We start from the raw sequence: 72,089 nt of genomic DNA, 5'->3' as shown, positions 1-72,089 counted from the left end.
GCCGGCCGGAAGGTTGTGGGCCCATACTTGTATACTTTTAAGACCTGTAATAAACGGTTTCAAAAAAAAAAAATTTAAAAAAAAAGAGTGTTAACGATGAGAAAAATCGTCCAGTTCTAATCGGGATGGGATCTCTGGGAGAGCCAGATTTGATGTTTTTAAATATAATTTTCAGTGTTTCTACTGAGATGGGAGGCCATACTTCCAGGGTATTTTCTCAGGAGAGGGCCTGTTCCAGGACAGAGGGAGGTGGTGGTTCGTTATTGTTGGTGTTAATGTCCCTAATCATTTTCTCAACATTCTCAGAGAAGAAGCAAGCCAGATTTTGACATTGTTGAGTATCCAGAGGGGGAGCCGAGGCTGTGGTTTGAGCGCCAGCTAGTTCCTTGACTATATTGAACAAAGTTTTCGGCTTGTTTGTTGCTTCCGTAATAGTGTTCGAGACGAAAGAGGCACGTGTTTTTGCACAGGCAGAATGATATAGATTCCTGGCTTCATGATAGGTTTTTTTAGCGTCAGAGGCGTAGTCTTTACGCCATATATGCTCCAATGCCTTGCATTTAGATTTTTCAATTTTTAAAAGGTCATTGAACCAAGGGGCAGGGTGGCGATGTCTATTTCCTTTGGTAGTCGTGGTAGGTAAACAGAGGTCAGCGGCATCATTGAGCCACTTGTGAGTGGCTGCCGCCAGGTTTTCCAAATTTTGACTGTTCTTAGGAGGGTTTTCAAGTAGTGCAGAGTTAAGTTTGGCCAAGTCCAGTAGTTTCCAATTTTTTCTAGACGCGGCTGAGACATCCGGTTGCGTATTGCAGGTGGAGGGAAGATTTATGCTGAATTTTATTAAGTGATGGTCAGACCAGCAAGTGGGAGTGGTGTTATGCCAGTTTAACTCGTTAATATTGGAGATGATGGGGTCGAGCAGGTGGCCCCCTCTATGGGTCGGTCCGTTGTTGAGTAAGGTCAAGTTTAGAGCCTTCAGGTCCTCTAACAGATTGGGGCAATAGGGAATGGAGGGGTCGTCCAGGTGTAAGTTTAAATCACCAATGAGTGAGAAATTGGTTGATGCAATGTGGTAAGGAGTGATATAGTTAGCTAAATTTGTTGCCCATTTGGATGAATTTCCGGGGGGCCGGTATATCAATATGCCTGACATTGTAAAGTTCGGATTCAGGGAAATTTAAAATAAGCCTGCTTCACAGTCGGGGATGTCAATTTGTTTTAATGAGCATTTCACGTCTCTGTTGAAAATAATTGCTATTCCCCCACCTAGCTGCATATTACGGTCAATCCTAGTGATAGCATAATTAGCGGGGAGGGCAGTAGCGATATCCGGACCGGCGCTCTCGTGCAGCCATGTCTCTGTCAGAAAAAGAGCACTGGGGTTATCATCCAAAAGGAGGTTAAAGATGTCCAGTTTGTGTTTCGGTAGTGAGCGGCAGTTAGTACTGTAAAGTACGTGCTTTTGTGCCTCAGCCTTGAGGGGCCGTTTACATTTCCTGTGTCTCCCTACAGCATCGGGATGTGGTTGGAGGATGGTGGTAGTAAGATTACAATTTTTACAGGAGGTAACTCCTATTTTGTGGAGATTGAGTGTAGTACATCTTGTGTTTATAGTTGGGCGTAAGGCTCTTAGTTCCATTGGGGATCTTACCAGCTTTTTCTGGACGGGGGGAGCATAATCTTCTGCCCCATGCCCCGTACTGGCCTGGACGGGCCCAGACGGGCTAGTCTTTGGCGTGTCTTCGGCGTGCTGAGGGCGCAACCGCTGCGCTCGCCCGCTGCGCTTCCGAGAAGTGTGCATAGTTATAGGGTGGAGGAGGGGGTGTGGCTAGCTGGCAGGGCCGTGGCCCAGTGTCTCGTGGGGGCCGATGGCGTCCGAGAACTCACCTTCCCACAACAGCGCTATGTCAGCTGTGTAGGGGAGTGTCCTCTCAGCCAAGAGCCACAGAGCACAGGTAAGCGCCCAGAATCTGAAAAGCAGCGATTTAAAAACAGTGTGCAAAATAGCGCGATTAAAAGATTTAAGGAGCGGCACCCCCGGCTTCCGCCTCAAGGGTAGCTGTCTAAGAATGCCGGCTCGTAACTCAGCACGGCTTTAAGAGCGTCCGGGAGGGGGCGTGGCTAGCTGGCAGGGGCGTGGCCCAGTGTCTCGTGGGGGCCGATGGCGTCCGAGAACTCACCTTCCCACAACAGCGCTGTGTCAGCTGTGTAGGGGAGTGTCCTCACAGCCAAGAGCCACAGAGCACAGGTAAGCACCCAGGATCTGAAAAGCAGCGATTTAAAAACAGTGTGCAAAATAGCGCGATTAAAAGATTTAAGGAGCGACACCCCCGGCTTCCGCCTCAAGGGTAGCTGTCTAAGTATGCCGGCTCGTAACTCAGCACGGCTTTAAGAGCGTCCGGGAGGGGGCGTGGCTAGCTGGCAGGGGCGTGGCCCAGTGTCTCGTGGGGGCCGATGGCGTCCGAGAACTCGCCTTCCCACAACAGCGATATGTCAGCTGTGTAGGGGAGTGTCCTCTCAGCCAAGAGCCACAGAGCACAGGTAAGCGCCCAGGATCTGAAAAGCAGCGATTTAAAAACAGTGTGCAAAATAGCGCGATTAAAAGATTTAAGGAGCGACACCCCCGGCTTCCGCCTCAAGGGTAGCTGTCTAAGAATGCCGGCTCGTAACTCAGCACGGCTTTAAGAGCGTCCGGGAGGGGGCGTGGCTAGCTGGCAGGGGCGTGGCCCAGTGTCTCGTGGGGGCCGACGGCGTCCGAGAACTCGCCTTCCCACAACAGCGCTATGTCAGCTGTGTAGGGGAGTGTCCTCTCAGCCAAGAGCCACAGAGCACAGGTAAGCGCCCAGGATCTGAAAAGCAGCGATATAAAAACAGTGTGCAAAATAGCGCGATTAAAAGATTTAAGGAGCCACACCCCCGGCTTCCGCCTCAAGGGTAGCTGTCTAAGACAGGCAGGCAACACCGGCTGCACCATATTTGAATCAACCCAGAGTCCAGCACTTCCAGTAGGAAGCCTAGCAGCCTCAGGCTGCAATCCAGATGCCTCTTGCACCATCGGCACAGCAGTTTCCTCCTCTAAAACAGGCACTTCATCCGCACTGAGAGTTGCTTCATCCACACCAAGAGAACCTTCATCTGCACTGAGAGAAACTTCATCATCCGATGATACCATGTGGAGAGAAAACTCACTGCCAGAATCTTCCCCTCCCTCCTCTCCCTCAGACGCACTGTCAGTCTCATAATCCTGCTCAGAGGAAGACTCTAGAAGCATACCAACCACCTACTGAGCAGTCATTCTATGGCTAGCAATAATGCTTACTAATAAAGGTAACTTGTCAAACAAGTCAACAACAACAAACACTTTGTAAAATAAGTAATAAACAAAAAGCACCTTTATCAAAAACACATATATACTCCAAAATGATACCACTCACTTGCCAGAGGCAGCTAAACTCACCACCATCTACTCGGCACAGACACAGTATGGATCAACAATATCCCACTAAAAAAGAAAGAGAAAATAAATTACACATAAGACCATGCAAAACACATTGCAAAGAATTTCATGTTCGAAACACTAACTAAATATGCTGCCATTATGACACCACTTACAAAAAAATTCATTCATACATTACAATATTACTCATTTGGAGTAAATACAACAAAAATGTTTTTCTTACCCAAAAAATGCAACTACGCAAAACTGCAGAACAACCACTGTCGAAACCGGAAACAGGAATCAAAAGCTTTACACTAGAACAAAAAGGACAAAAAAACATTGCAATCACATATGCAGATAATGCAACAGTCCACACACAAACCACCAGCCAAGATAAGGAGGAGGTGGACCTAAGAGTATAAATTAAATATTCATCCCTGTAAAAGGGGAGCAACCCCTGCGGCCACTCCCCAACACAAAAATTAAAAAAAACCCTGGTGTCTAGTGGCTTCTGTCCCCCTTGGGGCAGATGAGCCTAAAAACATACTGCTATCCTTCCACCCAAAGAGTGCAGAAATGGCCACAATCATCCTCCCATAAAGGGGAGCGACCTGTGTCCAAGGGGCCGCTCCCCAGCATAAAAAAAAAACCCTGGTGGCTAAGTGGGCCTACAAAAAAACAAATCAGCCGATCTGCCCCTCAGGGTGGCAGAAACGGGCAAATGAATGCTCCCCAAAGGGGAGCAACCCTTTCCCAAGAGGCCACTCCCCACAAACAAATCCCTGGTGGTCTAGTGGGCCTAATTAAACAAAAACATGGCGATCTGGCCCCCTGGGGGCCAGAGACAGCCACAAATATTGACCCCAAAGGAGAGCGACCCTTGCCCAAGGGGTCACTCTCCACAAATAACTCCCTGGTGGCCTAGTTGGCCCTAAATTAAAAAATAGCAAAATCTGGGGGGCAGACACATCCAGAAATATTGTGCCCATAAGGGAAGCGACCCTTGCCTAAGGGGCCGCTCCCCCAAACAAAAAAAACACAACACAATTCACAATGCCTTTCCTTGAGCGGGTTGGGAGTAAACGGGTCGGCCGAGGGTGGCTCGTGTGACCCAGGAGTGTGGTGAGCCCTTGTCAAGACTGCGGGCCTGCCTGAGACTGTGCCGGCATTCCTCACAGAGATCAGCACAGCCTGTACCAGCTCATCGGGAGAGCTGCGGTATCGGGGCCCGCCTGTTATTAACATTTGTTCGCCTCACGACTTGGGGGCATTTCTCTTCAAGGTCCCGAGAGCCCGTGCTAATTCCTTTGGGAACATTGTTGGGTGTTCATTTGGCCCCATTCGTTTTGCAAAGTCCCCGTGGGGGCACCGTGAGTGCCAGTGCTGGTTTTGTGTCCTCAGCTGCGCCGCCGTAGTGGGCAGCTGCAACGTGGGGCCATAGTTAGCTCTTAAGAGCCCCAGTGGGGGTTCAGTAGGCACAGTAGTGCCATCCCCATTCTTTTCCTTGGGGGCATTTCATTTAGAGTCCCAGAGAGGGGCTCAGGAGGCATGCTGGTGCCCGGGCTCATTTTTATAGCTGCCCAGCAATTAGTGGTCATCTGCCACGTTTAGGTTTGTGCAACTGCGCACATTTTGGTTGGCTGCATGGGCAGCCAGAGGGCCAGTATATGGTCCTGTAGAGACCTGACTTTGCTGGATATAGGGCATTAGAGCCCTTGAGGAGGCCAGTTGGCCTGGGGATCAGTTTATGTGGTAGGGCGCGGAGCTCTAATATGGCGCATAATGGGTTTATGCTTATGGTGTATGTATAATGTGATTGATGCACCCTGATTTATACCTCTACTGTAGTTTATGTGATGAGGTTACTTTCTACTGTGATTTCTGCCCCAAGCGTGATTCATGATTGTGAGGTTATTGTCTATTATGTTTAGGCTCATGAGGTTGGTGCATAATGTGGTTTGCGCCTGATGAGATGCTGATTGCATAATATTTTTATTTGAAGGATATAATACTGAGTACAGTGTTTGCCAGTAATTACTGGTTGTGTTCTATATTTATTATATGTTCTACATCTACTATTTTCACTTTGATGGTACTGACAGTGGCCCAATTGGCCCTGTCATGTGTATATAATCCCCTGTGAATATTGCCTGTGCCAGTTGGCACAGTGTACATTGTGTGATTATGTTTCTAATGTGTTTATGATAATACAAAGGCTATTTTTGATATTACCTTGTGTGGAGTTCCTTTTGAGGTGTGCCTAGTGTGTTGCTGCTGTGAGTGTGTGTTGCGCAAACGCTTTACACATTGCCTCTGGGATAAGCCTGACTGCTCGTGCCAAGCTACCAAGGGGGTGAGCAGGGGTTATCTTGGCGTGTAACTCTCTTGCCCTGACTAGAGTGGTGGTTTCTGCCTGGCTTTGGTGCAAGCCTTAGCCAACCAGAAATCCCATTTCTAACAGGGGGGACACTCTTTGGCCCCAAGAATTTCCTGAGAAGAAATTCTTGGAGGTAGCAAAACCACCACACCAATGGAGGAACACATCCGATCCGCTTCCATCTGTGGTCCCAGGGTGGCCCTTAGCATATCTGGGGCCATCTTCTTTAATAACAAATGGACCCCAGACATGGAGTTCCAGTGTAGGGCCATCCACCGTGATGATATGAAGGGAAATAATTCTCGTAGGGGAGAGTTGAAAGACAGCATAGATACCCCATGTCAGGAAATCAGGGATAATGAGGTAAATAGATATACGTGGTTAGTATGAAAGGGGCAACCCCTAATTGTCAGAAACGTATTCCTTGTGTTTCACAGGTGAAGGAACCATTCCACTGGGAACACATGGAAACTGTGGCACAATTCTGCACGTTCTGGACATGCAGTGGGACACCTCCACGCTGATGGATATGTACTGCTAATGCAGCGAGTTTGCCTACACTCAGCTAGTCACCGTATGGCATAGCCTCTGCTCCCTTGTCACCATACACATCCCAAGCCTGGTCATTCCTGGAGAAGATCTGTCAGAGTTGCACCAACACCCGCTAAAGAAGAAGGTGACTCTGACGCTTCAGGCTCGAGAAAAAAACCCTGCTGATTATTTTGGCTGTGCTCAGTACGAAGACATTCCGGAAGAATTCAAACTGTTTCCTGACACACAAGTAAAAGTGGGAGGGTCCATACCCTTCTTCACAGTGCAGACAAAAGCAATCACAAGCTAGTTACAAATAACCAGATGCGAGATGCTTAGGATGATGAACAGCACTGAGCACAGCCTTAATGAAGAACTAAGAGCCATCTGCCTCATAGTCATGCGACATTGATATGTGTTAGACTTAATGACTTCAATGAGGTGTGCCATGATTGATGCATCCTGCTGCACATTTATCCCAGGCAGTGATCTGGATAATGGGACTCTGATTCTAGCCATCCAAGCATTGTACTGTTTACAAAGAGACATGCGTGAGACGGGAGGTGCCTCTGAGCAGAAGTTGCATATGGACTGGTTCTCCTGGCTCCCCTGGTGGCTGACTGGCCTTTGCACGTCATTGTTGTTTTTATATTCTTATTGTTTTTGTGTGGTGTTTTCTGCTATAAAAACGCAGTCCTCAAATAGTGTAGAATACGAGTAACTAGGAAAATAGTACTAGTCAAAACTAAAGAACAACAAGTCTTCAATAAAATGACTGTCATGAAGTATGAGTTAGATAATGTAGTTGAAAATTCAACTAGAGGAGGGAATGTTAATATTGATAGAATTGATGCCAAAGTTTATAATGATACAATCGCGCATAAGAACAAAATTGCATCACAAATATCAAATTTACCCGTCATGCACTCTTCATCAACTTCTACTCAGAAACACGTGGTCAGGCAGGCTCTTCGACCTATGCCTGAGTTTACTGATTGATAGATCACAGGTGGGGTCAGGAGTGGCACATAGCCAGCAGATAAACATGCAAACAGAAGACTCAGGTCCATCCCCCAGATAAGTGCAGCGACACCACAATGGTACAGAGATATTGGCCCTAATAAAGCACATATGGTGCTTCAAGTCAGATGCCACATGAAGTTACGAACACACACCCAATCAGAACACAGCAGATGTGGTACATGCAGTGATCATTCTCCCCTCATGCCAGACATCTGGACACGTTACCCACTGGCCCTCATTGTGTCCAAGCAAGGTCAAGGTCAACCTGCATTTGTTATAAGGAGCCTTATTTATGACTCTATAGACAAGGACTTCATTCTTTTACAAACAAATTATTGGCTGAAGTATTTTATAATAACCAAAGAAATGTGTAAAACACTGTTCAGATTGATTGTACTTTGAGTCAGTCCTCAGACCCGCTTCTGTAACTGTGCTCCCGGCCGAAGTATTTAATTAAATCAATTGTTCCTGTTTTGCCAAATGCCTCTTCTCTTTTGGTTTTCAAGGTAACTTCATATTTGAGCAACTAACCCATTGTTTAATTAATGGATGTACTGGGGTATTTCCCTCCAAGCACTTGGAGGCTACCAAACACACCCAAGTGTATGTACTTTTTCCCTTTAAAACATAATTTTAGCAGTTTACTCAGGTTATAGTTAAAGGAATCATGAGGCAGTTCTGATGAAAGGCCAAATTTCATATATGGGCTTCAGTGTGCCCTGACACCACCCACATGTGATGCATGACTTTAAGACTGTTATTACTGTTATTACTGGCTTGAAGATATCCAGCCAAAACTTTCAGCCGACACATGCAAAAGTAAACAGTTTTTTAGACATGTGGAAAAGACTTATTTTTACATTTGCTATGTCACCCATAAGTAGTGGCTTGATGCCCAGAGGGTCTGGATGCATAAAGTGTAAGTAAGCCATGCTAAATATATAATTAAAATATCTCTATAGTGACACGATTCAAAAGGTGTATCACTGTATGAGCTACATGTCCTCTTTCCACTGTAAAATCCCGCTTAGAACTGAAAGTCTTTTTTTCCACCATTTAAGTTTAGGGAAGGACTAGGAAAACTATCCATGCACCATTGTTATCATAAACTTAATTCATGATTAAACATGGAATTTTGGTAAATATGAGCCTACCGTATCTGGCAGGCCTGATGATTATGAATGAAGTGGTTCTCAAGGAAGCAAAATAATACTTGGGAGCAGATGGCCTGCTGATAGTACTCTGTCAAGGAGACAGTGAAAAAGGAAATACCAGGCATTGGTCACTAATTATCTAGGAATGTAAGGATGCAAAAAGAAACAGATGGTACCCCCAAATATGGCGTATTCACTCTAAATTGGTTTGACTATGCCTTTTAAGAAGGCCTGCAACATTGATGGCCTGGCTCCAGTCCATTCAGGATATGACCTGAGACCAGAACCAGTTTGAATTGTTCCCTTGATGAATGAGAAGAGTAAACTGGTTGAGCTTGTCCCTTAGTGCCATCCGTGACCTATGCACTTGTGCAGTTTGGGAGCTTAAGGAATGGTCAGGAGATGGCATTCATGGAAAGTTGGAACTTCAAGGACCGAGACAAAGTGTCAAGGTTACCAGAGAAAGGCGTGGCCTAGCAGACACAATGCAGCAGGCACCTAAAGCCCTTCCCTGCGGACACTTCGGACTAAAATATGAAGTTTGAACATTAGGGGCCCTAATGCCCCCACCAAGCACATTACGCTCAAAGAGTACAAGTGCCACATATGTCTCCTACAGGAAATCCATCTCTCTAAGCAAGACTTGGGCCAGCTGAGGTCTACAAGGTTCTCTCGAAAATATCTCTTCTTCGGACTAAGGGGTAGCCATACAATTAGCCAATAAATGCATGTGAAATGTCCTAAACATAATCACCGAATTGGCCTGGTGGCTCCTCTCCATACAAATATACGTACAGGGGACAATCGATGCATCTGACGTGCAGCGGGGGAAATTCATCAAAGAAGCCTTCTCAGTTGTCATGACCTCTCCAGATAGGTACATTGTGGTGTGAGGGGACTTAAACATTATGCTAGACACCACACTGGATAGATCAGCAGAGCGAGTGGGTCAGACGTAAGCCCTCCTGACAATGCGAGGGAAGGACTGAGGGCCAGTCAGACATATGGTAGGCATACACTAGACTTGATTATTTGTTTGGAATACACACCCTGGCTAAGACACTACAGATGTAAATTGGTGTCTCAACCCTTTTTCACAACTTACCAATCTTTGTAACACTGAGAGACCCCCAACCACAAAGCTCAGGTCACACCTGTGGTTGAATGATAACCTCATTGAAAACAAACACACACAAACTGATATGAAAGGCAATCCGAAACTTCCTGCAGTATACTAATAACAGAGTGTTTTTGCTGGTTTATTCCCCTACTTTTTGCCTTACGCCTCCTATTCTTCTGACACAGTTTTTGTTAAATATAGGACTCTGGGCACTTTAACACTGTTGATCAGTGCTAAAGTGCATATGCTCTCTGTTTATATTGTGATTATGATTGGTTATCCATAATTGCCATATTTGATTTACTGCTAAGTCCCTAGTAATGTGAGCTGTGTGTGCCCAGGGCCTGTAAATCAAATGCTACAAGGGGGCCTGCAACACTGGTTGAGCTACCCACACAAGTAGCCTTTCAAATTTGACTATTAACTGCCACTGCAGTGTCTGCACGTGCAGTTTCTCACTGCCACGTCTACCTGGCAAGTGCACCCACTTGCCAGGTCCTAACCTTCCCTTTTCTTACATGTAAGACACCCTTACCTTAGACCCAAAGTAGCCCTGTGGACAGGGTGCAGTGTATGTGAAAGGTGGGACATGTACTGTTGTGTATAACATGTTCTGATGGTGAAATACTGTGCATTTCGTTTTTCACTATTGCAAGGACTAGCTCTCCCATAGACTAACATTGGGGCTGCACTGTGACATTTTACAAGTGTATCATTCAATTGGAAACAACTAGAGAAATGGAGTTTAGGCTCTCTGAAGTCAGAATTTAATAACACACCTTTTAGTGAAGGTGGTTTTAAATTGTGTGTTTGAAAATGCCACTTTTAGAAATGCTGTTGCACCTTTCAACATCCACCTCTCACCTCCCGATGTGTCACTGCCCCACAGTGCTCCTGGCAATCCACCATCACCCTCACGGAAGGCACATGACACATCAGAGGAGGAAGATGTGGATGAATCAACATTCAAGTGAAATTGTCAGCAGTAGCATTCATCTGTGTCAAATTGACAGTTTCTGCTTGGACTTGTGCTTACCATCATGCCTTGGAACATCTCCTTCCACTGTCCTCTGAATGACTATGCTGCACTCACCTTGGACTTTAATACGGACTGTCAATTTTGCCATCGTTCCCAATGACATTGCAATCAGCCTGCTGACTGAACTCTGCCTCATCCTCAACATGTCTCTGGACATGTTACCCCCCAGGGACTCTGCCTGGCCCTCCACTTGGCATGTACACAATGGGAGTGTTGTTGTACAACAGGCCCAGTCTGCTACCTTAGTTAATGCACATGTAAATAAAATAACTTATCTCACTAAGATGTGTGTTGCCTGTTACCTTTAATGTTTAAATGTGCCAACAATGCATGGTCGGTTTAGCCACCACTACAAATCAAGGGACATTTTGAAAAGGGAATATGCTGACTCTGTGTCCCTGATAGGCATTGAGAAGCCCAGACAGGGGTGAGTCTGCCAATGATCAGATCTCTAAGACATCACTGTTTCTGCACCATAAAAATAATCTGTACCCAAGATGTTGATCGTGACTTGGAACAATACTCAAGTCTGTGTTAAGCAATATGAAGTGGCTGAAACTTTCAGTGCAAACAAGAGATACTCAAAACATGTACTCATTGGAATTGTGGTGGAAAATGGTTGAATAGATGGTTGTCATGCCATGACACATGTAAAGACAGTTCCCTCAACATGTTACATATGATGGCAAAGCTATCTAGCTGTACAAAAAGGAATGGTGTAGGATAGCATATGTCAAAGTGTGTTTCTGGATCAAATCCTAGCGCGGTTGTGCTGTAACACATATCACAACACCCCTTGCCCTATACGTGTATGCAAAATAATCTCCAGTGTTGTCCATAATTTACAAGGCTGTGTTTAGACACGTACAGGGGGCATTAGGATGAGTAGTAAATAATAAAAAGCACATATCCCATACACTTCCATGTGGAAAGTGTGTGATGTTGTTGATCTTCCTTCCTCCCACTTATGTGTAACCCAGAATTAGAAGGTAGCATTGTGTATAGGTTCTATTCTAGAATAATGGAAGCATTGAGAGAAAAGATTCGAGTAAGAGTCAGTTGAAGATGGCTGTTGGTGGATGAGGTGAATACACCTACTTACTCAACGTTAACTGGTGTTCCTGCTTCTTCTTCTCTTGGAGAACACCACATTTATTTGGCGACGAGCGGGCGTAACCACACCTCAACACCGATCTCATTGTGTCCTCCATCTACGCGTTTACATCTGACGGTGGCCGCTACATAAAGGACGGTACCCCTGTCAAGAAGAAATCCGAGCCTTACATGACAGCTGAAGGTATTGTGTGCCAGGTCACATTTTGCTTGAAGCGCGTTTTAAAGTAACTTTATGAGAAAGTCAGAGCGAAGAATATTTGGGCTTTGTCTGTGCGAGAGTGACGCACAATCTTTTGTCTCACGAGCGCGAGTCATCTACGTCTGCACGTCACGTACCCAAAGTGAGGCTTGAATCTGTCCAATCACACGAGGGAACGTCATGATTTGAAGCCATTTTGTGTGTTTGGGATGACACACACGGCTTAATTAAACTTTACGACTAACAGAATTTGTGGAAGGTTTGGAGCGCACCACGATTGATGGTAAGCGTTGCGCGTAACCATCAGAAGAATTCAATCTGTTGTGGGCAAAAGAAACGTGAGCATGAGCGTGTCTATGCCCCACAATATTCTTGTCTGCTGAACGTGCCGAGGTACATATTTCTGACTTGAGACGTGGCACATATCCTAGTTACCTGACATCTCTCGTTCAAGGTACCATCCCAAGGATAAAGTGAAGAATTTTTATTGGTTTAGTTTCTGGCTTATATTGGAGTGGTTAGGTGCACTATTCCATTCCTTGTTTTCGGTGACTGGCCCACCTTTAAAAAAAAAAAGAGGAAAATGAAAGAGCCAGGTACATCTGAATTTAATTAGAGTTTATTTTGTTTCATCAAGATATTTTTTTTAATATTGTTTTATTTGTTTTTTTTGCTCCTTGGTGTATCATCACGTTACTAGCGTGGTTTAAGTGTATGCAAGTTAAGGCGTCTTTAACTGTCTTAAGTATTAGTTTTTTTTTAGCTTGTTCATTGTACGTGTAAATAACATTTTTTACTCAACAGGTAGTTTCAACATGCAGAATGTAACACAGCCTCCTTTCTTCCTAACGAGCCCAGAAGAACCTAGTGTGAAATGGCAGAAATGGAAGATAGTATTTATAAATTATGCGAGGGTGTGTGGTACGAATTTAAGTGCGGAACGTAAACATTCACTATTGCTACATTGCCTTGGGGGTGAGGGAGAGGAAGTGTTGGAACATTTACCGGATCTAAATGCTGCAGAACAAAGAAACCTGAATGAATATGAAATATGTATCTTACAATTAGATCACCATTATTTACCAAGGTTGAGCACTATAATGGAAAGGTATCATTTCGGTCTACGAGAACAAAAGAATGACGAATCCGTTGAAGACTTTGTTTCGGCTCTTAGGAAACTTGCGTCCTCTTGCAAATTTGGTTCTGCTGTAGAGGAGAGGATCAATGATCAGTTTGTTTTAAAGTGTGCACATGACAATATCAGAAAAGAACTATGGTTGAAGGACGAACCTCCGTTGGAAGAAGGTATAGCTATTGCTAAACAAGTCGAGCACATGATGAAGTGTGTTGATGAACTGAGTGGTGAGAAGAGTAAACTGGCCATAACTGAAAATAAAGTGGAAGAGGTTGTATGTCAAGTACAAAAGAAAGAGTTGAAGGAAAAAGATAAAAGTATCCCTCTAACTAACAATGTTATTAACTCCTCTGCCGGTGGCAAGCCAGTTTGTTTTAGGTGTGGTTGAATTGGACATCTTGCAAATTCGCCTTTTTGTCCAGGTTTGCGTGTTGTTTGCAACACATGTGGTCGGAAGGGTCACTTTGCAAAATGTTGCAAAAGCAAAATTAATAGAGATAACCGTTCTGCTACAAAAAATCAACCTGAAGTAAAAGTGGTCACCTTCCAGGTTGATGTAAGAAAGGCTGATCATCCTTCTCATATAGTGAATATTGAAGCAGTATCTCTCGACTTCAAGTTTGACTCATGTTCACATTTGACCATGATTGGTGAAGATGTCTTTCTGCAACACTTTGTTAACAAAGTCAAACTTTTTAGGAATGACCTTTCTCCCATGGGTTATGGTGGTTTACCTATAAAAATGTCTGGATATTTTGTAGCCACTATTGAACTCTGTGGAAGGATGATTGCAGGGAAAGTATATGTGGCTAAGCATGGTGATTCTTTCATGGGTTGGCCCCACCAACATTTACTTGGAGTACGTTTGAACCCTAACACCTCTCCACAAGTTCAAGTACAAGCTGTTGAGGATTCTTCTCTCGCATTTGTGGAACAGTTTTTTGACATATTTAAGGACACTCTGGGGTGTCTCAAAGGGTATAAACATCAAATTAAAGTAAGAGATGGGCGGTACCTGTGGTTGCCAAAGTAAGAAGAATCCTGTTAAATGAACAAGCTGGTGTACAGAGGGAAATTGACAAATTAGTAAATGCAGGAATTATTGTACCGGTGGAAGCCACAGAATGGTTGGCTCCCATAGTCGTAGCTAAGAAGGCCAGTGGGGAGCTTCGCTTATGCATTGATTTACGCGCTTTGAATAAAGAAGTAATTGTTGATAAGTTTCCGTTACCCAACATAGATGAGATGGTTAGTAGGCCTGGGCGGCAAATTCCGGTCCGCTCGCGGAATTTGCGGAATTTCGGTAATTCCGCGTTCCGCGGAGAACACGAAATTGCCCAAAATTCTGCTTTCCGCGACTTCGCGAAATTTTTTCTTGTTCGCTTTCTCAAAATGCGTGTTCGCGAGATATTTCTCCCCGAGCACGCAAACAGCAACTGTGAACAGGAAAAAAGCATCGCGAACAAGCAATTCCGCGTGTTCGCGGAATTTCTGCATGTTCGCGGAGATTTTTTACCGTTTCGCGGAGATTTGCGTAACGCGATTACGCAAATTCCGCCCACCCCTAATGGTTAGTGCCTTGTGTGGCACAAAGTACTTTTCTACTCCAGACTTGGCATCAGCCTATCATCAGGTTGAATTAGATGACTCTTCTCAAGATCTAACTGCCTTCGTAACTCCCATGGGTACATTCAAATTTTGTAGAATGCCGTTTGGTCTCATCTCAGCGGCTTCAGTGTACCAACGTATTATGTCCAACGTTCTCAAAGGCCTTACTGGTGTAAAATGTTATCAAGATGATCTTTTGATTTTTGGCAACTCGATTCAAGAGCACAATGTTCGTGTGTTTGCGGTACTGGAACGTCTAAGAAAAGCTGGTCTTACTCTTAGAAAAGACAAATGCAAATTTGGTTTGAAGGAAGTAAATTATCTTGGCCATTGCATAACTGGTCATGGTGTTTTCCTAAGAAGGATTTGGTAGATTCCATCATGAGAATTTCAGAACCAGTTAACAAGGAAGAACTTTTATCCTTCCTTGGCATGGTGGAGTTTTACTGCAAATTCATTCCGGACTATGCTGGTAAAACTCACAATTTGAGGAGACTCACTGTAAAGAACGTTGTATTTCAGTGGTCGAGTGAGTGTGAGAAGGAGTTCATTTCAATCAAAGAGGAACTATGTAAAGCTCCTGCTCTTCATGCGTTTGTGCCAGGTGATCCTACTTTCATTATAACTGATGCTGGTGAAAAAAGATTAGGTGCTGTGTTGGTTCAAAAGAAAAATGGTCTGGATTGTCTGATTGCCTGTGCCTCAAGATGTCTCAGGGCGTCCGAGAGAAACTACTCTGTTATAGAGAAGGAGTCTTTAGCCATATTTTGGGCTTTAAGGAAATTTAAGAATTTGATTTGGGGAACAAAGGTTAATGTTTTATCTGACCATAAGCCATTAAAGGAGGTGTTTTCGAAGAAAGGTCTTGACTAAGGGTGGGCGTAGTGGGCGTAGTGGGGCTACGTGAAGCAGCACGTAGTGTGCCCAAATCTACGCACACTACGCGCTTCGCGTAGCCCCACTACGTGCCACCCACCTCCCGCCCGCCCTTCTTTTAAATAATATCAGCAATATAAAATAAATTAAAGTAAAGCGACTTACCGTAAGCGCGGCGTCTCCGGGGCTCCCTCTTCTTCGTTTCTAATTTCTTCTGACAAATGCGCATGCGCGGACGCCCGCGCATGCGCATTTCTCGCGAGAAATGCGCATGCGCGGGTGTCCGCGCATGCGCATTTGCCAGAAGAAATTAGAAACAGAAAGAGGGAGCCCCGGAGACGCCGCGCTTACGGTAAGTCGACTTACTTTAATTTATTTTTCATTGCTTATATTATTAAAAGGAGGGCAGGCGGGAGGTGGGTGGCGGGTGGCAAGCAGCTACGCTTCGCCCTCGGCGTGTGCGTAGCGCTGCCCTGCTTCGCCTACTTCGGAAAGTGCGAAGCAGGCAGCGCTACGTACACTACGTGGGCGAAGCGTAGTGCTACGCCCGGGGTTAGTCTTGACTCCATTTCATCTAGAATAAAGAAATGGATTATTTCTCTTCAAGAATTCGATTTTGATGTGGACTATATTCCAGGGGTCATCAACAAATTAGCCGACTGTCTTTCTAGATTAGTAGATCTCAGTGGAAATATCGAGGATGATGTTGCTTCTGATGATGAGGTTATTAATGTATGTGAGATCACTGACGGTACTGTTACTGAGGATGATTGAAAGGTGGAGATTAACAAGGATAATGAGATAAAAAAAGTAATTGAGATGTTGGGAAAGAATAAACGTTTGGAGAAATCATGGAGCTTGGTTTCTGATGAACTTTCAGTGGTGGAAGGCATGCTTGCTAGGGGGACAAAGTTGATTCCACCGCTGGGTATAAGAAAGAAGTTACTCAGTTTTGCCCATGTTGTCCATCTTGGAATTGGTAGTACCAAAGAATTGTTAAGATTGCAGTTTTGGTGGCCTGGCATGGATATTGAGATTGAGAGGTTGGTTCGTGAATGTGCAGAATGCTGTGCTAGTGATAAAAGTTTGAAGACAAAACAAACTCCCATGGTTTGCAGAAAGTTACCCGATCATCCTTGGGATGAGATTTCAATTGATATTATTGGTCCGTTACATGGCGTGTGTGATACTCCCTACTTGATAGTGGTTTTAGATCTCTACTCCAGGTGGATAGAAGTGTGTGCTGCTAGAGATATTTCCACTGCATGTGTAATTAGATTTTTACAAGATATTTTCAAGAGAGAGAGCTTCCCCAACAGCATACTCTCTGACAATGGGCCACAATTCTGTTCAAATGAGTTTAAACATTTCCTTGACAGCTGTGGTATATGTCATAAAAGGTGTGCGATTTATCATCCTGAAATGAATGGTGCAATTGAAAGGGTTAAAAAAACTCTTGAAGAAAGTATTCAACTGGCGAGAGCCAGTGGTCTGAATTGGAAAGAATCACTTCAAGACAGAATCTCGGCTTATCGTGTTTATCCCCATTCGACCACTGGAAGATCTCCCTTTGAACTCTTTAAAGGGAGAATCCCCAATACTTTGTTATGTCCTGGTTGGATGAAATTGAACAAGGGTTTTGTTAATAATCAGATAGGGGATTGGAGGGAAAGAGAGCTGGAGAAACAGTCCTTGAGAAAATCTTACTTTGATGAGAAGAAATGTGCCCAATTCCAGGCGGTAAAAGTTGGTGATCTGGTTAAAATAAAAGCTCCTGTTGGGTGTCAACCATGGTCAAAATATACTAATGTCAGACTGGTAGTTAAGATATTCAAAAATGCTGTCAAGACTAGTGATGGGAGGATTTGGAACAAGAGTCGTATTGTGGTTATAAATTCTGATGTTTCACCTGATCAGACTGGTGGTAACAGTCTTGACTCATGTTCCAAGTTATCTAATTTCTCATCTTCTTTCTCTGGCTCATCTAGTGTCTCGGGTTGTGTTAGAGAAAGAAGTCAAAGGGAGCGCAGACTTCCTGTGTATATGAAGGACGGGGAACAACCTTTACAACGCAACTTTTACAACGCACTACCATTACAACGAAACTGTTACAACGCGAGTGCATTGACAACGCAGGACATTACAACGCAAGTCTTTACATCGACTTGCACTAGATGGCATGCTAACATTAAAAATAGTGTAGTTTACTATCCCAACACCTTCCCTACTGTTACGTGAACTGGAGTTGGAATAGTAAATTACACTTTTTTAATGTTAGCACGCCATCTAGTGCAAGTCGATGTAAAGACTTGCGTTGTAATGTCCTGCGTTGTCAATGCACTCGCGTTGTAAAACTTTCGTTGTAACAGCATGCGTTGTAACAGCATACGTTGTAGCGTCATACATCCATGAAGGACTATGTTTAGTTTTAAGTTAGCTAATGAAGAACAATGCTTAGTTCATTCTGGTCATTTGTTTGTAGCACTGTTCATGCATGATATTTAGGTATTCCTAAATGTATGTTTACTTATCCCTGTCTATTTTTTTGATCTTTAATTGGCTATTTTCTATTGTTGAGGGGGAAGATGTGTGATGTTGTTGATCTTCCTTCCTCCCACTTATGTGTAACCCAGAATTAGAAGGTAGAATTGTGTATAGGTTCTATTCTAGAATAATGGAAGCGTTGAGAGAAAAGATTCAAGTAAGAGTCAGTTGAAGAGGGCTGTTGGTGGATGAGGTGAATAAACCTACTTACTCAACGTTAACTGGTGTTCCTGCTTCTTCTTCTCTTGGAGAACACCACAAAGTGAAGCTGTTGTGGGAACCTGTGTTATCAAAGATGCCCCTATGTATCCTAACAACACAGCTACAGCATGTTACCAATGCTGTGTGAGCACAATGTCTACAGTTCATCATGTCTATATCTGTACTTGCAAAATTAGTATCATATGGATACTAATTACTCAGAACACTCCAAAACATACTTGAGACTGAACTTTGCTCCCTTACATATCAATCAGTTAGGTTCACTCACATTCAAAATGCAGATTGACGGTTGCCTGTCTCTTGAAAATGGTGTAATGACATTTGTCAACATTCAAATTCATTGTGTGGGCCGACGCATCTATTGTAACCAACAACAAATTCAACAGTAGATGTCAACACATAAACAATCATTGACTGCACAAACCATCAACCAGTAGGAATTTATTTTTACAAAATACACACTTATCAAAATAAACTAATAATACTGACTTATCCTAAATTATACTAACCTAACTAACACTAACATTAACATAGACTAAACTAACTATCTTACCTAAGACTATACACATAACAGCATATAATATGCATCAACCCACCTCCCTCCTTAAGGCACATCCAGGGACGGGACAAAAACTGCTTTTTATTTTTATTATAACAAGTCCAAAAACACATCAACCACCCACCCTAAGGAAAATGAAACTTAATCAAAAACATTAAGTAAAGAATCAGAAAAAGCTAAGAACTAACTACACCTAACACTATTCGAGCCCTAAACGAAAACTAAACTTATCACTAAATAACAAAATATTGGCAAAAATGAATGGAAAATGGGTGAAGGGAATTGGGGAACTGTGCAGGGGGAACAGCAAAAATACTTTGTGCATCAATAGGGGAGCCCCAGAGACCTCCTAATGTCCATGAAGTGTCCCTTTAACTAGTCATGATCATGTTCCAGACCGGCCACTCGAACATTCAATTTGTAAACTAACCTCCACTCCCCTTTGTCAGGACTGCCATCTGTTAGTGTCCTGCAGGTCTTGATGATGTGCCTGGTTGAGCACTCTGTAATGGGGTAACGATGGTTTGACTAGAGGTTAGGCCTGAGTGGTGAACTTTTCTCCAAAAACTTAGCTTCGTGATGTGCAGCGCAGTTTTTTCCCTGTTTGCGATCGCGAATGGTAAGTTTGCAAGCGCGAGCTGCCGCTCGGGTAGAATTTCTACCTGAGCGGCAGGAATACCAGCATAAACTGCAGTTCGCACTGCACTACGCCACACGCAGAACTTCGTGGAGTGTTTTTTGTAACTTTGCAGAGTTCCACATAGCAAAACTCAGCGAACTACGCCCAGGCCTGCTAGAGGTGGGTGCAGCACGTTAAGCATGTGTGGATGGATTGGGAACAGCCGATGGTTGTCCATGTGTGCCACTATGTTATACACCTGAAGGGGCAGGGATTGGCAGTGTCCAGCTCTGGTGTGTTGAGGAGGCAGGCAGGGTAGCATGTTTTTTCCACCTTTCTTGGTACTGTCAGAATTTGACTGCCACTTGCCAGAAGACCTCTCCTCATGGTATGTCCAATGTCCAGTACTTGTAAAGCACAAACAATTACCCGAAGGTGTCAAGGTGCTGGGGGCCGTCGGGAAGATTAAGCGAGCTATTGCCCAGAGTCACAGGGTGCTGGGCTGATCTGCCACCTGCACCAGGGATCGAACCGTGAGCCCCCAGGTTTTGGAGTCAGTCACCCTGGCCGCTGCGACACACCTCTTCCTTACGGTACCTTCATGATAGCCCTTTGCCACACACCTAATGTGTTGGTACCGTTCCTTAGGCAGTAGGAACAGCCTCTGCTTGTTTGTGGGGGCAAACATCATATGGGAATGGTTGTACATGCCCAAACTTTGGATATATTGTATTTTCATGTTTGTCCCAAGTTCATGTCAAAATGCTACAGCACGTAGCAAATGATACTCAACAAGAGATGTGACATGATCAGGGGTAGAAACGTATCATCTGACCCCCTTGCACAATCATGTCAGGGTGCATAGATGTTTGGGATGCTGCATAATCAGCTCAATGACATTGCAGTGAAATCATCAAAATCATGGACATGGTTGGGATGTTGTGAATCATATGAGGAGTTGCAATATCAAGTCAAGAAGGGCAATGCTGTCCTCCATCAGCACATGATGCTGATGTGCATAACTCTTGACTTGATGCTGCATCATCACACTAGAGGTGAGGTCAATGTGATGCACATCCAGTCTGTGTACCACAACATACAGGGCCTGTGGCATGAAATATATATGTCAACACATACAATCCAAAGGTAGGGGGAACACACTCGCCAGTGGCATGTGGGTCCATGAAGGCATCCACATCTCCCTGTGGGATCAAGGGTCTACCAGCTGTGGAAAATGTATGGAAAGGAAGATAAATGTAATTAACACTACATTTCACACAACTCACGTACATCATTGATGTCTTCTTGATAAAATTTCATTCACTGTAAAAGTCCATGTTAAATACATGTTGCAATGTGCTTTGCTTGTCTGACACACAACACATGTCGATTTCAGCCTTGTGGCCTATTGGACATCCCTGCCACAACCAGTGGGACAAAAAAGACTACAACTTGTTACACAGGTTCACGACTAACTTTTTTAATCATCAACATCAATAGACATGACATTGTTAGATCAAATGGGTTAATTTTACGCCCCACAGGTGTATCACGACCCTTGACATGTTGATAACCCACATTGTGTATGTCACAGAGCTTGACAGCAGTCGATCAAGTGAAGTGTATCAATATCAAAGCACGTAGCGATGGACAGTACATCATGACAGGCATTTAGTTTAGACAGGTATCACATTGCATGAGGGGGGCATAGATATTGTCCAGAACCTAATTAGTGTTCAGTGGATTCATCCTCTGATCTGAAACAAAGTTGGTCATGTACTTACCACCTTGCCTGCCAACAATGAGTCCCAGGTAATCCATGAGGTCTCCCACACGCCCAACACAATCCTGCCAACGGTGCTTCCACTGCTAGACAGTCCTGTCCACACCAACCATTTTCATCATTTTCTCACGGATGTGCTCCCACCTTACCTTCTGTTTTTTAACATTGTATCCCTGGAGGATACATCCTCCAGCCTCAACCATCTTTGGCAAATAGAACTTAAGTAGCCATAGGAAACTCCCCAAGGTCCACTCAGACATCCTGCCCTCCAAACCCATCCAACATCTCCCAAAAGACAAGTGACCCCAGAAAATCAAAAATTAACCCACAAATTACCCCTAAGAACTCTGTAAGTTACAAAGATACCCCTAACACGTACACCCGACAAAACATTCAGACAGGCACAACAAACGTATGGACAAAGACACAGGACTCAACAAGGACAGTATGGACTGTACACTACAAAGAAACTGTCTCTAAAACACCAACACCAGCAGACACCTTGCAACACCTCCGCAACTCACAACAAACACTGACAGTGTGGTTGAAAGAGAAAGTGAAAGTGTACAGTACTCCTCCATGGAACAGGATGCAGACTGACTGGCCATTTGCGGCCCGTTTTCAGGCTTTGTGACTAACCTTTACCCGCTAACGAGTATGCGGGAATATTTCATGTGCATACATGTATTTTGCGAGTATTTTCCATGGTGGATATGAAAAATAGTACAGTTAAAATGGATTTGCATTAACATTTTATCCACAAATTGCTACTTGATCAGTATATATACCATTTTACCTGATTTGGCAGGCCTAACAACACAATATGGATATGTGATGTGATCTGTGTGGTGTACTGGAGTGTAGTCTATCTGGACTGCCCTGATATGAGTGTTCCTGAGCTGTCAAGAGGCAGTAGTTACTCACATTGTTGTCTGTCTATGACTGGTCATGTATGTAAGAAAAAGCATGCCTCCGTGTCACTCATTAGGGTTAGCATTGGTGGTATGTGTCACTACATGTGAGACTCTTACATTCACACATTGCTGTGATGTCTGTGCCTGTTAGATGGGCTTGCTACACACATATACTTGACCAACAGGCAGTTGCTCCTTGTATATAAGATTAGTGATGCAGCATACAATGCACAGCTATAACTGCACATTCACATTTGAGTATTTGATTAGCTGGAGGCACAGAGGTACACATTGATGACGGTTTGTGCAAAGGCACTCATGGCCATAATTTCAAGAGATAGGTCTACGCATTTCATGCTGTGCTATGAATGACATGATCTATGCCTGGTGTCTAATGACCTGATTCGTTGTCACCATTAAAAAATATGATAAACCAGACATTACATGGTGTAAGGCTCTTCTTATGCATGCTACATCTTAAGATCAGTCTAGCATGACAGCAATGAGCAAATAGTTGCTGGTATAGACAATGATATTATGGCTGGACAGATGGTAGTACAATTTATTGATGTTAGTGTGCCATTCCATATTTTGTATCCCCGTAGGGCTACAAGAGCTTACAGGGACACCTCAATTAATGCATACTTAAATGTGTGTGACAGATAGCAGAATGGAGCAGCCAAATCCAAATTATGCATAGGTCAAAATGCCCCAAACATGTTGTAGAGCCAGATTCACAGAAGAACATGACATTGTTACTTTGGAACAGCAAAGCAGCACTTTGCATGTCACAATCCTTGCAACAACAAAGCTACTGTTGCTTGTAAGCGCAAACAGTCTGCATGGCCTGGGGACCATGCTGTGCTTTTGTATGACTAGGTTGCTAGACACAGAAACTGTAGAGTTACAGTGGACTGACGTTGATGTCAATGCCTGCATTGTGTGTGACATGGTGAGCCCTGTCTCTTTCCATCAGTGCGTCAGCAATGACCAATTACCTGGTGACAAGAAATGGCATATTATAGGTTTACACATTGCTGACATGAAAAGTATGCATGGTACAACTTGTTGTGTTGATAATTCAAGGTGCTACTGATCATGTACAGCGGGTGGTGTGCATTGCAGGACACACACCAAGAGGACACTGGTCAGACAGGGGCGACATCCTATATCTTTGCAGCGCCTCTCAAAGTCATTATGCCCAAGTAGGCTGTGCTGTCCGTTGATGTTGAGGGTGTGGCCCATCTTCTTTACAAGACTTGTGATGCAAGGGACCTGTGAGTAGGCAACTAAGAGGGTCCACTTGCATTTCCTCTATCTGTAGTGTCAAATGCATACTTAGAGTTCCATGCTGTACCCAGGCTTGTATGACCTGGACTGACCAAGGATTATGCTGGCTCAGTCAGTGACTCAGAGAGGATGTTGTGCTTTGAGGCCTGGTGTAGTTTTCAAGTTTGGGAGATGGTTGGCTGTGAAGCAGAGGAGGCCCAGGGGTTGCATCTGCACATTATCTGTAAACAGACTGCTTGTACCAAATTGTTTTCCAAGGACAACATGAAACATGTGATCTGCTTGCCAATGTTGCCATTCATGAGGCAAACATGTGGTGCAGCCTATTATCCCCACGTGTTATGGTGCTCTTGGGTGTATGTATGATTTCCATGGATGCTATTGGGACAGATATGTCTGTCAGGAATACTCCTGACTGGAGTGGAGTGGCTTGTTATCCACACTGGACTGCTACATGAACCATACATAATGGCTATCCAGCTTGCACATCACCATTTCATGAGGTGTATTTGTACATTGCTTGAGAGATACAACATTGTGTGACATTAACATTTCCTCTTAGAAGCATGCTTGTCTATGTGTCCAACTGTGCCTGCAGATGTGTGGCTATTTTGATTGTTGTAGTTGTGCTGAAGAGCAAAAGTACACACATCATGAAATTGACATGAGTTAACTTGTAGTGATAATCCAGTTCTAGGTGGTGCACCTTCTGTGGGCTAAAATATTTAATTTCATGTCCGTATGACCCAAAACAATGTCCATTCCTGTTGTCATAGGTTGCATGTTATTAGCATGTTTGGGCTGTACTTATTGTATTCCCTGTAGCACTTCATTCATGTGATTGTCTATTCTCTGTCTTGGGGTGTGAACACAGAGCAAGAGTTATTGGATGAGGATGTAGCCCATTCTACCCCTTCATTGCCATGACACGCTCATGTTGTTTTGCAAGTGACATCAACACTTTTTTGATATTGCGTTAGCAGATACATGGTCCTACATACACATAGTTGTGTGCTGCTGTCTTGCCAGTTGGCCCATGGCTGACATATGTGTCATTGTGTGTGCTTATGTGGCTATAGAATTGTCAGTTCATTGCTGTGTTGTAGGATGATTCATGCAAAGTGTTAGCGATGCATGACATGTGCATATTGGTCATTCCAATGGCTCATGTATCATCTTTGGCGGTATTCCCACTTTCTGTTGATGTTTGACTGTGTATGCTTGGTGTTTGTGGCATTACCTGCACTGTGTTGAAACATCAGTTATTGTATCTGTACTATCCTCTGTTTCTTCGTCCACCACACCCACAAGTGGATGCACTGCAGATTAGCAATGTATATTTGATAATGTTGCCCGTCACCTTTATTCCTGTGCCATTGAATTCACAGATATGTTGTATTTCACATATTATGATGGTTTTTAGCTATCTGGCCACAGACACGATGATGCATCAGACATACAATGTATGTTCTATTACGTTCTTGTATGCAAACAGACCTGTAGGTGCTCATGTGATGACACAACACACAGTTATTGATTCTCCTAGAGGGACCATGCACATTAATTGGCTCAGATGCCCAATACGTTGCTCCATTCCCACTGTTCATTTAATTGCTGTCATGTCCCCTGCTAGGTGTGAGAGCTGTGTGGCACTGTTGTTTTGTTAACTTTAACTTACCAGATTATTCAACTTCAGAAGTCAGAAACCAGACTTTGTTGTAGTGATATTTTATTTTTCAAAATAACAATCCGTGGACTTTTTTTCAAAGAAATGCTTGTGATGGAACTTTTGCTGCAGTGATTAGGTAAAAAAATGACGGATGATGGCATCTCTCCTTGCTGTTCCAACAGCAGAAGCTGTGATGTGTCTAGCATCAGCTTCTTCGTCCTGGCCATCCTCTGGATTGTCCTGCTTCTCCTGGTCTTCAGGAAAAGGTGTGTTTGTCCCTACACAAATATTGTGCAAAATGCAACAAGCCATTATAATTTTACAGACCAGTTCAGGCCTGTAGAGGAGTCCCTCCCCTCTTCCCCCCCGAAATATCAAGGCACCGGAACCTTGATTTAAGGACTCCAAAGGTCTGTTCAATGATGGGCCTTGTGCATTCAGTGCAACATTGTAGTCTCTCTGCGCCTGTGTGTGGGTCACTTTGATGGAGGTCATCAGCCATGGTGAGAATGCATATCCTTGATCACCTGAAACAGGTAATGGAGAGAAGTGTCCATTAGTATTTGTGCCTGCTGTGTTTGCAGAGTGGCTTTTTTTGGTGTGTGCATTTTGCAACTTTGTACTTTCTGCTTTGTCATGTGTAGGTTCAGACAATTAACCTGCATCACTGAAATTAACTTGCCTATACTTAACAGCCTACACATCACCATGATATCATTAGCCAGGTCCTGTGTATTACCTCCATATTGTGACTGTCAGGATGTCTAGGTGACTTCAAAAAGATTTGAGGTTATTTACAGGGCCGCTGCACCAACAGTACGTCACTTATGCACAGATTTTTTTAAGGTGCACCGTTGGCACATGGGCATGGTGAAGCAGCCACCTTGACTTTTGGCAGATTACTGTGTTTGAAGAACAGCAAGATACATCATTGGGAGTTATTGTGCTGTGGGTAGCTGAGAGCGAAAATCCCAGGTTGCTAAACGTTTTACTCATTGTGGCTTCTTTACATCTACCTTTCCCCCACGGTGGGTCAGTGTTTGAGTGACAGTGGCACTGCTACCTGGTGCACTTGACTTACTGAGGCATGTGTAGATAAAGGACATGTGTATTGATGTCCTCGGCCATGAGTTAACTTTGACGCTGCTTGTATGCATGTTGGGGTAATACTCATAGATATTGCTATGTGTGTATGTTTTCCCAATAGACACACATTTATTTGCCTAAATTTGTGCATCAGATTGCTACACCTCACCAGGGAATTCTTCTGGATGCACAACATGTAGTGAGATTGAGATTTCTATCGTTTGTATGCTCTTTCTATGTATCCTCCATTCTGACCTCACCCAGATCGATGTTTAATCAGCTTTGGTGATGGTTTCTGTGCAGTTGAGGATCCCTTAATGCAGAAATACTTGCAACCCCATGAGGCAGCCCCCCCCCGCAGCATGGCTGACTGTGTTTTTGCATGTCAGCTAATTGCACACCATCACAAGGGAGAGCAGGGTGATCTGTCATCCTGTTGTACATATGGGACATGTGTTTATTTCATGATGGATGTAGCCCAGCAGAAGCATATGTGTTATAGCACGTGCTGCACTGATTAATTTCAATTTTTGTTTGAGGAGTTCTGCAAAATCTATATTCCGAGCGTGCCATGCTGGTTTGTGAGAGCTTTTCTGGGCTACTCCCTTGTTGGGCCTACTTACATATGTCTTGATTATTCGGCATTGGGTGCTTGTGTATAGTAGGTGGACCTGTTACAAGGTATGTCATATTCCATGTGCTACAAGCGCATTCTCACATATTTCAGCTACATGATTGGGGACTTGAGGTGTCGGGTGTGTTCAGTTTGTACTTCCCAACAAGCAGTCCATTTCCATATGTGCCATTCAAAAACCACTGGTTGATGATCGATTGGCAAAAGATGTCATGCACACTCCCTGGAAACTTTGCAACTACATTGATGAACAGGCCAAGGTGGTCCACGATTGCCTGCATGTTCATTGAGTGTGTATGCTTCCTGTTCCTGTATATATGTGCAGTGTCCGCAGGAGGCACAAGTTGAACATGGGTGCAGCCAATTGCCCCCAACACATGCAGAAACCCAGCAATGGCATATAAGCCTTGCTTTTTGTCAAGTTGTTCTTGCACTGTGTTAGGGAAGCGTAAGTGCTGTGGCGTCAGGCTGATGATGACATCCAAGACAGTCAGTGGAACCTGGAGAATGATGACTGTGAGACTCCACCCACTCAGGCAGTGGTTGGTTGGAAGGTACCCAGAGGCCACCATGTGCAGAACTGCAAGTAGCCTTGCCTGCAGAGGGATGTTTATGCAGCGCTGAGATGGTGCCTGCAGCCTTGGTGCTGTCTGAGTGAGTATGCCCAGGATGGAGGTCCTTTTTAGCCTGTAGTGGGGCATCACATCTTCTGGCCGGAGGTCTATCAGGGTGATGCGTTGGTGGTAGACCCGCTCTCTTCTGCTGCGCTGCCTCTCTGGTGGCGCTGGTGGCGGCAGTGTTGGTAGTGGTGGTGGTCTTCTTGGAGCTCCTAGCTGCAAAAGTAGTACCTCCATGGCGTCGTTGAGAATTCCAATGAGGGTCTGGTTTAGTCTCCCTTATGTACAGGCGTGTTTGCACCATTTTTTAGACCAGGTTTTTTCTAGTCCTAAAAACCTGCCACTAACTGGACTTAGCAGACTTTTTGGGGGCTTATCCCCAGACAGAAAATTCATTGTAAATATTGCGAAGTGGGATAGGAGCAGTTTTTTCACTGGAACAATCACCTTGCATCTCATTTTCGTTAAGTCCCGCTAACAGAAGTGCCGATCTTGAAAATTAACGTTTATGCTGGAAAACAAGTACATACAGCAATTAAAAAAAAGCCACCGTAAAGTCAAGAAATTTACGCCACGGCGGCGTTAAGTTCTTGTACATATGCCCCTTACAGTCTTGGTAATTTGGCGGTCAGTCTTAACTAACCAGAATTGCAGCAATTAAAACATTTTTGCCTAAAATCCTGTACGTGATACAAACTCTACCACTGTAGCATCTATATGGCGCCTCCCAACCAACCCCGTGAGAGGCACCAAAGCGCCCATCCACTCAGACAGCACACTACACTGAAAACATTGAAATTATATAGACAAACGCCTACCCCTCAATGAAAACTAAAAACGGAAACTTACGCAAGGCACTTACTTAAACAAATAGGGGAAGGAATGAAAACAGAATGTATTAGTAAATTAATGAGATGTGGAGGAAGGTAGTTGGCATGTAATGTATTTCATACATCACCACCTTCAAATAAAGTTCAATGTACATTAGATATGAAGGTCTAAAAGCATTTATCCATATGTGCTCTTCACCCAGTCTCATCTTTAGGATATGTACCCATTTCTTGTTAACTCAAGTCCCAACACATTCCCTCAGACACCTCTTGACCCGCCTCCTCCAGTCATGTCGCCCCAACAGGGTTCACCCAAAAACCATGCTCACTGGTCTGACTTCAAACTCTACGACGACGACTCAGTGTCCAAAATCCTATCCTCCCTAAAACCCAATAACCATTTTAATGACCCGCTCCCTTCCAACTGCCTAGCTGCAGTCGCCCAATCAATTATTCCTAGCTGGACTACAATAATTAACAACTCTCTGTGGCAGGGAACGTTGCCAGACCCACTAAGAGCCAGTCAAGTCCTTGCCATACTGAAAAAGCCGTTGCTGGATCCAGCCTCCTCTGACAACTTCAGACCCATCTCCAACATCCCCCTCTTAGCCAAAGTGATGGAGAAATGTGTGCAGCAGCAGCTAAGTCAACACATCAACAACTGCCACCTACTCGAAGACTTCCAATCTGGATTCAGACCAGGGCACAGTACGGAAATCACTATGCTCCACATCGTGGATGATGCTCTCCAAGCTCTCGACCAAGGCAAAACTTGTCTTCTCATCCTCCTGAACCTATCCTCGGCCTTCGACACGGTCAACCATGTACACTAGTTGAATGCCTCAAATTCAGGATGGGCTTGGATGGCAATGTTCTAGAATGGTTCATATCCTTCCTCCAAAACCGGTCCCAGAGATTCCTCGTCAACGGCATCCTATCGTCACTATCCCCGGTCACGATTGGAGTTCCGCAAGGTTCAACATTGTCCCCCACCCTCTTCAACCTTTACCTGGAACCGCTTACCGAAGTCCTACGCACTGCTATTATCTCCTATCATATGTACTCTGATGACACTCAGACCTACATCAAAACCTCATCTCTCGAAGAGATCCTCTCCCTGAACGATGCTTTGGAACACACCGTCCAATGGCTTGCATCCAATCAACTCAAACTTAACGCAAAGAAAACTGAATTTCTCCTGATCGCCCCACCCAATACCAACCCTGAGATTAAATCATGGATTAAGGCTATCACAGCCTTGAATTGCCCACCGACCATCGTGTACTCGGCCAAATCCCTGGGAATCACTCTCGACAGCAACCTGAACATGCGTGACCACATCAACTCAATGGCCAAATCAGCCAGATTCCACCTGAGCTACCTTAGGAAATTGAAACCCTTCCTCGACGCTCCCCACATAAAAATGGCAGTCCAAGCACTTGTCATATCTAGACTGGAGTATGGCTGTTCTACCCTCTCGGGTCTACCCAAGGTCTCCCTGGCACCTCTAAAAGCCTGCCTCAATGCGGCTGCCAGACTACTCACCGGCACGAGGAAATTCGACCATATTTCCCCGCACTTGAAAGCTCTCAACTGGCTCCCCTTGGAGGCAAGAATACAGCTCAAAGTAGCATGCATCACGCACAAAGTCTTATACTCCAACTCCCCTGGATATCTGAGGCAGATACTTGTGATCTCCGGAGGAATCAGAAACTCCCGATCGGCCAGAGACCTCCTGCTCCAACCCGCACGCTTTCGAAAAAAAATAAACTTACAACCGAGCCTTCTCCGGGGCAACTTCTAGAATTTATAACTCTCTCCCTCCTGATATCAGAAGAATCCCCTCTCTGTCTCGCTTCAAAAAGGATGCTAAAACATTCCTTATGGGCACATTTCTCGTTTAAACGTGCCTCTATCTCCACTACAGCCTTGATCTACAGCCATCTACAGCCTCCTTTTGGATTATCCACCTCACCCCTGCAGAAATGTGGGACCTGTCACGAACATTGATTAACGCAATCTATAATTATGTTATCTCATCTTGAGTACTTGGATATTTAATCTGTAAATACGTGCTCTATCTCCCTTATGCATCCTGCACCCTGCCCTCTTCTACTCCATCCGTATCTGGATGATGATATGCCTACTCTGTACATGCCTATGTTTCTCTGTAAAGCGCTCTGTTAACTTAACGGGTCAAGTTCGCGCTCTATAAAACACATAAATAAAATAAATGAAGCCAAACAATGCTAAATTATAGGGCACACAAAACAGATGAGACACGTTCTGTCTGGGACCCCAGAAATACTTACGATGACTTGAGGTAGAAAGACCAAGTCAGCGGTAGAGATTGGCAGAGAGTTAGAGAGGTTTAGATATAGAATAAAATACACAGTTAGTCAAATAGACAGAAAACTCAAATACCCAGGGGGGGCCACTGGAAGGTGTGGACCCTGGGCAAGTGCTCACTTTGCCCATGCCTTGAAACGGCTCTGTCTTCACCGGCTGCATTGCATAAGACAACTAGCTGTTAAGTGCAAAACTGAGGCTGTGGGGTCGAGGGAGAGCAGCAGGCCCCTATGTTGGATGGTTTTACTACAACTAGAAGATTGCAAGCACAGCACTTTATCGTTGACACATTTTTCGACCATGGCTGCAACCTCAAGCCATCTGCAAAGTCTGTAAATACTATTCCTGTTGCCCAGTTTTCCCTGGGTTCACTGTGGGCGCAACATGAGATGCAAGAGGAAGAGCAATCGTAGGGAAGCTGCCCCAAACATATTTACATCAGATAGGCTATTTCACCATACTGAAAGCACTGAATGTGTACTTGTAGGGACGTTTCCTGCTATTACATCTACCGTGATAAGTATTCCTATAGCAGGACAGTGCGCGCGGGCCGTGGTTTGTCAGTGTTATTCTGGTTCTAATTGATTGCGTCTTGTGTTGAATGCCTTCTGTCACTTGCACAATGACGTGGTTGTTTGTCTTTCTTTGCAGGTGTTCTTGTCATGTACCATTTATTTTCATTGGTGATTTCCGTTTTTTGCACTGCGAACGTCTGCAGTTTACTTTTGTGGGTAACCTTTGCTCAGTACCGAAAACAAGTTCAGATTGTTTTATTTTCCACTATACACTAATAGCAATTTGACTAAATATTTGCAGTGGAATTTGAGGTTGCATAATCAAGGACAAATCCGTATAAAATGTTACAGAGTATAAAAGATCAAAAGAAGCAAATAGCTTAATTCAAAGCTAGTACATACTGTGACTTCGTACATAGTTTATCAGTGAGGCTCGACACTTACAGGCGCCTTTCGTTGCAGTAACTTCAGAAGCTAAACAGGTTTTGATGGGAATTCAGGGAACTGTAGCGTTTTCCTCCCAATGAGATGGGATTACAAGCTCGCTTCCACTCATATGTCAGACAAACCTGTAGGTTTGGTCCTGGTTTGTCTGACACATGATTGGAAGACACTTGAGACAACTTGTTGGGATGGTAGCGAGCTCATTTACATGTTACAAGGGGAAGAGGAGCGGGTTTGCCTCATCTTCTCGCGCTCCTTTTTTTGTTCTTGGTGAGTTGGTATTACACACCGCTGTGGCACGAGGCTATCTAATATATTTCTATAGACGATGGATTGCAAAATATTACCACTGTCTGGCGAAAGTATTAAATTCTGTTTTCATGATGTGAACTGGGCGGTATAATAATGCACACCTACATATCCTGCGAAGCACAATGACTAAAGAAATAGCTTTCAGTATTTGGCCCATAACAAAAAAGACGCTATACCTGATGCAATCGACCCTCATTAAAGCAGTGTACAGCTTCATATTCATGTATAGTGCCATCCTCTGATATCAGAATACGACTGATCCGAATCTGTGTAGAGCAAGGACACGTTTAAATGCATCGAAAGTGGCCTTTTATTTTAAAGTGCCTCCTCGTGCCAAATATCCAGATGAATCATCAGAGCAACAAATGTTTCAACAGTTTAGAGACTTCGCTTAAATAGGATGACCCTTTGGTCAAGGAAGTCGGTTCACCAACAAGCCAAGGGTAGACATCAGCAGCATTTCACCCCGCCCCTCCGATGTAATGAAGGACTTGCCATCATGTGACCTTTGACCTGGTAAGCCACAAAAACCGACATCTTTGCCCTGGTGACATTACAGGAAGTGGAATGGTGAATTTTGACCTCCCAGGTTGCGACAGCTTCCTTCAAGGGGTCAGCTCTGGCCTTTCTGCCACAGGGCGTATCAGAAACTGGCTGGCCTTTGGCAGCTGCAAAGCAGTGCAACTGGAGAAGAACACTGCCTTGTGTGGTGGCAGGCACTGCACTGCACAAGCAGAACATGTAGCAGAACATGTAGATATTGTGGTGCACATTTACCTGCACTTTTGTCACATCGTCAACCACATCCGAATATGCCTTTTAGGGAGGGCTGGGAAGTAGGAGACTGTTATCACTGTGTCGTCATCCTCCCTCCCTCTCTATCTGCCGTCATTAAATGTCCATCCCTTCTGCTGCTCTATCACCATGTGCTCTTCCAACCACTCCCTTCAAATGCTCTCTTTCACCCTTCTAGTCTCTCTTTCACCCTTCTAGTCTCTCCTGCACTCTGTCATCATGCACAGACCCCTCTATTCCCAGTCATTTGGCGCCAATCCCTGTACACCTTTGAGCTGATCTCACCGCGTGCCTATTCCCTCTTCTGCTGCAGTGCTCTCACTCATCTCCCCCCTCCGGCTGCTCTCTCACCTTGCTCCCTTCTCCACTGCTGTTTTCAAATTAAAGCTGTTCCATACTGTGACACTAATTTGTTTTTGTTGCATATTTATATAGCGCGAACTCGACCCCGAAGGTATTGGAGCGCTTTACATGAGCACCATATTTACATTACACATTCAGGCACGGGGAGATAAAGTGATTTGCCCAGAATCACAGGATGTGGACGCGACCTCGAGGCTCGAACCCTGGTTTCCTGCACCAAAGTCGGCAGCGCATCCGACGGACCACATCCTCTCCCCAGAGTCTGGGCGTGTGTTGTAGTGCCTTTATTGTGGAATCACTTTACCACATGGATAATGTTGTGAACGTCTGTGAATACTGCTTTGTCTTTATTTTCTTTTGCTGCTGGTCCTGTGCATGCCGTGCGTTTTCCCTTTATGATAGAGTCCCATATAAATGAGGGCTGTGATTAAAAATATTCCTCCAGTCAGTACTTCATTTGCAAAATAATAAGAGCCAGAGCCCAAAGTTTTTCTCAGAATCCCACAGTTAGTGTTGATGAATGTTGAGACTTCCAGGTACCAATGTTTCACACTTTTGATTCCACCTCTTGCCTTTTTCTCCCTCAACCCTCGCGACACTCCCCACCCCTTCATTTCTTTCCTGCAGGTTCTTTTTCATCCCTGCTTTCTTCCCTTGCCACTGTTTTTCCATATTTTTCTTTATCCTCCTTTACTACTTGTGTGTTTTTATTTCCCTTTTTCTGGGTCAAAGCTGATTAAGAAACAATATTGGGCTCATTACGATGTCGGCATCTGACACAATCCCGACGGTGGAGCAGAGGCTGGCTCTGCCGTCATTAAGGGATCCTGAGCATTTCCGATGCTCAGACGGGCTCAAGGTCCCCCCCCCACATCATAATCAGCCACTAAGTGTCAGTCTCCGAAAGTGAATGCTGGTGGACCTCACCTGCAACCACATACTCAAATTAAGCACTACCTCTAGTATTCCCATCTCATTATGTACTAGTTCCCTTATTCTGAGGTTTCCCAATGTACATCCACTGTGCCAGCTTCACCCCCACAACTGAAGGCCCAGCCCCATAGACTCACTGTATAAATCTCAACCTCCACCTACTACATATGCCAGTGAGAGACCTAGCTTCCATTACTGCAGCAGGGCACAGAAGTAAAAGGGCCTACAAATCCCTGATTATTGCTGTATTTTGTCATTCAAATTGCAGCCGGGGGCCCATTTCCTGCCTTGCACTAGGGTCCATAAAACACTGGCAACCCCACAGATGCTGACTGCATGTAAAAGGAGTTATCCCTTCATGAGGCAATTATTCTCCCATGCATCCCCTCAGAAAGCATCCTAATCATTCTCTCACTCTGCCTCACTCACATAAATGATTCAAAAACAGACAGAATTTAACACAGATCTAGTCTATGTCAGGTTTAAGAAGTTGAGCTTTTGAAGAGCCTAGTGTCTACTATTTTTGCCACACTTGTTTACATGCTATGACAAGAGACATGATACAAGCATATTACTTCTGCAATTTCAACTTTACATCTTGAATATTAACTTGTATGGCAAAGTTCCAGGATATTGACATAACAAGCAGCAGGTTTCTTTTAATTACAGAGTGAAGCAACCATACCATGCATAAAATATTAGTGATTCGATATTTCACTGGGTTTGGTGTATCATAGTCTGTTTTGCATGGCTAGCAGTGTTACCTGTACACAACACTGGCCCTACATGGGTTAGTAAATCTGGAGTAACGCAAGTCGCTGCCTTGTTTTACACTGCCCTGGGAAGCTATTTTATGCAAGAAGCATGGATGTTCCCTCACTTCCATCCATGGATTTTGATGCATTACCAGATTTATCAAGACTGGTAAACCTGGAAATGCGTCAAAATGCTACACCTTCCCAGAAGAGGCACAACAAGGAGATATAGCTGAATTTCTCCTTGATGTTTCCTCTTTCTAAGTGTGCTGCATTTTGCAGAACACTTAAAAAGAGGGAAATGCCTCTGAGGATTGTTTTCATGTATGAAGGTGCCCCTTTCTGCACAAAAAAAAAATCTACCTACAAAGCAGGCCCCCTAGCACCATGGCACAGGAGTGCCTGCATTGGTGCAAAGCAGCACATTGTGTGTCAATGCAGGGAGAGGACAGGGATGTTCCATGCATTGGGAAATATGGTGCTTACCTGCCCACTCCATTTCACACAGCTCAGCAACTTGTCTTCCTGCATTGCATTGCATTAAAGTATGATAAATCTGCCCCAAAGTGTCTTGATAACATCGAGCCATCTGGTAATTCTTAAGAATACACATCTCAATAAATAATCAGGCTTAATAGACAGATGCTCTATGGCACAGGACGATAAACCGATTATTAGGTTTCAATTTATTTTAAAAATTATTTGTTTTTGCATTTGTTTTGCACAGTGGTCATAATCATAACCTTCATGACAGGTTATGTATAGCACCGCTGACAAATTAAGCATATGGTATGCTCTATGTTGGGGTATGCTAAAATTATTTCTAGAGAGCACGAGTATCCAGAGCTGTATTTATAATTACAAATATTTTGAAAAATATATACACGTTTACGATACAAATATAAAGATGTACATATTGTTCACAAAAAGATAAATATTGCAGAAAAATAAAATGTATCTATATTAACACAAATATTTAGAAAATGCAATACATAAAAAAATATTAAATATATAAATAAAATATTTAATAAACATATACTAATCCACTACCCATCAAACGCACCTAATAAATTCAACAAGTGCAAAAAGAACATTGGCTATATTTATATGCCTTTAATAAGTTCAAACATTAAAAAAATATATTTGAAATTCGAAAATATCATGAAATACTTTACAATTCAATTTACTACCCACCCAAAGCCTCTATAAAATCTCAAGCCCATAAAAAATGACAATAATTCTTTTTATATAATTTCAATATATTAAAAATTTTTCTCGATAAGTTAAAAATATAAAATATCTACAAACAATACTCACCAAATTAATGATATCAAGGAACTTTCTCTCCCACATATGTAATATCCCTTTTCTTGTGAACAAAGGACAATGACAAATTTTAGATTTCTGTAATCTTTGCCAGATACTAGTTACGTAAAGGTTTTTGCATTTGGTATACTAACAATTTCCAGGTTTTAAATGTACTGACAAATATATCATCACATAACTGTAATTTTGCTGTGGTCTACTAATATTTCTTTTGGTATCATCATTCTTACATTCTCCTCAGCAATAAGCAGCATCTTCCTCTAGTCGACTGATTAACCATTACTATTATCAGTCAATCGATAATGTGAGGGTAAAAACTTTTCTATAAAAACAATGGTGTAGCTGATAGAGGACGTGATTCCTTCAATATGTCAAGCTTTTACTTTTGTTTATCATATCAAAATTTTTATCAACCGGTATGTGATCTTTCCTTGAAAAATACAAATAAGGTAATCAGGACAAAATCCTCCTAATCATTTCTCAATTGTATCACTTGGCTTGGTGTTGGTTGTGTCTAACCCTACTCCTCAAAATGTTGGATCGAGGGCAAGTCTTTGCGTAGGCAACAGAATGTGACTGGTGTCCAGATAGTGCTGAGTTGTATTAGCATGAAAGCTGGGTCATGCCTATTACTCACTTAATTTATCAGGCTGACCATAGTGACTCAACCTGCCCCAATGTGCAACAACAGATGTCAGATTTACGTGCCTATCATCTTTACGGTGTCAGTTAGGTCTCGGCAAACACAAGGAGATGATCAGCGGAGCGCTGAAACTTTTCAGACACTCAACCCCAGTCACAGATCTGCGTTGAATCCATCATCGTTCTTTAGCTCACTTCGCCACCCCAGTTCAGACACAGCTATATGCAAATCAGACTTGACCCTGTGCCTCATGGGAACAGTCCAGTACGAACTAACAAGCCATGTCTTCCCTGGACCGGAAACAAGCATCCGGGGACCGGTTTCAGGCTAACAGCCCTCATCAGCCAGGCTGGCTTGAATCCAGTGGCAAAATGAGCAAGGGACCCACGTCTGGGCATACCCTGCCAACTTAGGGCAAACAAAGCAAACACAAGGAGACGATGAAAGGAGCGCTGAAACATTTTAGAGACTCACCCCCAGTCACAGATCTAGGTTGAATCCATCATTGTTCTTTAGCTCAGTTCACCACACCAGTTCAGACACAGCTATATGCAAATCAGTCTTGACCTTGTGCCTCAAACTGCCAAGCCATGTCTTCCCTGGACCGGAAACAAGCATCCTGGGACCTGTTTCAGGCTATCAGCCCTCAACAACCAGGTAAGCTTGTATCCAATGGCAAAGTGAGCAAGGGACCTGCGTCTGGACAGCAGTATCATGTGGCTACTTTTTGTGCCTTCACCTGGTCAAGATTTGTATTTTCTTAGGCCCTGATTATGACCTTGGCAGTCATACTACCAGGCTGCAGCATTGGCGGTAGGGAGAAAGCCGCCAAGCCGGCGGTCAGGATGCCGCTGGCTTTGCGGTGTTCTCCCTACCGCCGATGCTGCATTTTGAGTTTACCACCAGGCCAGAGATGGGCAGGTGGCAGTCTTGCTGCGGTGGCATGCTTTGGCTCACAGAGTGAGCCTGAAGGCACTGCCGCCACCTGTATTGTTGAGTGCTCACTGTTGCCATGCACCATGTCCTGCATGGAATACTGTACATGCATGGCAGTGCTGGCATAGGGGGGCACAACATGTGCCCCAAGTCACAATGCTCATTGGGCTAAAACACCCGGGTGCCATGTTGGGGGCCACTTCCCTGCCTTTCCACTAATATTTTTATGGTGGGGTCCCCACAATGAAAAGGTCGGCGGGAAGACAGGTGAGAATAGGCAAGGTGTTGCCGGCATCAGCACTGCCTCCATTCCCTACAGCTTTCCCCAGCACCACCACTGTGGAAACCAAGATCCTGGTGGTGATGGTGGTTTTCTGTCAGTCCAACCACCATTGTTGTAAGCGGATGTTCGGACGACTGAGGAGACAGCAGTATGACCACCACCATGGGTACAGTGGTCTAGGGACCACCGTATTCATAATCAGGGCCTAAGACTTTGTTATGGAGCTCAAAATCCTATAGAGGGGTCTTGGACGTCCAAAATGCTTTTTAGAGTTTTTCGAGCAGCTCCTCTTGGTTACTTTTGAAGGTCTCAGGATCTTCTGACTTAGGGCCCTGGACTCACTCACGCAGAGGCCCACAGCAGCGTCTAGTCCAGTTCCAGTCACTGGCACTTCAGTAAAATGGCTCTTTTCTAGCTAGTTGTGTTACTATAGCCACACAAGAGGTCAGCCTACTGAGTCTTGGAGATCACCTCTTAGTCCAGGGTAGAAGTGGGGGCAAGTCCAAGCACTTCACGTATCCACACATCTCAATTAGCAGGTCCTGTTGTCCTCTGTTCTTCCTCAGGTCCAGAAAACATTTTGATGAGCTGAGCATGCCAGCTCCACAGTGGATGGGGTGACTTCTGGACACTCCCTAACTAACCAATGAGAAAAAATCCCCAGCAACAACCCTTCCTACTTGGCACCACTTCACATTTACTTTAGTGCAAATTATCCCACAGTACACTATTCTGAGACATATCCAACATGTCAGAATCTTTCTGCCCCTCGAGGAGATTGCGTGCCAGCTAGTGGTGGGTTCATGGAAATGAGAATACCCTCCTCCTCAGCTGCATGAAACTGGCTCTTGAATCAGCTCCATATCCCACTAGGATGGTGCCAAACTGTAAGTAGAGGGTCTACAGAACTAAAGTCCTCTCTTCCCAAGCCTCCCTTTATACCTAACTATGAATAGCCAGGCCTCACCCTGGTCCTTTCAAGTTGAAGAAGTTCCTGTACCCTTCCATCTGCGCTTCTTGAGTCACATCCCTCACACCCAGGCCTTCCTGTGAAAAGGCCTAAGCCATTGCTCTGGGAGCAGTTTTCACACACCATTAAGGAGAATTACTGGCAGGGCCATCTGCAAGCGGGCCAGGGGTGGCTGGCTCACATGGGGCACCAGGGCGTTGACCCACTGCCTTGCAATACCTCAATTGCTTACCATGATACAGCTTTTACATGGAAACAAATGAGCTCATAAATCATTTATTTGTATGGAAAAGCTACAATATTGCATTGCCAGCAGAAGAGGGTTCCACTGGATGTCTTGTGCATATGTCACGTGGGGGCTTTTACAGCCCAGTCTCACACACACATAATACATGTCTACCATGCTGCACTAGTGTCACATAGCGCAGCATGTCAGATAATGGATCTTCAGGGCTTGTCAATCAGATGCCCTCTTGCCCTATCAGAAATCAAAATAGTAAAAAAAGGTCTATCTAGGTATCGGCAACTACCTCTTCTGGTGACCAGAGGATTTAACATGGATGTTGGGAAGTGGGAACCCTGCCATTTACACTGGAGCAGAAGGCAGCTATGTTGCCTTGTCTGTGGATTTTTACCTCCCAGGCCACAGAGGTGAGCCACCGTGGTTTTCATCCTGATGCCTGGCCTTTAAAACTCACTACTGTTAACTTTCCTATTTTTTTTCGGTAGCTAGGAGCAGTATAGAATATGGTAGTTGATGAGCGTTACACATTTAGACCTGTATTGTTTGGCAGGCTGCTGGTTGTCGTTTTACCCTCCAGTACTGAGCTAGCTGCAGTCAAGCTAAAAATGCTGAAGAAATGCCAAGGTAAGTGATATTTTTGATCCAAGATACTGCTAACTGAACTGTAGTGATGTATTACAGTTGTATTATTTTTATTTAAAATAATAAGGGGTGGCATATCTGGCATCTAAAAAATGTGTAATGTTGTTAAATAGCTGCACACACCACCAGTGTTGGGGCCAGTTCTGCTGCGAAGGTGGTTGGATGGAAAGACACAGTGGCGTCAGGGAAGGGCGGTGGTAAGTCACATTGCTTGCTTATTGACAATTACTATTATGCTCACTACATGACTCATGATACTCGGGACTCATGAACCCCCTGCTTTAGCAGCTACTGCAGTGGTTGAGATCTTATGGCCTCTTCTATCTACATCTCAGCAGAAGCTCACAAAATGAACTCGGAAAATGATGGGTTGATGGAAAGGGAAAGAACGGAAGGTAAAAAGAAAGGATGGGTGAAAAAGGGAAAGGATGTGTGGGTTGGTGAAAAGATGCATGGGTGGGTACTGGGTAAATGGATGGATGGGTGAAAGTATGGTTGAAAGGGTGGGTATAGAATGGGTGGATATATGGATGGATCTATTGATTGAAATGTTCTGTGAAAGACTGAATGAGAGAAAGAAAAGCTTAAATCATTGTGACTGTCTATGGGTGAGTATAGACGAATAAAAGGATGAAAGAATAATTGCTTGGATGAAGAAACAAGGGAGATCTTTTGGAGAGAGGCATGCTCACCTACTTCGCTAACTTGGCTTTATCAAAGCTCTGGTTCAAAGTGGTTGGTATTTTAATTTTTGGTCTACCCCTTGTCTCACTGTATTTGTTAAGCGAAGCAGATATGTATACCACCAATAATCATTCATCACCTCTCTCCCTGCTCTCGGCATTTTGCCACCCATGACCTAAATGCAGCACTGTGACTGCAGTGTTGGCTGTGCAATGTGTGTCTGCTTCAGTTAATGCGCCATTTCCAAAGTTATCAATGTATTGCAAACAGAACACAAGGTATGTTTCCCTTCACCCACTCAGTCACCTCTCAGTACTTTATTCCTTTATTCTTTCCTGAGTTCTGTCCCAGCATACCAAAAAATAAAAAATAAAATTCTCGGCATGTGCCACATTTTTATGGCCATGAGTATTGATTCATAAATATATTTCATGGTTTCCATAACACGTTTATGCCTGTTCAAATGTATCCGTTTTGCCTTTCATCAACTACAATAAGCCAAAGCTTAGGCACATGATGATAATCAGTGACACCCCACTATTGTATAGGAAAAGCTCTACCTACCCAGTCTAATCCCTATATCATACCCTGCTACTGCAGTTACGTTTCTGTTAGAAATGGGGGTATCTAGTTGGTAGAGGTAGGTACGTTTGTCCAAAAAGGGTCCTTTGCTTCTAGTCAGGGTAAGGGCGATACACATTTAGATAACCCCTGCTCACCCCCTGGGTTGTTTGGCACGAGCAGACTGACTTATCACAAAGGCAATGGGTAAAGTATTTGTACTCAAAACACACAGTAATTTAGTGATAACAGCACAAATGGACACCACACCAGCTTAGAAAAATAAAGTATCTTTATCTAAACTCAACAAGACCAAAACAAAAAAAATCTAACATATATGTAATAAGGATATGACTTTTCAAAGGTTTCAAGCAACTTGGTCCATAGAAAACTGTGGATACGTGATTACACACAAAGTACTGTAGATTCGTCAAAATTCAAAAAGGCCAAACAACCACAGAGATTGGAAGCGTTGAAAACAAAGGGATGTGTCAGTTCCTGAGACCATGGGGAGGCAATGCGACACTTCTGCTGCATGCTTGAGAAGTGATGTGTCGACTCCAAGACTATTCTGGTCTTGGGGTAATGCATTGGGAAAACTTGCTGCACATGTTTGACCATCCTCTTATATCCTGAGTGCTTCGCACTCCAGTTAGACCGTTGTCAATTTAGATTGAGCAGGCCACTCTTAGTCGGAGAGGGCTACTGTGAGCATTCACCCGATCGAGTGGCGGAAGAGAGGAGGCTGAGTGTTCTTGCACACAGTGCAAGAGGTGAGGAGGGAATATTTTGAATGTGTTTCGATGGGAGGCTATACAGTAGAAGTCAGCGAGTGACTTGTGATTCAGGCTATAAACAGCGGTGTTTGCTTATGTTACTTTAGAAATTGTACCGGATCGCTTCGCGAGAGGAACTTCATTGTTAACGAGGTCAGTCACCTGGTTTTTATATGTGGATCTCGATTCTGTGGTTACCCTAGTGAGTGAGTGGCATTCTCCTTTCGTAATTGTAATTTTTGTACAGAGTGATCCAGAAGAACCCATTTCAGTAAGTTGTGTATGTCTTTGAATTCACACAGGAGAGGTGTAGGAGGACAGTTTTGATCAATTTCATGGATACATCACGTCATAGATGGTGGTTTTTTCCAGGAATTTTTCACACCCACACACTATTTCCTCTCATTTGGTTATTTTTTCTATCTTTTCTTTGGACAGTAACCAGCATCATTTGATATTCATGCATGTTCTTAGAGTTATGAGTCCTATTACTTGATTCTGTTTATAGTTCCCTGCACATTGTAAATATCTTTTATCAGACATTGCTTTTGTTCTTTATAGATCCAAGCCCCTGAAGAAGGGCCAAGGGGCCCAAAATGCATTGGGCATGAAAATTGAAATGGAAATGCTTTTACTGCATCGTCTTGATAAAATCTTTCTGTGTCTCTAACAAAATAAATGATGTAAAAAGAATGTCATCATTCTGAACCATTATTTCTGTTATTCATGAAGATTGTTTGAGCACATAGGTGGTTTAAGACTGTGTTTCCGAACCTTGTGAAGTAACAGGTTTCTGTAAACTCAAAAATTATTTTTTAGGATTAAAATTAGCAGCAGCACATTACTATAGTGCACAGTGGTCAAGTTGGATTACTTGAAGTGTGTTGATAGAATACCAAAATACCAAAAAAAGATCAAAGCTGACCCTTATTCTGGGGTTTGGGGAAATCTTTTATGGCCTTTACCAAATCTTCCTTGGGTTCCATGCCACAAGCAGACAGCCTGTAACCCAAGTAGTCTACCTCGTCCACAGCAAACCTGCACTTCTCAGCTTTTAAAGTGATACCTCTTTCAGTTAAAATGGATAACACAGTGGCCTAGGTCTTGTCATGGGATTTCACATTCTTACCATACACAAAATGTCATCATGGAAGCATTTGACATTAGAAATTCCTACAAACATGGCCTCCATGACTATTCGGAATACCGCAGAGGCTGATACCAGACGAAAAGGCATCCTTCTGAACCTATAAGCACCAGAGGAGGTAACAAAAGATGTGAGATGGTGTCTTTAGTTCTTCAGAGAGATATGGTGATACGCAGAGGACATATCCAAAGTAGTGAAAATCTTGGCTCCTTTCAAGGAACCCAACATCTCGGTGATATTGGGTAAGGGGTGTCTGTCAACCCAAATCCTCTCATTCAACTCCCTCAAATCAATGCACATTCTGAGGGCAACATTCCCTTTCCTAGCTAAAACCACAGGAGATAACCATTCTGAGCTCAATGGGCTCAATGATACCTTGCCGACAAAGAGATTCCAATTCGGAAGACAACTCTTCTCTCATGGCAAAGGCTGCACGTCTGGCTTTATGACTTACAGGTTGTACTCCCTGCTTTAAGATTATGCAATGCGAAAATCCCTTGATTTTTCCCAGATTTTCATTAAAGACAGCAGGAAAGGACACTCTCCAATTTTGCGCTCCCACATCCCAAACGGATTTAAAATCCTGTTTGGGTCTAAGATGATTCTAACCACCCCAGAAGAGAAGATCCCTCCTTAATCACATATGCAGTGGCTGGGGTGGTATGTCCTTCAAACTTTACTAGGCACTGAAACTGACCCAGAACTTGAACAGGTTTCCCCCATAAACTACGGGCTTGACCAGAGATTTCTTCAAAGAAATGTTGGTTAATTTACCCCATTCCTCAGGACCAATGAGGGTAAAGAAGGAACCCGAATCAGCCATTAGGGATATTGCTGCACCAATGACACCCACTTGACAAACTGGTCTGGTGACACTAGAGTAGTCCAACCTCATCCCCTCTGCTTCACCACCAAACAGTACAGAATCATTGCATTTGACAGACACACTAGCTTCATACAACTTACCAGAGACATTTGGCTCACACACATCTGAGATCATCATGATCTTGTTTCCCTCATCACTGTTAGGATCAGACTCAACTTCCGATATGCTATGCACAGGATCTTGTTGGAGAAAGTTTTTTTTTGTACCGGCTTGGATTTACACACGTTGGCGAAATGACCCTTCTTCCTGCATTTTGCACAATGCTTATCAATGACAGGACAGAAAGATGCATTCTCTAAATGACTTTTGCTGCCATACCTGTAAAATTCGAATGTTCTTTGCCTATCTGAATTGCTTTCTTTCTTTTCTATCACATTCTCCGCAGAAAAAGCATGAACTTTAGATTCCAAAGCCATTTGATCCATATACATTGTAGTCGTTTCTACATTCTTGGGTATTTCTAAAGCTTTATCTAAAGTGAAATTCTCAGTTGTCAAACGTTTCTCTTGAACTTTCTTGCTGTTGGTCTTTTCAACCAACTAGTCTCTCAACATTTCATCCTCAAAGGTACTATAGTCACAAGTTGCTGCCTAAACTCTTAAATCGCTCATGAAGGCATCTACTGGTTCATTAGGTAACTGCTTCCTCATATAGAACCTATGCCTCTCCATGATGATGTTGCACTTCTTTTTAAATCTGGCATCCATCATTTTTATGGCTGAGGCATATTCATCAACTGCATCTCCCTCCCCCTTAACTACGGCTGGAAGTAACTGCTTAACACTATCCTCCCTTCTGTGCCCAAGGAATGGCGTAGTAATGCAAGTTTCTTCTCCTGAGTAAAAACCTCTGCCTCAATAGCCTCTACGTAGGCTTCAAACCCTTCTAACCATAATTCCCACTCCACAGGAGGATTATCAGGAGATGACAAAAATGGAGAAGGAGGTAAAACTGATTGTTGTATGTTAATGGGTGATTGTGTTACACAGTAAAATAAAGAAACATGCTCCAAAACCCAAAACGCAAGATCTAATGGGAAGAAAATACACAGTGAATTATACAGGAAGCAAAACTGTATAAGGAAACAGTAGCTGGTGTGCAAATCACCGACTTGCTCACAGTCAATTAATGGAGTAACTCAAACTGTATCAATAAAAGAAATGCCTGGTGTGCAAATCACCGACTTGCACGTAGTGCAAGAAGATGTAGGGCTTAAGGTGTGCCGGAGTATGGAAATGCCTTGAAGATGAAAAGTGTGTGTGTCACTGACACACACTGAAAACGATTGTGTGATAAAGCTGATTTGCGAAAACAATATCAGAAACTGCAGGCAAACAGGTGAGCATATCATCGATATGCTGGAAACTGGCATGAAGCAATTGCTCCTCGTGAATCGTGCCGAAGAAATTGCGAGTGCTAGAGCGAGAAGAAATTGCGAGTGCTAGAGTATGCGCCAGGTTGATTTTTCGGCACCACCCCAAGGGGGGACACTAGAAAGTTGTCCAGGGGCGGGCTGCTGAAAGGACCCGCTATCCTACCCGCTGCCAACTCCTTCCCCACCTTTTGGTCCACCACCCCGGGCAGATCCCTAGCTGATTTAAGGTTCTTAGCGTCCCTGGACTCCATCGGCCCATTGTAGGGAATCCTGAAACCATCGATAAACCTCCCCGCCAGGAGCGGTCTGTCCCTGAGCAATGGATACCTCCTAATGAGTGGGAGGATATGTCCCAGGATGATGGGTGAAGGACCTTTGACAGGGGCCATGGCGCTCTGTGGTGAGCATTGGAACGCGGGGTGCATGCCTGGTGTGGTAGGACGGGGAGCTGGCGGTGAGGGGGTGGGCCCGGGTGAGGTCTCAGATACGGGCGTCATTCCTGGGTGCTGCTGTGGGCTGTGGGGCGCTCTGGCTGGAGGAGCAGGAGGAAGCGGGGTGCTGCGCGCCGCACTTGCTGCAGTTGTGTGTGAACTTACATGACCTACCCCAGGTGCAAATGCCCCCATTGTAAAGGCGGCACGTCCCAGAATTGAATCTCCTGCCCTGCCGCTGGCCCCGCCCCCTGCCACCACGAAAAGGCTGCCTAAAGGAGCGCTTGGGGGAGTGGTCCTTCCTTTTGTCAACTGCCTCACCCTGCCCTTTGTATCCCTGGTCCTTCTTCTCCCTGGTGGGGCGGCACATGTGTTCTACCCAAAGCTGAATTTCTTTTTGGTCCCACCCCAAGTCTGGGCATATGGCCATTCTTTTCCTGAAATCTTGGTCATAGTAAAACCACCCTAACCCCCCCGAGAGCCTCGCCTCCTCTTGTATGGTGCTAGCGTACTGCATTAGGGCCTCACTCTGCTCGGGGAATTTCTGTACTATGACCGCTGCAAATATATTGAATGCAGATGTCCAGTTTTCAATGGTCTTGTCCGGCCACCGCTGGTACCTGACCCTCTCCTCCTCCTTGCAGCCCATCTTCCTCGTGTCCGCCCCAGCTGACCCATGCATCAGTAATGTTAGGATGGCTCATATTCCCTCCTCCAGATCCCTTCCTTCGCGGCCTGCGGCACCAACCACGCCAGGGAGCAGCGGCCTGATGCCAGCGGTGCCTGTGTAACTAGGGGCTTCGGGACCTGGGTTACACCCTCCCCTCCGGACGCCGCCACAGCTGTGGGTGCAACAGGCGCAGGCTCCGCGGCAGCGGGGGTGGGAGGTATGGTAACCGCCTGTGCAGGCGGGAGGGGCGGTGCCGCAGCGCCGACCGGGGGGGTGCTTGCAGCCATGTTTGTGGAAGGGCCGGCCTCCCCTTGTGTTAACAACCCCAACACTCCCCCCCGCTCACCAATGCTCCGTTCAGTGGCTGAGCCCTGGCCAGCCCAAACTTGTAGTACGGGCGCCTGGGCCGGTGGGGGGGCCGGTGCTGGTGGTGCGGCCAGCGCATCGAGGCGGCTCTGAAAGACAGCCATGAGGCCAAGCATCTGGTCCATGGCTTTACCCATCTGGGCCAAGTCAGTTAGTCCTGTGGCCGAATCGTGTAGCGGTGTTGGTGCGACCACAGGGGGGCCGGAGCGCGGTGCGGTCGCCTGCCGTTTCCTGGCCGGCTGGGCCTCCGGCATGTCTTTTGATGTGGGCTTGCGTACCCGGGTGGACCTCCAGGGCTCCGACCCGGACGGGCCTGGGGCGCCCTCGGGGGGGGGGGGGGTCACGACAACGCCCGAATCCTCCGCCCTGCGACCCTCCAAAAAACCTTGGGCCCAAGCCGTGCCCTTCTCCCGGGCGAAAGCCATAAAGTCCGCCCAGACACCTTCCAGAGGTGCGCTCGACTGAGTCTCCTCGACCGACGTGTCCTGGGAGAACAGTGGACCCGGTGTCCCGATGTTCTCCATGGCGATGCTCCGACAGTACAGCTACGTGCGTCCTTTTAGCGCCTTTGCCTCGGTCCTAGCCCTACACGCGCGGGCGTTCCCTCACCGACCTGTAATTGGAAAAGGAACGGCGGTTAGTACAAATGGTAAGCATCCAGCGTAAACACAGCATGCGGCCGCTACCCGCCTCGGACGGTGGAGAAGTAATGAACCTGAACCCCTTCCGCATGCACCAATGCGCCGGCTATACCCTGGCGGGAGCCGCCCTGCGTGCGCAACCCGCCGCCCTGTGGCCCACCTCTAGAAGACAATTTTGGCAGAGGAGGGTGGACCCGGGCCTGGCGCCTTGGCCTAACACCCAAGAAACAACAGGGGGGGGGGGGGGGGTCAAGGCAGATATATTACTATTAATGCCTGCAATATTTCCTGAATCACGCTACCCTTAAACAGTGATTTCATATTTGGGGAATGCTGAGGAGCGACAAAACAGAGCAATTATCCCCCCACTGGAAACAGGGTACTAGATAATGTGCAGGCAGCCACCATGAAACTTGTTCGCAACGATGAAGAATTGAGTTATTTAGCACTGCATCTCTATTTCAGGGTGCATAGCTTGAGCCGCTGAGTCATTCCGTATTTAACAATATGTAAAGTGAGAGTTTACGATCGCCCTCGCAAGCATGCCGACGTGTTCCTGGGACTCATCGTGACAGTGCGCCCCTGGGCCAAAACCGTGTGCCACCATGCCATCGCATCCCCCGCGGCCCCCCCCGCTGAGCCAGCCCGGTCCTCCATGCCGAACCTTGTGGACACGTGACCCGCCCCGAGCGCCCTCGATTCACACCGAGACTCACAGGAAGTGGACGCAACCTCGGCGCTCGGATCCTGGTACCTCTCACCAGAGGAGGCAGCGCAGCCAACGGACCACCTCGTAACCGGGGGGGGGGTGGGAGGGGGGGGGCAGCCCTCAACAATCAGAGCGCGCAACTGGTTCGCCCAGAATCGCAGGATGCGAAGCGTCATTGCCGCGACTCGAACCTGGTTCGCCAAGGTCGCGCCGATCGCCCCCAGCCGTTAGCCCCACCGCCCTCACCCGACATGGAGCCCCGCCAGATGGATACCCGGGCGAGAGGTGAAACATGACACACGTGAGCCCTAGTCCGTCGCGAAGTTCACCCAGGAGGCGGCGGTTGGCACCCGGGTGAGGGAGGCGGATCTCCAGGAAGGGGCGGAGGCTCCCGGCCGAAGCTCCTTTCCTCCGCTCCTTCCCACCAAGGGCACGCACTCTCAAGGGTGCACCGGGTACTCGCGCCTGATCCCGTCACCCCCCTACCCGAAGATGTGTCCCCTTCCCCCGCTGTACCGCCCCCAGGAGCTCTTTTGAGCGAACTCCCTGCGCTTCGTCACCCTGGTGGAACCACTAATCAACAACAAGAGCAACCAGGTACGGGGGGGCGATGACGGGGGCAGGGGGGGAACCGACGCATGGACAGCACCGAGCAGTGCGCAACCCTGGAACGGTATTCGACAGGGCCACCTGAAATAAAGTCGCACAATGCCAGGGGGGGTGGGGGGGCTGCCCCCGCGTGCTCAATAATCAATTCCCCCAGCGCGCAAAGCGACAACCTGCGATTCCCGCCAAGATTTCCCCCACGATACAGCGATGCGGGTGGTGGGGGGCGGGGGGATCGGGGGGGGGGGGCGGGGAGCGACGCAAAAACAATGCCGACTCTCGCCCCCTGGTCCCCCGCTCTGAGGTCGGCAGCACTGTGCACGAAGCAGCGATACCAGGGAATCGAACCCGGGGCCACAGGCATGCACCGCATGCGCTCTACCATTGAGCTACAGCCCCGCAGGACACACCCGACGGCACCGGAGGCTCTAATCTGGCCCCGGCGCGCACACTCACCATCTCCCGCACGACCCGGTCCCCCCCACGGCCCTACCCTCGCTCTGCCCCCACAAGCACGCCCTCGCACCCAAGCCATCCCCCAATTGCCCGCAGGGACACGGGCCACTGCTTGCGCCCCCCACACCCATGGCCATCCGGGCCACAGGGCCCCGTCCGCCTGGTCATGCCCAGGGACAGGGCCGGGGTGGGAGAGGTTAGCAAGACTCACCGGCGTAAAGAGCTTCACGGAAGGCACGACGACGACAGGAGGAGGTGGGGGGGGGCCGATCCCGGTACCGACGAAACGAACGCGTGTCCAGGCTGAGAACGCGTGTCCAGGCTGGGTGCAGCGCGCAGGAGACAGAGGAGGAACTGGGCGAGAGAGCCCACTAAGTAGCGAGTAGGCCGCGCCCCCCCGCCCCCCGGTCCGCCTCCAGCTCCCCGCGATAGGGGGTTTTTTCCCGAGTGGGCGTAGGCCTCGCGCGCTAGGCAGCACGGGGGGAAGGCTCCGACGGGCGGCCACTAGAATGCTGCCCTGCTGATGTCCCATTGCTTGGGACGCGGGCAGCGGCATATCATCGATATGCTGGAAACTGGCATGAAGCAATTGCTCCTCGTGAATCGTGCCGAAGAAATTGCGAGTGCTAGAGCATTCCGCTTCTGGTTGACAGTAAACAAAAAGCGAGGGTGTGGGCTTCAGTAGCGTCAGCATGTTTAGCCAGGTGGAATAGCAGAGACGTCAGCATGATGATAGTCATGGAGAAGGCAAAGTTGAAAGGTACCACAACGGCGGTGATGTCACAGCAAACACTAGATGCTAAAAACAGATGAGGAAAAGGCAGAGCCGAAGCTGCAGAAAGGGTAGCGATGCAAAAGTAGAACACCTGGGAGGGATGGCTTCTGTAAATTGACCTCAGGAAGCAAGTCAGAATGCCAATTTCGTTGTGCAGCTCGCCAACCACAGGGATGGTGTTTAGAGTGAAGTCTTCTGCTCCGCCGGTCCGTGAGGGTCGAGGTTCAATCGTCCCCACTTAAAAGGGGTCAAGGCACATGAGACTGGTATGTGGTTTCCTCCGTTTATTCAGTATACAGCAAACAGACTGGTCAAAGCTGTTAGCAATGACCAACTGCCTCCGACCGCCCCCAACATTCCACATGCCACCGTTCCACCTTGGAAACAGCCATCACGGTGGCATGTGCACACAATACAAGGTAAGACCCAACACATTGTTTACGATTTTTCCTTTTTCTTTTTTTTTTTATATAGCCACTCCTGCTGGTCCACCGACATGACAGGAAATAGCGGCCCAGCTGCACTAGCAGAGGCTTGAGACTGTTTAGGCAGAATACTGCTAGTTCGTGGCCCTGGAAGAGGTCACAGAAGCATCTGCCCGGGCCCCAGTTCATCCTGCCAGCCAAAGCCTCCCAGCCAATACATCACTACCAACTGTCAGGGGACATAACCACCACTGCTGCCCTCAAGCCACCAATTCCAGCGCCGCCTCTGCAATGGATGACCAATTTGAAAGCAGGATGGCCCGGATGGAGCAGAGCCTTGATTGCCTCTAGACTCGCATAGCTGATGCCTTCTTTTAGCCCATTTAAAAAGAATTGTTTTGGTGGGAGAGACTTTGGTTGTGGATAGAGAGGGTGGGAATTTGGAAGGGAGTTGGGAGCAGGAATTTGGAGTTTGTAAAAAAGTTGTCTGTGGACACTGGTTGGGGATAGGACGATTTGTTTTGGGAGAGGTGTGGACCTGTTGTGGGTGGAGAGAGTAGATTTTTTGTTGTTAAAAAGTAAAGGGAAAATTCTTTTATCATACTTTATGAGTGAAGAAGTTTTTTTGTGTTTCTCTTCTACGTTACACTGCTGCTTGTTTGTGCAGCTTGTTTTTTAATCCACGTATGAAAGTGTATAACAGTTAGTTATAGTTAGTTACATATCCATGTCTTACTACCCTGTAGGGGGCATTTCCACAAAGAAGTGGCGGAGCACGGAATGAGCCTCCTTAGCTTAACGCCGTGCTCCACCACTTCAGAAATGCAGATCTGCACCATTCTTACAACAATATGGTGCAGCCCTGCGCTGGTGCAGCCTAACGCCAACACAGGCACCCTTGCGCCATGGTGCAAGGGTGTCTGCGTTGAGGAAAAGATTTTTTATTTATTTATTTGAAGTTTTATAGAGCGTGCACTTGACCCATTAGGGTATCAGAGTGCTTTACAGGAATCTGCAATAATATACAACATACTTGAGGGGGGTGGGCTGGGTACACAAGGGATAAAGGACAAACAATTAAATTTAAATTTGCATTTTACGAGAAAATGTAGGCCCCTGGGTCCATGAAGGGATGCCCGGAAGTTCAGGGTGGATAAGGTCAGGGTATTCCAGGGGGATGCATTAGACGGAAGTAAGGCAAGATCTCTGGATGAGTAGGAGGCAAAGTTTAGGCGAAAATTTTGCCAATTAGGAAGGTTTTGGCATGCTTTTTGAAGTGAGCCAGAGAAGGGATTCTTCTAATGGCGGGCGGGAGTGAGTTCCATATTCTCGGTGCGGCCCCAGAAAAGGCCCGATTGTAAGTTTTCTTTTTCCGAAACCGTTCAGGTTGGAGCAAGAGGTCTCTGGAGGATCGGGTGTTTCTGGTTCTTCTGGATAACACGAATTTCTGAGCAAGATATGCAAGGCAGTTTGAGTATAATGCCTTGTGAGTGATACATGCCAAGTTTGAGTTGGATTCTGGCCTGTAGAGGAAGCCAATTCAGAGCTTTCAGGTGAGGAGAAATTTGGTCAAATTTCCTTGAGCCAGTTCGTAGTCTGGCGGCTGCATTGAGGCAGGATTTTAGAGGTGCCAGGGAGATCTTGGGTAGACCGAGAGGGTAGAGCAGCCATATTCAAGTTTAGAGATGACTAGAGACTGGACTGCCATTTTTGAGGTCGGGAGTATCAAGGAATGGTGTCTGTTTTCTTAGGTAGCTCAGGTGGAATCTGGCTGATTTGGCCATCGAATTGATGTGGTTCCGCATGCTCAAGTTGCAGTCCAGGGTTATTCCAAGCGATTTGGCCGACTCCACGATGGTTGGAGGGCAGTTAAAGGCTGTGATGGCCTTAATCCGAACGTGAGTCTCTGGTTTTATAGTGGGTGGGGAAATTAGAAGAAATTCTGTCTTCTTTGCGTTGAGTTTGAGTTGATTGCAGGAGAGCCATTGGACAGTCAGTTTCAAGGCTTCATTCAGGGAAAGAATCTCCATGAGGGAGGAGATTTTGATGTAGATCTGGGTGTCGTCAGCTTACATATGGTAGGAGACATTTGCAGTTTGTAATACTTCGGCAATCGGTTCAAGGTAAAGGTTGAAGAGGGTAGAGGACAGGGTTGATCCTTGGTAGGCCTGGGCAAAAATTTCGTTCCGTTCGCGGAAATTGCGATAATTTGACATTTTTGCGTTCCGCGGAGAGCGCGAAAATGTCAAAAATTCCGGTTTCCGCAGCTTGGCGATAATTTGTTTCTTGCTCGCGCTGTAAAATGATACATTCTCGCGCGCGCGCGATCGCCTTACCTGAATCCCTGCGTTCGCCGACAAGTTTTCTTGATCCGGTCGCGTTCTCCATGAGATGTTGTATTGTTTTTAGCCATTTGCGCTGTCTCGCGACAGTTCGCGCCCGCAGTGACGTCATGCGTCGCGCGATCACGTCTTTCTTCTCGCGATCATGCACCGCGAGAACAACTCAAAACAAGATGGCCGCGCCCGCAAGCAACCACATGGGTAAGTTGGCGACCCGCAACCATGCAGAAAATCTCGCGAACATGCCGGAAAAAAACTTCCGCATCTTTGCGATATTTCTGCTTGTTTGCGATAATTTTAAACATTCTCGCGATAATTTGCGAAGGTTAATTCCGCAAATTCCGCCCACCCCTAATCCTTGGTGGACTCCAACCGTGACCGGAGAAGGAGCGGACAGGTTACCGTTAATTATGAATCTCTCAGATTGGTTATGGAGGAGGGACCTAAACCAATCCAGAACAGAGCCATGCACTCCTATCCTGAGTTTGAGGGTTTCGAGTAGTTTTTCATGGTTGACCGTGTCGAAGGCCGAGGATAGATATAGGAAAATTAGGAGACAGGTTTTGCCTTTGCCAAGGGCTTGTAGGGCATCATCCACGATGTGGATATTGGTGGTTTCTGTGCTGTGCCCGGATTGGAAGTCATCTAGAAGGTGGAAGTTGGTTATGTGTTGGCTCAGCTGCTGTTACACACACTTCTCCAGAACTTTGGCTAAGAGTGGGATATTAGAAATAGGTCTAAAATTGTCAGGGGAGGCAGGGTCAAGCGCCGTTTTTTTAAAGATGGGTAGGTCTTGGCCGGCTTTCGGAGAGTCAGGTATCGATCCTTGAAGCATGGAGGCGTTAATGTTTATGTGCAGGAAGGTCTCATTTCACGCATATAAACAATCTTTAAATGTTATTTTGTAACTCTTATGTGTGCTGCTTAATGCAGCACACATTGAAGTTGCAAAACGTCATTTATTTGGGATTGTTTATGTGCAGGAACGGGGACCTTCCTGCACATAAACAATCAATGCCAATTTGCTGTTTCTATTTGTGCTGCAAAACACAGCACACATGGACACAGCAAAAACGAGGAAAAATAAAGAATTTCTCTTTGTTTTGCCTATTTAAGCCAAGGTTTCCCTGGTCTTTATTTGGGTTCTGCCTCCTATTTACACCACCCTTGTAAATAGGGGGCAGCGTAAAAATCAATGGGTGTTGCCGTGGAACGCCCACCGTAGCACCCATTGCCCTCCCCTTCATGCTAAGTACAGCGTGAAAGAGTGCCGTATTTACAAGGTAACGTTAAGTCACATTAAGTGGCTTAACGCTGCCTTGTTAATAAGGAGAAGCCCCTATCGCCACCACAAAATCATTAAAAGTGATGTTGTGGTGGTGATAGGGGCTCATAAACATGCCCATAAGTATCTTGACCAATGGGAGGTATGCTGCTATGACCTATATTGTTTATAACATCCAAGATAAATAGTTATTAATCTGCATTAGGAGTTAGTTACTACCTAACTAAACTAGTTCACTTCACGCCATAGTTCTCTTACCTGAATGTATGAAGCAATAGCTGCTTCCTCCCTCGATCTTCCAAAACCTTACTTACTGCAGAGTTTCCCAAGTTGGTGGTAGTAGTAGCAGGCTAGTGTGCTAACAGGGAAGGCTTCACAAGCGAGTTCCTATTCTAACCTAGGTGAGCTACAACTGAAGGATTAGTCAAATGGATTATCCATCACAGGCAACTAAACTGAAAGAACAACACAGAGTTAGTGGGTCATATTTATGTCATAGTTTTACAAAGATTGAGACCAGACTACTACCACCATGACACGACACAGAATAGCTAATAATTAAGTAAAAAAAGTAGCAGTAGTAACTTCTTCTGAGTAATGGGGAGCTAGCATTTAAATAAAGCTAAAGTTAGGAAATCCTCAAGTCAGGAAAAGTGGACTCAAAGTCTGAAGTGGACAAGGTTAGGTGATTAAGCAACACAAGGCCTGAATGATAATGCTGACGTATGATGTTCTTTAATATCTAAAATATTGATCACTTTTATACATAGGTGGATAGATGGGGCCAGTGTGTGCTACTGCTCAGGTAATAGAAGATCCAGCAGTAAGTTGGTGTAATTTTCACCACATCCACCCCACCAAGTGTGTGCTCCATTTATTGTGTCACTTAAGTCATTTCTCAATGAATCATAGTCTGGGGGAAGAGGATTAGAGGTTTGATGAATGGATGGTAAAGGAGGTTTGGGGAAAGGTGTAACAAAGACAAACATGACACAACAACAATATTCATCTGGGCAATGATCAGCACATCATCATCAACCTTATGTGGAAGGAAATGAAGAAATGAGTATGACACATTTCAGTTAAATGCATTACAAACAGTCCTTCAGCCCCAGAGACCCAAGGTATTATAATATATCTAAATGTTCTACCATCTACGTTTGAAAAATACAAATTATTATTATTCAGGAGTGAAGTGGACAACCCACACAGTTCTAAAAAAGAATTCTTAAAGGAAAAATGATACTGTATTGCCAAATTGTGTGGTGCATCTACATTCTTCTTGAATTGTCCGTCAATCTTGTGTGCCTGGCTGAAATGGTCTGGCAAGGTAAGCAGGAGTGTAATGTAGCTTTCACCTTTTGTACAGGAAAAGAGGAAGCCTGCGGATTGTAACACAGAAAAGATATTTCAGAGTCAAGGCAAAGGACAGAAGGTAAGCTTTATGAGGAGTGTACCAAGAAGACTCAGAGCAAGAGCATAGTCTGCTGCAATTATTCATTTATAACTCATGTGTGATCGAGAAATTAAGAAGCGAAGGCAATTTACAACCATTCACGGACAAGTGGCTACATGTACTGGGCTGATAAATCTCACAACTGTCATCATAACATTTAGCCAAGTGTTTGCATAATGTGATAATGTGACATCACATGTGTGTCTCCAGTTATTTAAAGGCCCACATCAGACCACACAACCACATAATAGTGGAGATTCAAAGAAATGCCTGCAATTGCCGATGAAATTTCCCATCTGCTCGCGAGCGCCACGAGAATTGGTCGCCAGCCGCACGTTCCCGCGAGAGTGTGCGAACACGTCATTTGAGTGTGCCATCGGACTCCGGTGGAAGTTTTGCGAAGCCCACAATCCCGAACAGGCAGAATTTGCAATCTGGAGAAGAATCTCTCTCGAGCAGTATCAAAACCTTCTCGAAATGGTGATTTGGATTACAAAAACTCCTCACATTTACATTTGGTTGTACTTTTTTGTGCAACGAGTCCTTTATCTTTTTTTACTTCTTTTTAAGAGAAAGGAAGTGCCCCAGAGTCTCCAACTTCTTGTTCCTGTCTAGCTATCTCCTCCCAGTGCTTTGTCCATCTCCTGTTCACTTCTCATTTGGATGTGGATGTGGAAGGGTCACTCTTTGAGGCTGCTGCATCATATATCATTGGATTTGAGGACTTTTGAATCTGAGATTTCACAAGTAAGTTGGAAAATTAGTGTTGTTTGTTTGATAGGGGCATTGCACCTACATTTATTTTGTACTTTTCCTCTTTTTAAAAAACAAAAATTGTGATGGGTGGCCTGTAGTTCAGTAGGAGCCTAGTTGTTTCTTTGTAAGTAATTTTTCATCTTTTATAAAGGAAATATGTTGCACTGTTCACTGCATTTTCTCAAACTTTTGAAATGTGCAATATCTATTTAATTCACTAGCCCAGTAGTCTGCCAATACTATAGGCCGTCAACCAGTGGGCCCAGAGCTACTCATGGGCGCATGAAACTACTGTTTCTGTGGTGTCTGTTGCATTTAAACATCATTTAGGGCATGGATGACACTGGATTGAATTGCACAATGTTTTTTGGGGGGTATCTCGCTTTTTTGTGTGTGTTAAATAAATGCCTCCGTTGGATGTGTGTGGTGTGGTTGTTGTGTAACTTGCAAACCTTTTTTTGCTGTGTTGGTTAGCATGCCTCCTTTGTCTGGCCATATGGCCTACTTGAGTTCATTGTTTTCCAGGTCTCCTGCGTGTTGTGAGTGACCATGTGGCTGGTGGCCATTTTGTGGTGGTACTTAGTGTGCTGCTTTTGCCAGCCCATAGGCCTGCATATCTTTCCTTTGTTCCTCTTGGCTTACTGCTCCCATCCACATTGCCAGCTGCAGCTCCCTGAATGCTGCATCCCACATAATGCACAATGTCAAAAAGGGTCCATCCATTACATTTGCATTTTTGTTTTTGTTCTTCTTTTTTCCTAACCTTCCTGAGTGTACACAGTACACCATGAAAGCCCTTATTGTCAAAGTCTCACAAATAGCTACACTGTTGTTATGTTTGTTTAATAACTGAGTTGATAAAATTGTATAATATTAATTATAACACTAACAAATGTGACCACACACTAAGTTATACACACTAAGTTATATATTATATTTGTTTGTTTGTACTAGTAGTAATTGAACCACAACAATAAACGCCATGTTTCACCGATGTTCTTCTTGCTTCTTTGCTTTTAGGTGCACAAAAGAGGAGGAGGCGTCATCACCCATTGTACTGCCAGACTGAACTTCTGCTGCCGATGAACTCACGTGACATGTGACCAAAGACATCTCTTCAACTTGTGCCACTGCGTGCTGCTGACATCTGAAGAAGATGGCCCCAAAGAAAGGTACCAGGTCCTCCAGTACCAAGAAAGTTGCCAGTGAGAAGAAGGAACTGCCACTTACCAAGACTGCTGTGCCGCCCAAGATCTTTTTTGGGAAACAAAAAATCGCACCTGCAGCAGTGGTGTCCGGGGAGCAAGCTGGGAGCAGCACCTCTGCATCCGTGGATCCACCTCACCAACCTAAGCCCATGTCTATCACAGAGGCAGCCAGTTTATTCACCACAGTGCAAACGAGCAGTGATGTTGAAATGTACTTATCGTTATCGCAAAGTAAGACCCAATCAACGCAGGAAACTCAGATAAGTGGACAAAAACAGCCGCAACCATCGCCCACAATAGTAGTTGTTCATGGAAAGTTCAGGAAATCGAGCTTCCTGCAGAGGAAGAAGAAGAGCAAGCCACTCTTTCAGAAGATCCATTGTCTTCCAGATCCACAGCAAGGAAAAGGATGGTTAGTTCATCGAGTTTTTCTGCAAGGCCCCCTTCTTATGATCAAGATGCCACTTGGATCCCCCCACCTCAGTCTGAGAGTGATACACACCACGAGACAGGGCTAGGAAAAAGGAAGGTTCCAGAATCCTTAGAGTTAGGGAGGTAGATGTAGAAGAGGAACATGATGTTGATGACGAGCCAGTAATCTTAGACATTAGTCCCGCCCCAGTGGAGCTCGACATTATCCCATCTGAAATTGCTGTATGGGATGTGGCACAGATACCACCAACACAGATAACATCAAAACCACTTCCAGCTTCCATATTTACATTTTCAAAGGCCCGGCAGTGACTTACATCCAGCACAACCACCATAGTAGAAGTAGGTACTGCAGAGAGTCAAACTCCATGCCCACATACCAGTTCATCCAGCATTGGAAGTGGCACCAGCAGCTCCAGAAAGGTCAGCTCCCCAGTTTGGGACTTCTTTTCAGTTAGTAGGAAGGAGGTGAACATTGCGATATGCTCCATTTGTGGACAAGGTGTTAGTCGGGGGAAAGCTTGGTACATACTATGGTACCGGAGGCCAAACAACTCATCTGAGAAAACACCACATGATCCAGTGGGAGGCGCACCTTAGCGGCCCAAAAACTGCACCCATTGTTGTTGGTGGGCATGAAGGATTAGAAGATCCGATCATGGTGGAAGGTGAACAAGAGGGAGACATTTCCTCTAGTACACAGTGTAGCCCTGTCCCCAGCAGTCCAGTGGTACTTGTCAGATCCACATCAGCAACATCACAGTGGCACATGAGTATGAGTCAGGCTGAGACACCAAGGGTCCCAGGCAAGAGAGTACCACAACAAAACGTGTGTTGAGCCTAACAACATCTGGCATCAAGAATATGTCACCTGCATCGGTGGCACCAGAAAAGAAAAAAATCCAGGCTACCATTGTCATGTTTAGGTCGGAGGGGCAGTACCAATGGCACGTTTGTACAATGCGAGGCTGGCTAAAATGTTAGCGCTGGACCTTCTCCCTTTTTCTTTTGTGGAAGGGGTGGGTTTTCTTGAATTTGTGACAACCATCTGCCCAAAATGGAAGGTTCCCAGCTCATCCTATTTTGCAAGGGTTGCTGTTCCAGCACTACATCACAACGTGCTTGAATTGCTTCGACAAGCTTTGCAGGAGAGTGCTGTTCACACTATCCACCTGACAACAGACATGTGGACCAGTTTCCAAGCCACTGATTACATGTGCATCACTGAAAACTGGATATTTTTTATGGGGGTTTGAGAAAAGATATCTGCAGGTGTTGACACTGCTGACATTTTCAATGCCACTTGGAAACATGCAACTGTAGCCATGTTCTTCATGGAGAAATCTCATACTGCTGCAAACATTTTGGAAGAATTTAACAGCAAGGTCTTTGAATGGCTGCATCCAAGAGGGCTTAACATTGGTTTTGTTGCCAAGAACAATGTCAGTAATATAGTTAGGGCCATGTACGATGGTGGCTACTTCAGGGTCCTGTGTTTGGCACACTGCATTACAATTATTGTTCAAGACTTTCTGAAATAAGAAGACCGACTGAGGATCATTCAGCGTGAGCATAGACTGCCAGTTAAAGCACTCATCCAGGAGGTGCCAACACGTTGGAACTCAACGTATTACATGCTTGAACATATGTTTGAGCCATACAGACCAATCAATGAATTTATCATGCAAAGAGGGGATGCTACTGTGAAAGGCATGCCCGTTAATATGGACCAATGGGGCCTAGTTAAATGCCTTACAGAGATGCTACTTCCTTTCGAGCTCTTCACACGTGAAGTCAGCAAGGAGGACTGTACTATGGGCCAAGCTATCCCATTGTTGCACATGCTACAGGAACAGCTGAAGGGGGTGTCTGCAATGTAAGCAGCATATGAGTTGGTGGAGAGCTTAACCCTTCGCTTATCTGAAAATACAAGGGTGCAAACAGGCATTGTGTCATCCAACCATTACACTTGTGCCACAATTCTGGATCCACTGTACAAAGAAGTACTGAACACTAACACATTGATTCCTTTTTCAGAAGTGGATGTTGTCAAGTACAAAACTTGGATAGCTGTGGAAGCCAGTTGCTTAGAAGAAGAACTGCTGGGAATTAGAGGCCCGCAACTCTAGCCCACAAGTACTGCAGGGCAGCCAGCGTCAAGTTCAACTTCAGAGTCTGAGGGCAGTGCTGTTGGCTCACAGCAGTCAATACCACAAACAACACCAAGAACAACATCAACAACAGCAAGAACAGGATCATGAGCCCCAGTAAAATTGGCACAGAAATGGGATGTATGGCAAGGGCTTGTTAGGTCCATTGATGAGGCTAAGGCAAAAGAGGCAGAGCAAAGTGGAGGACCCCTGAGCATTGAGCGGATGGTCCAGGCCTATCTGGATGACCCAACAGAGGTCTACATTGATCAAAACCCATTGGTGTATTGGTTTGGGGAAAGGGGCCAATGGCCAGTGCTCAGCAGGCTGGCAATAAACAGGCTTGCCCTGTCACAAGTGTCTCTTTTGAGCATGGTTACACTGCTGCTGGTGCCGTTGTAACAGTGAAAAGGACCAGTCTCTCACCCCAAAACGTGGAGAGGTTAATCATGATCAAAATGAATCAGCACTTTATACCACTGGATTACACCATACCTGAAGTAGCACAGCAGGAAGATGATCGACAGCGACTTAGGTCATGGAAGTAGTGTGTTACATGACCTACTTCTGGGTGAACCACCAGAGTTTGAGGACGAGCTCTACTTCCCTGACAACTAGGCTTTCAACTAGTTACTATTTCTTTCCTCCTTATTTACTTTTATCATTTGCGTGTCTCTCTGTCCTTCTGGTTCGAATCACAACAAATCCTTCACCACCGTCTTACTCTTTTATTGCCGGACTGGAGTTGCAACTGTGTGCAGCCATTAAAAAAGTAAGTCCACTCCTCCAAGTCCTGCTCCGGCCCACTCCTCCAGTCCTGACTCACCCTAAATGAATTTCCCTCAAGCCAGTCATTGGATGGAGAATAGTACAAGAAATGTGTGCCTGCCTCGTCGAGTCCCTCCAAAGAACATGACTATATTGACTATAGCTATCCTCCTTTCCGAGCCGAGAGGGACTGCCTCTCAAGAAGAACAGGTAATGATGATGGCATGCATTGGACGCTGACTCTGAGTGATTGGTGTTTGTGTTGTTGTTGTTGTGCATGAAGTGTACTAGTATTTAATCTATTCTACACACAAAAAAGTGACTCAAGTAAATGCTTCCCTTCTTGTTGTTTAAGCACGCAATTGTACTTCTACTGTAGGCCGATCCATTGCATTTTTGAATATGGAAATCTGGACGTCCTTCCTAGTCGCTGACTTCCATGTCTTGTATTGAGAAACATTCTCTTCTATAAAATGAATGAAATTGGCAGTAATTGTTTTACCTTGGATCAAGAATTGTGCCTCAAATGTACTGTTTGGATGACACAATGTCTCTTTGCAGCCTTGTATTATCAGCCATGCGATGGATTAAGCTCTCCACCAACTCCTGTGCATCTTTCTTTTGTCCAAACCTGCTTAAATTTCAGGCAACACCTTTAGCTGGTCCTGTAGCAGATGCAACAATGGGATAGATTGGCCCTGGTACGGTCCTCTTGCTGACTTTGTGTGAAAACTTCAAAAGTAATCATCATCTCTGTTAGGCATTTGACGTGGCCCCATTTGTCCATCTCAATGAGCATGCCTTTCCCAGTTTCATCCCCTCTTTGCATGACATAATCATTGATCAGTCTGTACTTCTCAAACAGAGGTTTAAACATGCAATAGGTAGCATTCCAACGTGTTGTCACCTCTTGTATAAGGGCTTTAACTGGCACGCTATTATCACGCTGAATGATCCTCAACCGCTTCGGGAATTTAGCCTCAAGCACCATAGTGTGTTACAGGCTTACCTTGTCGAATACTTGGATGCCAAACGGAGCATATGGTAATGCTTTCCTCCTACTTGCTAACCATAAAGAACTCCCAAACTGGGGAGGTCAACTTTCTCATTGTCACTACCAATGCCTGAAGAAGTGGATGTAGGGAGGCATGTTGACGATTGCCTCTCTGCTGTGAGTACTTCAGAGGGAGTTGTGGATGCAGGTCACATGGGCCCAGCAAATATTGGAGCTAGTGATGGTGATAATATCAGTGCCACATCCCTCAGAGCAGATTGAGAAGGGGTAATTTCGATCACCCCCATGGCTAGGCTAGCGTCCATGATGATGGCTGGCTCATCATTCTTCTCTTCTTCATCCATAACTCTAAGGCTTTCAGGAACTTTCCTTTTCCTCTGCCTCTCCTGGATGTCTCGAACTGAGGCGGGTTCTAATTCATGTCCAGATCATCAGAAGGGAGGCTTGGAGATGATTGTGGAGTACCCTTCCTTTTTCTTGACGGAGAACTGAAAGTCAATGCATCTTCTGAATGAGGGGGTTTTACTTTCTCAACAGGAAGCTCAACCTCCTGTTCTGCTCCTACTTAGGGAAGATCTACTATTGCAGGCTGAAGCTGTTGTTGCCGAGTTAGCTGAGTTTCTGGCAAGCATTGGTAACTATTTTACCAAAGAGACAAATACAATTCAACGTCACTGCTCAAGGATGTTGCCGTGATTGCAGTGGCTGCCCCCATGCCAGGCAAGGTGGGGTGGTGCTGTTGATGCAGGAGTGCTGCTCCCAGCTTGCTCCCCAGAGGCTGGTGTGGCTGGCACACAATGTTGCCTGAAAAAGGTTTAGTCTGACACACCAGTGGTAGGAAGCTGCTTCTTCTCTCTGGCCACTTTCTTGGCAGCACCCTTCTTTGGGGCCATCTTAAAGCTATCAGTTGGCGGTAGCACTAAGCTGCACAAGCTAAAGAGACTGGAGGACTGATGTCGCGTGTTGTTGTGTGGTCATGCGTCACATGTACATGACTTCTGTCTGGCAGTATTGTGGGTAGTGTCTCATCTTTTGTGCATCTAAAAGCAGACAAGCATGAAAAACATTAGTGAACCATGGGATTGTTGCAGTTTGAATTAGTACAGACAAAGACAATATAATATAATGTGGTTACTTAAGTTATAAATAAATATTTAACAACAATATAGTGTTTTCATTCCAAAATCAATCCATACCAACATGACATATTTCATTTACAATCAGGAAGGATAGCAACAGCATACAGATGTAACTGTTTTCCTTTATGTGCATCTTCTAGGAAGACATATATGGCACTTAGGGAGGTGCAGGTGGAAATTGAATAACCCTTAGAAAATGAATGCTGCTGTGCACCAATCGCAGGCGGGGGGACTAATGGATGGTGAGAAAATTTAAAACGAAATGAAAAACATAAATTGTTATAATTTTTTTGATTAAAGAATTCAATTAGGAAAATGAATAAAATTAGAACAACAAACTGAACAAAAGAAAATAAAAATGTTAAAAAATAATTGCTGTTGTACTAGGGGACAATGAGAAACCCATTGGGACTTGGGAGGGAAGGAGGTGCAGGTGAAAAATGCAAAAAAGCATATAATATAAAACACTGTTTATAATCATACAATACATCTACTATGAGCCACTAGGCCTCAATCATATTATTAAACTGATGTCAGGGTAAAATATTTTTTTTTAACACAAACAAAAAAGACTTAGGCTTCTCCTGCCACTTTCCATAGAAAATGGCTTTGAAAACTGGAAAAAAGGGTGGCTACACACAATGGCCACTGGCCACATGGTGAAACAACAGCAACCATCAATGAGGAATGGCCACAATAAAGAGCACACTGGTTTTCTACACCGAAGGGCCACTGGCCACATGGTTACATAACAACAACCAGCAAGGAAGCATGGCCACAACAAAGAACACATGCAGGCTTATGGCAAAAGCACCCTAGCAGGCTACACAAAATGACCACTGTCCACATGGACGAACAAGAACAACGAGCAAGAAGGCATTGCCACAAAAAGGAAGACATGCAGGCCTTTGGCAAAGGCACACTGGCTTGCTACACAAAATGGCCGCCAGCCAGATGGTCAAACAACTACAACCAGCAAGGAGGCATTGCCGCAACAAAGAACACATGCAGGCCTATGGCAAAATCACACTGGCTGGCTATAAAAATGATCAAGAGAGGTACCCTCTAAAGGGGAAAGGGGGATTTTTTCAATACCTTGTCGAAGATACAAAAAGAAAAGAAAACGTTTTTTTCATTTGATAAAACCCTCACCCACCCTGGTTGCCCCTTGGTGGCATGCTTCATCATTGGGTCCATCCCTGTCCTCTATGGACAATGGCGTGCTGCTACCAACGAATATGCAGGAGCACTAAATTGTTAAATGTAGGGGGGTCCTTATACACCTAACCACATATGACAAATTCAAAGGGAGTGGTTTTTTTTTTGCAGAACTGAAAAAAAGATTAAAAGTACCAAATTTGTGGGTCCAAAAACAAATTTCTTCCCTACCCCAAATAAGGTATGTTAAAATCTGGGAACATGTGGGAAAACCCTAGGAACATAATTTTTCCTTCTAGGTCCTGACGAAATGCTGTTGCAGGGATTCTGCTTTTGCACAGAACTATGCGCAGGAGACCAGGACCTCAGAGAATTGTGGTGTACCAGAAAACTCCCCTCAGAACCCAGAACCCCTTATCCGACTAGCTTAGTATCTCATTCGTTAACCTAGATCTAGCTAGGTGGTCCCAATGTATAGACAAACCAGAACAAGCGACTTAGATATTTCTCAGGAGTGGTGGGAATCCGAAATACCTGTTCGTACTTATTTATTAGTCCACAACATAATAATACAGACACAGTAAAGTTTAAAGAGTTTATTTTATAAACCTCGCGTCCTAAGATGCAGTACTTTGGCTAACACTAGCAGACTAACAATACAGATCAGAATCATTAGCATTATTATAATACCATATAGAATGAAAGGAGCAATCATACTATTAATGACAGTGGTATACGGCCACACTCCTTTCACTATAATCTAATACATTATTATTATTAGACTATTAGAAGGTCTCTTAGGCTAACAGGGGGGACCCCATACCGTATAGATCAGCTTAGTAGGATCACATCAAAGGATCAGCTCTCACAGCATGCATCAGCTCTTCTTGTTCGGATGAATGTAAAACCAAACTGTTCTGCAATATTAAAGACGCTCGTCCTTCAAATATTGGCAGCTGTATGCATGATATGTCTAACAAGTGGTACGATCAATCTAAATACAACACTCTGTACCTTCTAGTGACCCAGACGCGTTCTTTGCATGATGTACAGACCAAGGGCACATTTCACGGTTAAGAATGTGAAACAACAGTTTGTTATCCTGTAAGGCAAAGTCGAGTCAGCATTTCTAAAATGAATAACACATAACAACAGTGTCGTGTGCAGCGCAGCAGAAATGACATGCTTGCTTGTTAACTATGATTTCGGTTATGCTAACTTAGTGTTGTAAATAGGGCGTGGCTTAATCCATCTCACAATGCCTTGGGGAGAGGCATGAAACTAGTGGACCATAACGGGAAACAATAGGTACTGATGCCTAGGGTTTTCCCAAACGTCCCTAGATTTTAACATACCTTCTTTGGGGTAGGGAATAAATGTGTTTTTGGACCTACAAATTTGGTGTTTGTAAACTTTTTTCATTTCTACAAAATAACACTCCCTTTGAATTTATCATATGTGGTTATGTGTATAGGGATCCCCCTATATTTATCAAGTTAGTGCTCCTGCATATTAGTTGGTAGCAGCACGCCCCTGTCCGTAGAGGACAGGGATGGACCCAATGATGAAGCATGCCACCAAGGGTTTTATGAACAGAAAAAAACGTTTGCTTTTCTTTTTGTATCTTCTGCAAGGTATTGAAAACATCTCCCTTTCCCCTTTAGAGGGTACCTCTCTTGATTATTTATATAGTGCCATGAAGGACAGGTCCCTACTCTAGCCTGCCTCTACTCTCCCTCCTTTGCTTTTGATATGGCTATAAAAATGGCCACAAGCTGCATTGTCAAAGAACAACACTGACAAAGGAGGCATTGACAACAAAGAATGCATGAAGGCCTATGGCAAAAAGCACACTGGCTGCCTACACAAAATGGCCACCAGCCACATTGTTAAACAACAAGCAAGGAGGCATGGAAAACAAAAAACACAAGCAGGCCTATGGACACTGACTATACAAAATGGTCCTTGGCCACATGGCATGGGAAACAAAGACAACTGGTGGATTATGGCAAATAATACTCACGCACTGGCCAGACAAAGAATGCATGGTAACAGTGAATAAATTCAATAGTGTATATGCAGCAGACAAATAGAGTGATCCTTCTAGTTCCAAATCCAAATGAAAAGTGATCAGGAGATGCACAAATCATTGGGAGGAGCCTGCTGGACAGGAACAGGAAGTTGGAGTCTCTTGTGCACGTCTTCCTTATTGAAAAGAAAAGTTAAATAAAAAAAGGATTCTCATATTAAAAAACAACTTCAACAGTCCATTGGAGAAGAACATTTACTTGAAAACGTCTTTCAAGTAGGTTTGGTTGCTTCTCAAGGAAAGAATCTGCTTGGGCTCGCTAGCATCACAAAAAAGGCACTGGAAGTTTCCAGCTTTGCTGGAAGCCACATCAGCGGCCAGCAAATCTTGTGAGAGCTTGTTATAAGCTGGCAAATTTCATGGGCGCTCATGAATGCCTGGAAAGTCTAATCGCACTCGCCAGTGTGCATAAAAACAAGAGTCGAGCATCCCAACAGAAACAAAATTCCACCATGAGGCAGAAAGCAGAATTAGTCCGAAACTCTGCATTCTTTGCATATTGCAGAGTTCTCAAATTCTGTAAACTCCTCAAGCAGATTGGAATTTTATCCCTAGGCCTATTTATCAGGTTACAAGAGCAACCCTTAAATCCATGCGAACTTGAGTAAGTTACAATCTTAAAGCATCAATGGGTCACATTGGTATCATTAATGCAGCAAATTGGTAAATGAAAAGACTAAATAACCGCATGCATTTAAAGACACATCTACAATAAATCACGTAAAACCACATTGATTGGGAAAAATAGCTGTTTATTGAACAATTTGTGGTATAAATGATACAAATGTGAACCATTCTTGCTTTAAAATGGGTTCATTTAGTACTGGTCTGGGAATACAGGCTGTCTTTTGTTTGAGACTGGCCTGTGATTTAGGAGTTCAATGTTGAAATCTGGGTTGTATAGAGGCTGCAGCCACTTTAAAGTCAGGGAGAACAGGTATGTTTTTATAGGCTTTCTCAGGATCAGAGTGAGCAGACAGGTTGACTTGGTAGACTGTTGTGAGGTCTAGGAGACGTGCCTATATGCTACAGGTCATGTAAGGGCTGTAATCACCAAACTGCCTCAGAATCGAGGAGACGTAGTATGATTTTTGTAGATGCTCGTTGGGACTAGAAGAGACATCCACAGGAACAGGTAGGCTGGTCTCGGGTATTGGGCATGTCTCAACCGCATACAATAGTGAATAGTGTGTCTGTGTGAGCGCAGAGTGTGTTGCGGGCTGTATGAGTACACAGTATGAGCGATATTCCTCCATGAGTGAGAATTAAGTGGTGTGAATGCACTGGATGAGTGGTGTGCCCTTGTGAGTGCAGGGTGAGCAGTACGCTTTGTGAGAGTAGGGAGAGTGAAACTGTGAGCATCTGTTAGTGCAGGGTGAATGGAGTAAATGCTGTGTGATGTGTCTGTGTGAGCGCAGGGATGTGTCTGTGTCAGTGCTGGATGAGTGTTGTATCTTTATGAGTGCAGGTTTAGTATTTTAACAGTGTGAGTACAGGGACAGTAATGGGTCTTGTGAGAGCAAAGAGAGTGTTGATTTAAATCAAGCTCACTCACACTTTATATTCAACTCAAATCTTTCTGCCCTACCACTTTTAAAATGCACCAGTTGTCACTACAGTAGGCTAATGCTAATTGGCATACTATATGCTGAGAAAGGTAAAGTGTAACATTTTATCAGTCACTTTTCTTAAATATTTGCTAAAATTTTGACTTTACCAATGACTTGGATTTTTAATCAGTATACAAAATAGTGGTTTAATTGCCTCTATAGCTTATCCCTATCCAAAGCTAGCAGACACATGATTTTATTTTGCACATTAGTTTTTCTCATAGGACAAATACAGCTGTTCATAGTCAAAACAGCTTTGTGGAGCTGGTCACTGTACAAACATGCCAACATTACATTATTGTGTGTACCACTTTTAAATACAAGGCACACTAATTTGTGTGTTACAAGACATACTTAAGGTGAATTGTTTAATTTGTAAAACTTGCATTCTTTTCTGTCAGAAAGGGTTTTTGACAAGTCCACCTTTCTTATTAAAAGCTGCAGGAGTCAGGATACACAGTTTGGACAGAATCTATATTTCCTTTGTCGTCCTACTGGATGGAAAAGCATGTACTGAAGTGCACAGGTGGTGTTCAGCTTTCTCATGCCATTGTTGTTTTTCCTGCACCATATATTGAGACTTTACTGGGAAGTTAAATATGGCAATTAATGGTTAGCCAATTTGACTATGTTTTAGGGGTCAGAGCCCATACACTCTGGTCTGGACGGCATTGCTCTGAGGTGCAGAGTTCAACAATCAGCAACATCACTCCAGAAAATGGGATGACCACACAAAAAGAGGTTCTTTCTCAGAACTGCTATTTTGAAGCTTTGAAACAATGGGTGTTTCTATGCCAGCAGTGTATCTTCAGTAGTGGTTATTATTTGGAAGCCTCCCACCACCCCATAAATTGTCATGTGCTTTGCAAGGTTCAATCTGACTCCTCACTTACTCACCTAACTGGTTATAGGGTGACTGTCAACCTGGGCAGCAGCATGTGAATAATATGTTGACTGAGAATAGATCTAAATGAAATCTGTGAGCTGAAGGACTCTGAATGGCACTGCTCCATCTGTCAGGCTAACCCCAGAGACTGTAAGTGCAACAGTAAACATCAGAGTCACTTGTCTGTTATCTTTGCAAGTGTATTCAGGTTGAGGTGGGGATTCTTGGGGCTTACTTCAGCAGGATAGAGTTGAGTTATTGAATCTTCGTAGCACTGCTTTCCTCCCAGCATACATGTCGAACAGCAAACGTCAGAGCCTCATGCTAATCATCTTTCTGTTAGTGGCTTTCTGATTGGTAAGAGCAGCAGTCTCCACTTTCACAATTTCCTATTTTTACATTGTATAGGGGAAATCCCAGGCTGTTAAATCTCCCCCTTCGTATTGGTGAACATCTCTCCATAGCCTCCAGGATTTGCTACACCTTTTCAGTGGTACTAGGATTGATTGATGGGAGTCTTGGGACATGGTCCTGTAGTGACAAGTCACTGAGTCTCCACAGGCAACTGTGTTGGAGGGCAGCAGGCTATTTAGCTCTTGAAATGTCTGTGTAGTGGTCCCTTAAGCACCTGTAAAGTAGCTATATGATGAGCGATGAGCCTTGCTTTATCTTCCAGAATTTGTCAGACTGATCTAAGAGGTTATCGGGTCATTTTTAAGTGACAACGTGTAGCCTTGTATCCTGAACTGAGGAGTTGCGGAGGACAGATCTAGCCAGCAGTGTGACCACTGAGGCCTGACTTTAAAAGGTTTAGAAGATGTAGTCTGTAGGTTGTGAAAATACTCACTTGGAGATATGAGAAGTAAAAAGGTTAAGCTGGCTGAGACTGACAAACGCCAGTGCACTCAGTGTGGTTGTGAAGTCTGCTTGATAAAAGAACTCAGTGAGAGGTCACAGGAAGTCACAGAGGGCTGGTGAGTTGCAAGTTCTGCACTGCATTTACGCAGTGAAGGAATCTTAGGATGGGGAGAGTAGTTTCTGAAGTCAGATTTGGAAGCTGGACCCTTAGATAAAGGAGGACGAGGGCCTTGTGAAGGCCTAGTGGAGGCTGATAAGACACTTGTGCTGGTCCATGCCCAGTGGCTCTGGGAAAGCTGTCTCTTAGAAAACACTGCCACAAGAGGTGAGTTTAGGGATCTGATGCTGCAGTTTGAAAAGACTGAAAGACTGTGAATAAGCTATTGGGTGACATTTACAAAGGAGAAATAGCTATTTTTATAAATCATACTGGTATGCATTCAACTTAAAATGAAGGCAATGAAAATTGAAGAAAACAAGTAGTTGTTTCAAGTAACAAAAGAAATGCTCAGTAAAAAATAGAGCTTCGGAAAAAAAATGATGGACCCCCAAGTCTGGCTTAACAACAAAGGGGGCTCACAAGAAAAGTAATGGAAAATAGATACTGCTAATGGAAAATATGTCACAGAGCATTTGGACCATTGTCAGGAACACCCGAATTCTGTTTCACTACTCAAAAATTCAGAAAACAAAATCTAAAAATTTAATTGCAAGTCATTTGTATCTCCAAATCCTGGAAAGGCACATTTTGTTCTGATTGGCATTAGCACTGTTGCTGATAATTTATCAAAATCTCAAGAAGAAGGAGAAAGCAGAAATGAGGATAAAGCCTAGGTACAATATTTTTTAATCCATCTGAGAAAACGTTTTCAGAAATTCTCACTACCAAAAAAATATTTCATGTAAAAAGATCAGATGCCCTTGAAATCATGTGGCATGACCCAACTTTGCTAGCTTCTTAATGAAGTATTGAAAGCAGAGTAGGCAGAAGCAGTGCATCAGTCAGAAAACAAAACATCTAAGATTTGTCTGAATCCAGCTCAAACACTTAATACATTAGCTATTCCAACTAGGGATGTTTCCCAGAGATGATATCCTTACTGGAGAAGTTTACCACTTGTGTACATATGATTAAGGACCACAAGGGAGCAATTTGATTAGAAAGAGTGGAGCTTCTTTCCAGGGCTTAAGTGCTCCCTATGACATGCAAAAGAAGGAAATCCTCATTCTGGAGACCAAAATTCCTACCACAAAAACACAACAAGCTGATTATGGTTCTTATGTCCAGAATAAGGGTACAATATTGTAAGAAATTGGGTTATTGGTTGAAAGGGTGATAACCCTGCTCAAGCACCAACCATGATTCTTCCCACAATGAACCACAAAAGTCACAATATTAACCTGTGCTTAACTCTCTGGGAGCTTGGCCCAAAACAATTTAGGTTTTAATTAGAGGCAATGTGTAAGGTATTATGCAGCACAGAAATAGTAAAAAAGTAAAAACACAACACAATCCCAGACCAATTTAGAAAAACACAGAACATTGCAATGGATATAATGACACTAAAATGACTTACATCAAATCAATACAACCAGAGTTATAATTTTTAAATGTTTTTAGTGCAAAATAGCACCTAAAAGTTCAAATCACCAACTGTAAGTATCTGGCTGAGTGAGACCAGGGCAAAGTCAGAAGTTAAGGCTGACCTCGATAGATCGGGTACATGAGGTGGATTGGGCCCAGTCTCGACTTAGCTTTGGACTTAGAACAAATTTTGAAGAAAAATCCAGGAGAAGGGAGAGTTCAGCAGGGCAAGGCAGCAGGCTTTGTCCGAGGAAGAATTCTCATCACCGTAAAGCGCTGGGCAAGGTCTCGGCGAAGTCGTTGACAATGGTTGGAAAAAGCTATGAAGAGAACAGCTGGATTTCTAGGCCGAGGAGGTTTTCATCGTAGATGGGAAGCCTTTTGCCATTGAATCCCAGTGAAGATTTTTACCTTTGGACTTAGACAACTATTTGGAAGTCGAAAACCTCCAACAGGACGAAGCTGCAAGCTGTAGCCAAAGAGGTCTCCATCAGGTTGGATACCATTCCTCAGAGGTCCAGCTGAACAGGATTTGGTGCTACGGAGAAGAATTTAGGGGTGGCTAGCGTAGAGTCAGACCAACTAACTATGTAGCTTGTGCAGATCGGCTACCAGGTAGATTTCAGTCTTCTGTCAGTTTCTGTGGCACTTTTTGTCAAAATGTTTTTAAGTACCACTTTTAGGGTTAGGCAGGAGCAGCACCTCTGACACCACCGCCATGGTTCCAGGAATTGGGGGGCACCACTTGTGGGGTTACGACTCACCCCTGCAGAGGCCAGGTAAAGGGTTCAAAGTATTTGGAGCTTCTTATGTCCCTGTAGCTCACATAGAAGGCCAGCCACCTAACCATTGGAGTCTCTGTGGTAGTCCTGGGTTCATGCAGCAGGGATGTCCTTTGGGGAGCGAGGCAGGCCTCAACCAGCAGGTAATCCTTCTGAAGTCTTCTAAAA

This window comes from Triturus cristatus, chromosome 4_1 (genome assembly GCF_964204655.1).
Source record: "Triturus cristatus chromosome 4_1, aTriCri1.1, whole genome shotgun sequence".
Lineage (NCBI taxonomy): Eukaryota > Metazoa > Chordata > Amphibia > Caudata > Salamandridae > Triturus > Triturus cristatus.
The sequence above is the reverse complement of the archived record's forward strand: the minus strand, read 5'-3'. Positions refer to the sequence as shown.